This window comes from Triticum dicoccoides, chromosome 2B (assembly GCF_002162155.2).
Source record: "Triticum dicoccoides isolate Atlit2015 ecotype Zavitan chromosome 2B, WEW_v2.0, whole genome shotgun sequence".
Lineage (NCBI taxonomy): Eukaryota > Viridiplantae > Streptophyta > Magnoliopsida > Poales > Poaceae > Triticum > Triticum dicoccoides.
Window position 1 is genome coordinate 651,686,307 of NC_041383.1, and position 72,089 is coordinate 651,758,395.

General features: G+C 45.3%; 1 protein-coding gene across 1 annotated transcript; it reads right to left on the reverse strand.

Annotated features, from left to right (window-relative positions):
• Positions 1-43,154: 43,154 nt before the first annotated feature.
• LOC119361099 (cationic amino acid transporter 8, vacuolar-like) lies at positions 43,155-45,479 on the reverse strand. The gene is made up of 2 exons (XM_037626469.1): positions 45,446-45,479; positions 43,155-45,336 (listed from the first exon to the last, which is right to left on the reverse strand). Exons 1-2 carry the CDS (start codon positions 45,477-45,479, stop codon positions 43,439-43,441), a joined length of 1,932 nt encoding a protein of 643 aa, XP_037482366.1. The 3' UTR covers positions 43,155-43,438.
• Positions 45,480-72,089: the final 26,610 nt, after the last annotated feature.

Below are 72,089 nucleotides of genomic sequence, written 5' to 3' on the forward strand. Positions count from 1 at the left end.
ATGTGATCTTGGATTACTAAAATATAAAATGTAGAGTCTTGAGCTTTTGAGTTTGAGCCAATCCTTTTCTCCTTAATAGGGATCCACTTTCATCATCCATGCCATGCCATTCATTGAGCTTTCCTGAAATATTTGTCTTGGAATAGTATTAGCTCAATGAGCTATATGTTGTTATGAATTACCAAAACCACCTAGGGATAGTTGCACTTTCAGGGAGTAAGTGAACTTAGTTAGGGTTCACTCCACTAGCCAACGCCTTCTTATATAGGCTGTCAGGTTGACGTGCCTGGGCTCAGGCCCACGACCAAGTCTGCGACCAGCCCACGGTCCAACTTCTTGAATAGTGGTACTTCCGTAAGCGACTCATTAATTAATCCAAGATTAATTAACCATTCCTGACCGGCAAAAATAAGCTTTGACTCAGCCATTCCCGCAACCGGTGTGTGCGCGTCATGACGAGGCGAAGCGGGCGGAGGAGGAGGAGGAGCGCATGTGTACAACTCCTATTTTCAAGCTCCCAATAGCAAGTGATGGAGCAACCCTTATAAAGAGGTATCACTCTTCTTATTGTAGAAATATCGTACTAAACTTCCCATACTTCCCACCACTTGTCATACACATTAATGGGCCTTAGAGATTAACCAGGGATTATTGTCTTATATGGGCCTAAGCCCATCCATAATCCAACAACCCCCACCAGATCGCGAGGCACCTAAGTTTGTCAACTGTTCCAAACAATGTTTGATATATCAAAATTTTCAGTGGAGATTGTTAAGTTGAACTTCCATCTAGAGCAATAGGATTAGACTTCTTCACAATTGAACAATGGACTATGCCTTGAATTGTCAGTTTGGCATGCAGAAGTTTCGCCTATTGTCAGCTGATACGTGGCTGCCGAAGGCTAAACCCCACAGGTGGAGCTTATTAGTCATATTTCGTACCTTCTCATGAGCTTCCTAGAGATCACCCAATCTCATAGACTGTGACCAGCAGTCGGGTTCACATAGGTGTGTTCCTCCAAAGAATGCTATGTAGGTTAGCATCTTGCTTAAATAAGCTTTGGAACACATTAACACAAAAGTTAGCCTGCCTTATAGAATTGAGAGTATTATTGCATCTCCAATGGAGTGGGTTAATTAAGGATACTCTCCCCAGTTGACCGCTAGATTGTTTTCCCAGGTGCTAATTCACGGGATCTCCGATCACATAGGTTGGGTTACCCCCAAGGCAACTTACATGGGTCTCATACCCATCTCACTCGATGCATTTTCTATCACAATCTGTGATAACCATTTCATAAAAGGGTCTGCCAGATTTTTAGTTGTCTGGATATAATCCAACGCTATCACTCCAGAGTTTCTTGATTTTCTGACAGATTTTAATCTTCTTCTTATGTGCTTTGTGGATTTCATGTTGTCCTTTGAACTCTTAGCCTTGGCAATCATAGTTTGATTGTCACAGTTTATAAGGACAACTGGGATTGGTTTATCAACCACCAACAAATCCATCAAAAGCTCTTGAAGCCATTCTGCTTGGACGCATGATGTGTTTAATGTTGTGAGTTCTGCTTCCATGGTCGATCTTGTTAAGATCGTCTGCTTGCATGACTTCTAGGAAACAGCACCACCACCAAGTGTGAAGACATATCCACTTGTGGCTTTCATCTCATCAACATCAGATATCCAATTCAAATCACTATACCCCTCAAGTACCATCGGGTACCCAGAATAGTGAATTCCATAGTTCACAGTACCTTGCAAATAACGCATCACTCGCTTAACAGCATGCCAAAGCACATCTCTAGGATTGGAAACAAATAGGCTCAGTTTTCACACAACAAATGAGATGTCAGGACGAGTAGCACAAGCTAGGTACATGAGTGAACCAACCACTTGAGAATATCTCAATTGATCTACAACTGTGCCTTCGAACTTTTGAATCCACACGCTTGGATCATATGGTGTTGCAGAAGGTTTGCAGTCTGAATATCCAAAATGGCTCAAAATCTTCTCAACATAGTGGGATTGCAAAAGTGTAGTTCCACCCTCAATATTTCTTAGTAGCTTGATGTTCAAGATAACATCAGCCACACCCAGGTCTTTCATCTCAAAGTTATGAGATAGAAAAGCCTTGACCTCCTCACTCACTTTGAGGCGGGTCCCAAATATCAGTATGTCATCAACATACGTACAAAATATAACTCCTTTGCCTCCACCATAGCGATAGTATACACATTTGTCAGCTTCGTTAACAACAAAGCCAACAGATGTCAATGTTGTATTAAACTTCTCATGTCATTGCTTAGGCGCTTGTTTCAGGTCATACAAAGATTTCACTAGCTTGCACAACTTTCTTTCCTGACCATTTACTACAAAGCCATCTGGCTGTTGCATGTAAATTTCCTCGTCTAGCTCTCCGTTAAGGAAAGCCGTCTTAAGGTCCATCTGATGAACGAGAAGACCATGCGAGGCAGTCAAAAGCGAGTAACACTCGAATGGTTGTCAGTCTAGCCACGAGTGAGTAAGTATAGAAGAAATCCTCTTCTTCTTTTTGGGTATAACCCTTGGCCACAAACCTAGCCTTGTACTTCTCAACAGTTCCACCGGATCTAAGCTTCCTCCTGAACACCCACTTACATCCCAATGGTTGGCAACCATAAGGACGACTAGTGATCTTCCATGTCCCGTTTGTTGGAAATATGCCCTAGAGGCAATAATAAAATGATTATTATTATATTTCCTTGTTCATGATAATTATCTATTATTCATGATATAATTGTATTAACCGGAAACAGTGATACTTGTGTGAATACATAGACCACAACATGTCCCTAGTGAGCCTCTAGTTGACTAGCTCGTTGATCAACAGATAGTCATGGTTTCCTGACTATGGACATTGGATCTCATTGATAACGGGATCACATCATTAGGAGAATGATGTGATGGACAAGACCCAATCCTAAGCATAGCACAAGATCGTGTAGTTCGTTTGCTAAAGCTTTTCTAATGTCAAGTATCAGTTTCTTAGACCATGAGATTGTGTAACTCCCGGATACTGTAGGAGTGCTTTGGGTGTACCAAACGTCACAACGTAACTGGGTGACTATAAAGGTACACTACAAGTATCTCCGAAAGTGTCTGTTGGGTTGACACGAATCGAGACTAGGATTTATCACTCCGTATGACGGAGAGGTATCTCTGGGCCCACTCGGTAATGCATCATCATAATGAGCTCAATGTGACCAAGTGGTTGGTCACGGGATCATGCATTACAGAACGAGTAAAGTGACTTGCCGGTAACAAGATTGAACGAGGTATTGGGATACCGATGATCGAATCTCGGAAAAGTAACGTACCGATTGACAAAGGGAATTGTATACGGGATTACTTGAATCCTCGATATCGTGGTTCATCCGATGAGATCATTGTGGAACATGTGGGAGCCAACATGGGTATCCAGATCCCGCTGTTGGTTATTGGCCGGAGAGCTGTCTCGGTCATGTCTACGTGATTCCCAAACCCGTAGGGTCTACACACTTAAGGTTCGATGACGCTAGGGTTATTAGGAAGACTTGTATGTGATTACCGAATGTTGTTCGGAGTCCCGTATGAGATCCCGGACGTCACGAGGAGTTCGGGAATGGTCCGGAGGTGAAGATTTATATGTGGGAAGTTGTAATACGGTCACCGGAAAAGTTCGGGGTCATACCGGTATTGTATCGGGGCCACCGGAAGGGTTCTGGGGGTCCACCGGGAGGGGCCACCTCTCCCGGAGGGCCTCATGGGCCATAGTGGGAAGGGAACCAACCCTTAGAGGGCTGGGCGCATCCCCCCTTGGGCCCATGCGCCTAGGGTTGGGGGGGGAACCCTAAGGGGGGCCCCCCCTTACTTGGGGGGCAAGTCCCGCCCCCTTGGCCGCCCCCTCTAGATCTCATCTAGAGGGGGCCGGACCCCTTCCTCCTTCCCTTATAAATAGAGGGGCGAGGGGAGGGCTGCACACACACCTCCAAGGCGCAGCCCCTCCCCTCCCCAACACCTCTCCTCCTCCGTCATAGCTTGGCAAAGCCCTGCCGGAGTACTGCCTCTCCATCATCACCACACCGTCGTGCTGCTGTTGGAGCTCTCTTCCTCAACCTCTCCCTCCTCCTTGCTGGATCAAGGAACGGGAGACGTTTCCGCTCCGTATGTGTGTTGAACATGGAAGTGTCGTCCGTTCGACACTAGGATCATCGGTGATTTGGATCACGACGAGTACGACTCCATCAACCCCGTTCTCTTGAACGCTTTCGCTCGTGATCTAAAAGGGTATGTAGATGCACTCATCTCATTCTCGTTGCTAGATGACTCCATAGATTGATCTTGGTGATGCGTAGAAATTTTTTATTTTCTGCAACGATCTCCAACAGTGGCATCATGAGCTAGGTCTATGCGTAGTTTCTATGCATGAGTAGAACACAATTTTGTTGTGGGTGTAGATTTTGTCAATTTACTTGCCACTACTAGTCTTATCTTGTTTCGGAGGTATCATGGGATGAAGCGGCCCGGACCGACCTTACACGTACACTTACGTGAGACAGGTTCCACCGACTGACATGCACTAGTTGCATAAGGTGGCTAGAGGGTCTGTCTCTCCCACCTTAGTCGGATCGGATTCGATGAAAAGGGTCCTTATGAAGGGTAAATAGAAATTAGCATATCACGTTGTGGTTTTGGTGTAGGTAAGAAACGTTCTTTCTAGAACCCTATAGCAGCCACGTAAAAAACTTGCAACAACAATTAGAGGACGTCTAACTTGGTTTTGCAGCATATGCCTTCTGATGTGATATGGCCAAAAGGATGTGATGAATGAAATATATGTGATGTATGAGATTGATCATGTTCTTGTAATAGGAATCACGACTTGCATGTCGATGAGTATGACAATCGGCAGGAGCCGTAGGAGTTGTCTTTATTTATTGTATGACCTGCGTGTCACTGAATAACGCCATGTAATTACTTTACTTCTTTGCTAAACCGTTAGCCATAGTAGTAGAAGTAATAGTTGGCGAGGCAACTTCATGGAGACACGATGATGGAGATCATGGTGTCATGCCGGTGACGATGATGATCATGGCCCCCCGAAGATGGAGATCAAAGGAGCAAAATGATATTGGCCATATCATGTCACTATTTGATTGCATCTGATGTTTATCATGTTTTTGCATCTTATTTGCTTAGAACGACGGTAGTAAATAAGATGATCCCTCGTAACAATTTCAAGAAAGTGTTCCCCCTAACTGTGCACCATTGCGAAAGTTTGTTGTTTCGAAGCACCACGTGATGATCGGGTGTGATAGATCCTAACGTTCGCATACAACGAGTGTAAGCCAGATTACATGCAAAACACTTAGGTTGACTTGACGAGCCTAGCATGTACAGACATGGCCTCAGAACACAAGAGACCGAAAGGTCGAGCATGAGTCATATAGAAGATACGATCAACATGGAGATGTTCACCGACGATGATTAGTCCGTCTCACGTGATGATCGGACACGGCCTAGTTGACTCGGATCATGTATCACTTAGATGACTAGAGGGATGTCTATCTGAGTGGGAGTTCATTAAATAATTTGATTAGATGGACTTAATTATCAACCTTTGAAAAATGTCTTGTAGATCAAATGGCCCACGCTCATGTCAACCTCAACTTCAACGCGTTCCTAGAGAAAACCAAGCTGAAAGATGATGGCAACAACTATATGGACTGGGTCCAGAACCCGAGGATCATCCTCATAGCTGCCAAGAAAGCATATGTCCTAGAAGCACCGCTAGGTGAAGCGTCCGTCCCAGCGAACCAAGACGTTATGAATGCTTGGCAGTCGCATGTTGATGATTACTCCCTTGTTCAGTGCGGCATGCTTTACAGCTTAGAACCAGGGCTCCAAAAGCGTTTTGAGCAGCACGGAGCATATGAGATGTTCGAAGAGCTGAAAATGGTTTTCCAAGCTCATGCCCGGGTCGAGAGATATGAAGTCTCCGACAAGTTCTACAGTTGTAAGATGGAGAAAAATAGTTCTGTCAACGAGCACATACTCAAAATGTCTGGGTTGCACAACCGCTTGTCCCAGCTGGACATTAACCTCCCTGATGAGGCGGTCATTGACAGAATCCTTCAGTCGCTCCCACCTAGCTACAAGAGCTTTGTGATGAACTACAATATGCAGGGGATGGTGAAAACTATTCCTGAGGTATTTTCAATGTTGAAATCAGCAGAGGTAGAAATCAAAAAGGAACATCAAGTGTTGATGGTCAATAAAACCACTAGTTTCAAGAAAGGCAAGGGTAAGAAGAACTTCAAGAAGGACGGCAAGGGAGTTGCCGCGTCCGGTAAGCCAGTTACCGGGAAGAAGCCAAAGCACGGACCCAAACCTGAGACTGAGTGCTTTTATTGCAAGGGGAACGGTCACTGGAAGCGGAACTGCCCCAAGTACTTAGCGGATAAGAAGGCTGGCAACACCAAAGGTATATGTGATATACATGTTATTGATGTGTACCTTACCAGTACTCGTAGTAGCTCCTGGGTATTTGATACCGGTGCGGTTGCTCATATTTGTAACTCAAAACAGGAGCTGCGTAATAAGAGGAGACTGGCGAAGGACGAGGTGACTATGCGCGTCGGGAATGGCCAAGGTCGATGTGTTCGCCGTCGGCACGCTACCTCTACATTTACCTACGGGATTAGTTTTAAACCTCAATATTTGTTATTTAGTGCCAGTTTTGAGCATGAACATTGTATCTGGATCGTTTAATGCGAGATGGCTACTCATTTAAATCCAAGAATAATGGTTGTTCTATTTATATGAGAGATATGTTTTATGGTCATGCCCCGCTGGTCAATGGTTTATTCTTAATGAATCTCGAACGTGATGTTACAGATATTCATAGTGTGAATACCAAAAGATGTAAGATTGATAACGATAGTCCCACATATATGTGGCACTGCCGCCTTGGTCACATTGGTGTCAAACGCATGAAGAAGCTCCATATTGATGGACTTTTGGAGTCTCTTGATTTCGAATCATTTGACACGTGCGAACCATGCCTCATGGGCAAAATGACCAAGACTCCGTTCTCCGGAACAATGGAGCGAGCAACCAACTTATTGGAGATTATACATACTGATGTGTGCGGTCCAATGAGCGTTGAGGCTCGCGGTGGCTATCATTATGTTCTCACCCTCACTGATGACTTGAGTAGATATGGGTATGTCTACTTAATGAAACACAAGTCTGAGGCTTTTGAAAAGTTCAAGGAATTTCAGAATGAGGTAGAGAATCAACGTGACAGAAAAATAAAGTTCTTACGATCAGATCGCGGGGGAGAATATTTAAGTCACGAGTTTGGTACGCACTTAAGGAAATGTGGAATTGTTTGACAACTCACGCCGCCTAGAACACCTCAGTGTAACGGTGTGTCCGAACGTCATAATCGCACTCTATTGGATATGGTGCGGTCTATGATGTCTCTTACCGATTAACCGCTATCATTTTGGGGATACGCTTTAGAGACAGCTACATTCACTTTAAATAGGGCACCGTCTAAATCCGTTGAGACGACACCGTATGAATTATGGTTTGGAAAGAAACCTAAGCTGTCGTTTCTAAAAGTTTGGGGATCTGATGCTTATGTCAAGAAACTTCAACCTGAAAAGCTCGAACCCAAGTCAGAAAAATGTGTCTTCATAGGATACCCTAAGGAAACCATTGGGTATACCTTCTACCTCAGATTCAAAGGCAAGATCTTTGTTGCCAAGAATGGGTCCTTTCTAGAGAAAGAGTTTCTCTCGAAAGAAGTAAGTGGGAAGAAAGTGGAACTTGATGAAGTACTACCTCTTGAACCGGTAAGTAGCGCAGCTCAGGAAGATGTTCCTGTGGTGCCTGCACCGACTAGAGAGGAAGTTAATGATGATGATCGAGGTACTTCGGATCCAGTTGCTATTGAACTTCGTAGGTCCACAAGGACAAGTTCCACACCAGAATGGTATGGCAACCCCGTCCTGGAAATCATGTTGTTGGACAACGGTGAACCTTCGAACTATGAAGAAGCGATGGCGGGCCCAGATTCCAACAAATGGCTTGAAGCCATGCAATCCGAGATAGGATCCATGTATGAAAACAAAGTATGGACTTTGACAGACTTGCTCGATGATCGGCAAGCGATAGAAAATAAATGGATTTTTAAGAAGAAGACGGACGCGAATGGTAATGTTACCATCTATAAAGTTCAACTTGTCGCGAAGGGTTATCGGCAAGTTCAAGGAGTTGACTACGATGAGACTTTCTCTCCCGTAGTGAAGCTAAAGTCCGTCTGAATCATGTTAAGAATTGCCGCATACTATGATTATGAGATATGGCAAATGGACGTCAAAACGGCAATCTTAAGGAAGAGTTGTATATGATGCAGCCGGAAGGTTTTGTCGATCCTAAGAATGCTAATAAGGTATGCAAGCTCCAGAGATCCATTTATGGGCTGGTGCAAGCATCTCAGAGTTGGAACATTCGCTTTGATGAGATGATCAAAGCATTTGGGTTTATGCAGACTTATGGAGAAGCCTGCGTTTACAAGAAAGTGAGTGGGAGCTCTATAGCATTTCTCATATTATATGTGGATGACATACTTTTGATGGGAAATGATATAGAACTTTTGGACACCATAAAGGCCTACTTGAATAAGTGTTTTTCAATGAAGGACCTTGGAGAAGCTGCTTATATATTAGGCATCAAGATCTATAGAGATAGATCAAGACGCCTCATAGGTCTTTCACAAAGCACATACCTTGATAAGATATTGAAGAAGTTCAATATGAATCAGTCCAAGAAGGGATTCTTGCATGTATTACAAGGTGTGAAATTGAGCTTGGCTCAATCCCCGACCACAACAGAAGATAAAGAAAAGATGAGTGTCATCCCCTATGCCTCGGCCATAGGGTCTATTATGTATGCCATGCTATGTACTAGACCTGATGTAAACCTTGCCGTAAGTTTGGTTGTAAGACACCAAAGTAATCCCGGCATGGAACACTAGACAACGGTCAAGAATATCCTGAAGTACCTGAAAAGGACTAAGGATATGTTTCTCGTTTATGGAGGTGACGAAGAGCTTGTCGTAAAGGGTTACGTCGATGCTAGCTTCGACACAGATCTGGATGACTCCAAGTCACAAACAGGATACATGTATATTTTGAATGGTGGGGCAGTAAGCTGGTGCAACAACAAGCAAAGCGTCGTGGCGGGATCTACATGTGAAGCAGAGTACATGGCAGCCTCGGAGGCAGCGCATGAAGCAATCTGGATGAAGGAGTTCATCACCGACCTAGGAGTTATTCCCAATGCGTCGGGGCCGATCACTCTGTTCTGTGACAACACTGGAGCTATTGCCCTTGCCAAGGAGCCCAGGTTTCACAAGAAGACCAGGCACATCAAGCGTCGCTTCAATTCCATTCGTGAAAATGTTCAAGCTGGAGACATAGATATTTGCAAAGTGCATACGGATCTGAATGTCGCAGACCCGTTGACTAAACCTCTTTCGCGAGCAAAACATGATCAACACCAGAACTCTATGGGTGTTTGATTCATCACAGTGTAACTAGATTATTGACTCTAGTGCAAGTGGGAGACTGTTGGAAATATGCCCCAGAGGCAATAATAAAATGATTATTATTATATTTCCTTGTTCATGATAATTGTCTATTGTTCATGCTATAATTGTATTAATCGGAAACAGTGATACATGTGTGAATACATAGACCACAACATGTCCCTAGTGAGCCTCTAGTTGACTAGCTCGTTGATCAACAAATAGTCATGGTTTCCTGACTATGGACATTGGATGTCATTGATAATGGGATCACATCATTAGGAGAATGATGTGATGGACAAGACCCAATCCTAAGCATAGCACAAGCTCGTGTAGTTCGTTTGCTAAAGCTTTTCTAATGTCAAGTATCAGTTTCTTAGACCATGAGATTGTGTAACTTCTGGATACCGTAGGAGTGCTTTGGGTGTAACAAACGTCACAACGTAACTGGGTGACTATAAAGGTACACTACATGTATCTCCGAAAGTGTCTATTGGGTTGACACGAATCAAGATTGGGATTTGTCACTCCGTATGACAGAGAGGTATTTCTGGGCCCACTCAGTAATGCATCATCATAATGAGCTCAATGTGACCAAGTGGTTGGTCACGGGATCATGCATTACAGAACGAGTAAAGTGACTTGCCGGTAACGATATTGAACGAGGTATTGGGATACCTACGATCGAATCTCGGGCAAGTAACGTACCGATTGACAAAGGAAATTGTATACGGGATTACTTGAATCCTCGACATCGTGGTTCATATGATGAGATCATCATGGAACATGGGGGAGCCAACATGGGTATCCCAATCCCGCTGTTGGTTATTGGTCGGAGAGCTGTCTCGGTCATGTCTACATGATTCCCAAACCCGTAGGGTCTAAACACTTAAGGTTCAATGACGCTAGGGTTATTAGGAAGACTTGTATGTGATTACCGAATGTTGTTCGGAGTCCCGGATGAGATCCTGGACGTCACGAGGAGTTCCGGAATGGTCCAGAGGTGAAGATATATATATGGTAAGTTGTAATATGGTCACCGAAAAAGTTCGGGGTCATACCGGTATTGTACCGGGGCCATCGGAAGGGTTCCCGGGGTCCACTGGGAGGGGCCACCTCTCCCGGAGGGCCTCATGGGCCATAGTGGGAAGGGAACCAGCCCTTAGAGGGCTGGGTGCATCCCCCCCTTTGGCCCATGCGCCTAGGGTTGGGGGGAAACCCTAAGGGGGGCGCCCCCCTTACTTGGGGGGCAAGTCTCCCCCCTTGGCCGCCGCCCTCCCCCTCTAAATCTCATCTAGAGGGGGCCGGCCCCCTTCCACCCCCCCTATAAAAAGAGGGGTGAGGGGAGGGCCGCACACACACCTCCAAGGCGCAGCCCTTCCCCTCCCCAACACCTCTCCTCCTCTGTCATAGCTTGGCGAAGCCCTGCCGGAGTACTGCCTCTCCATGATCACCACGCCGTCGTGCTGCTGTTGGATCTCTCTTCCTCAACCTCTCCCTCCTCCTTGCTGGATCAAGGCGCGGGAGACGTCTGCGCTCCATACGTGTGTTGAACGCGGAGGTGCCGTCCGTTCGGCACTAGGATCATCGGTGATTTGGATCACAATGAGTATGACTCCATCAACCCCGTTCTCTTGAACGCTTCCGCTCGCGATCTACAAGGGTATGTAGATGCACTCATCTCACTCTCGTTGCTAGATGACTCCATAGATTGATCTTGGTGATGCGTAGAATTTTTTTATTTTCTGCAACGATCTCCAACAGCGTTAGCCATGATGGAACCCATCTTGCTACCGACCGCATCCTTCCAGTAGTCAGCATCCGGAGATGCATAAGCTTCTGAAATGGAACTAGGAGTGTCGTCATCCATGAGGTACATGAGGAAATCATCACCAAAATACTTTTCAGTCCTTTGTCTCTTGCTCCTAACATGAGCTTCCTCGTCATCCTTTGATGAACTTTCATCACTTTTGTATTCATAATATTCCATCGAAATTGCAGGTTCAGGAGTCTCATCAGATTCCAGTCTAGATCTGCTTTGCATATCTCTCATGTGGAAAATATCCTCAAAGAATGTAGCATCCTTAGACTCTATAATTGTACAGACCTTCTGGTCACGTACCTCAGATTTCACTACTACAAATCTATAGCCAACACTATTCTTAGCGTAGCCCAAATTAATGTAGTCCATGGTCTTCGGACCAAGCTTACGCTTTTTGGGGATCAGCACATGCATTGACTTTCGCCAAACAGCCCCAAGTGCGCAAGTAAGAGAGTGTAGTTCTTTTCTTTTCTAATTGATGTATTCTTTGCGGGAACATTATTCAGGACATGACATGATGTCAATACAGCCTCCCCCCACCATGCCTTGGATAAACCCGATGTATCTAACATGGCGTTAAACAAATCTGTTCGAGTACAATTTTTTCGTTTGGCAACCCCATTTGCCTGGGGTGAATAGGGAGGCGTCCTCTCATGAATAATACCATGTCCCGCATAGAATAAACCAAACTCACTAGAAAAGTACTCTCCACCACGACCAGACCGGGCATGTTTTATTTTCTTCTCAAGTTGGTTCTCAACTTCAGCCTTATAGATTTTAAAGTAGTGTAGAGACTCATCCTTTGTATTTAACAAATACACATAACATAATCTAGTGGAATCATCAATCAAAGTCATGAAGTACTTTTTTCCACATTTAGTCGACACACCATTCATCTCACAGAGACCTGAATGTATGAGCTCTAGTGGTGTTAGGTGTCTCTCATTCGCAGGATTGTGAGGCTTACAAGGTTGCTTTGCTTGCACACACGCATGGCACTTAGAGCCTTTGGCTAAAGTGAAACTCATAATTAAATCCATCTTAGCCAGCCGCATCATAGAATCGAAACTTATGTGACAAAGACGTGAATGCCAAGCCTCAGATTCGTTCACATTGGAATGAATTTGGTTCACGACTTTATTACAGAAATCCTCCAGAGAAAGGCGGAATAAACCACCACAATCATATCCTTTTCCAACAAATAGCCCATATCGAGATATGACTACTTTGTTGGACTCAAATACTAACTTAAACCCTTATTTGCATAGAAGAGAGCCACTAACGAGATTCTTCTTGATGGCGGGGACATGCTGCACGTTCTTCGGTTGTATGATCTTTCCCGAAGTAAACTTCAGATCTACCATGCCAACACCATGAACAGAAGCATGCGAGCCATTCCCCATCAGGACGGAACAATCTTGTGTGACCTGGTAAGAATAAAACAAAGACACATCATGACATGAATATTGGCCCCAGTGTCAACACACCAATCGGTGGACTAACAAACTGAAAGTATGGTAAACAGATTACCATACCCAGATGCCCCATCACTGTTGCTCAGAGTGACATTGACAGACTTGGCGTACTGTCTTGGTTTCTTATACTTGTTTGGGCACTTATTTGCCCAATGTTCCTCTGAACCACAAGTAAAGCAACCATCTCTCGTTTTGTCTTTCTTCTTACCCTTCTTCTTGAAGGTAGTATTCTGCTGGACAGAGTTCTTTCCCTTGAACTTTGGAAATTCTTCTGCACCACATTGGTGCTAGAAGAACCCTCTGCCCCTTTCACGTGTGAGTCCTTTTCTCTTGAGTTCTGCTCAACATTTAGATGATCGATGACATCCTCAACAGATAATTCATGTCTCAAGTTCTTGAGAGAAGTAGCAAAGTTCTGTTGGAGATCGTTGCAGAAAATAAAAAATTTCTATGCATCACCAAGATCAATCTATGGAGTTATCTAGCAATGAGAGAGAGAGAGGAGTGCATCTACATACCCTTGTAGATCGCGAGCGAAAGCATTCAAGAGAACATGGTTGATGGAGTCGTACTCGTCGTGATCCAAATCACCGATGATCCTAGCGCCGAACGAACGACACCTCCGCGTTAAACACACATACAGAGCGGAGACGTCTCCCGCACCTTGATCCAGCAAGGAGGAGGGAGAGGTTGAGGAAGAGAGCTCCAACAGCAGCACGACAGGGTGGTGGTTATGGAGAGGCAGTACTCCGACAGGGCTTCGCCAAGCTATGACGGAGGAGGAGAGGTGTTGGGGAGGGGAGGGGCTGCGCCTTGGAGGTGTGTGTGCAGCCCTCCCCTCGCCCCTCTATTTATAGGGGGAGGAGGAAGGGGGGCCGGCCCCCTCTAGATGAGATCTAGAGGGGGGAGGGGGGACGGCGGCCAAGGGGGGGGACTTGCCCCCCAAGCAAAGGGGGGCGCCCCCTTTAGGGTTTCCCCCCCAACCCTAGGCGCATGGGCCCAAGGGGGGATGCGCCCAGCCCTCTAAGGGCTGGTTCCCTTCCCACTACGTCCCATGAGGCCCTCCGGGAGAGGTGGCCCCTCCCGGTGGACCCCCGGAACCCATCCGGTGGCCCCGGTACAATACCGGTATGCCCCCGAACTTTTCCGGTGACCGTATGTCAACTTCCCATATATAAATCTTCACCTCCGGACCATTTCGGAACTCCTCGTGATGTCCGGGATCTCATCCGGGACTCCAACAACATTCGGTAATCACATACAAGTCTTCCTAATAACCCTAGCGTCATCGAACCTTAAGTGTGTAGACCCTACGGGTTTGGGAATCATGTAGACATGACCGAGACAGCTCTCCGACCAATAACCAACAGCGAGATCTGGATACCCATGTTGGCTTCCACATGTTCCACGATGATCTCATCGGATGAACCATGATGTCGAGGATTCAAGTAATCCCTACAATTCCCTTTGTCAATCGGTACGTTACTTGCCCGAGATTCGATCATTGGTATCCCAATACCTCGTTCAATCTCGTTACCGGCAAGTCACTTTACTCGTTACATAGTGCATGATCCCGTGACCAACCACTTGGTCACATTGAGCTCATTATGATGATGCATTATCAAGTGGGCCCAGAGATACCTCTCCGTCATACGGAGTGACAAATCCCAGTCTCGATTCGTGCCAACCCAACAGATACTTTCGGAGATACCTATAGTGCACCTTTATAGTCACCAAGTTACTTGTGACGTTTGGTACACCCAAAGCACTCCTACGGTATCCGGGAGTTACACAATCTCATGGTCTAAGGAACTGATACTTGACATTAGAAAAGCTTTAGCAAACGAACTACACGATCTTGTGCTATGCTTAGGATTGGGTCTTGTCCATCACATCATTCTCCTAATGATGTGATCTCGTTATCAATGACATCCAATGTCCATAGTCAGGAAACCATGACAATCTGTTGATCAATGAGCTAGTCAACTAGAGGCTCACTAGGGACATGTTGTGGTCTATGTATTCACACATGTATTACTGTTTCCGGTTAATACAATTATAACATGAACAATAGACAATTATCATGAACAAGGTAATATAATAATAATCATTTTATTATTGCCTCTAGGGCATATTTCCAACAGTCTCCCACTTACACTAGAGTCAATAACACTGTGATGAATCGAACACCCATAGAGTTCCGGTGTTGATCATGTTTTGCTCGCGAAAGAGGTTTAGTCAACGGATCCGCGACATTCAGATCCATATGCACTTTGCAAATATCTATGTCTCCATCTTGCACATTTTCATGAATGGAGTTGAAGCGTCACTTGATGAGCCTGGTCTTCTTGTGAAACCTGGGCTCCTTGGGAAGGGCAATAGCTCCAGTGTTGTCACAGAAGAGAGTGATCGGCCCCGACGCATTGGGAATAACTCCTAGGTCGGTGATGAACTCCTTCATCCAGATTGCTTCATGCACTGCCTCCGAGGCTGCCATGTACTCCGCTTCACATGTAGATCCCGCCACCACGCTCTGCTTGCTGCTGCACCAGCTTACTGCCCCACCATTCAAAATATACACGTATCTGGATTGTGACTTGGAGTCATCCAGATCTGTGTTGAAGATAGCATCGACATAACCCTTTACGACGAGCTCTTCGTCACCTCCATAAACGAGAAACATATCGTTAGTCCTTTTCAGGTACTTCAGGATATTCTTGACCGCTGTCCAGTGTTCCATGCCGGGATTACTTTGGTGTCTTGCAACCTAACTTACGGCAAGGTTTACATCAGGTCTGGTACACAGCATGGCATACATAATAGACCCTATGGCCGAGGGATTGGGGATGACACTCATCTTTTCTTTATCTTCTGCCGTGGTCGGGGATTGAGCCGAGCTCAATTTCACACCTTGCAACACAGGCAAGAACCCCTTCTTGGACTTATCCATATTGAACTTCTTCAATATCTTGTCAAGGTATGTGCTTTGTGGAAGACCTATGAGGCGTCTCGATCTATCTCTATAGATCTTGATGCCTAATATATAAGCAACTTCTCCAAGGTCCATCATTGAAAAACACTTATTCAAGTAGGCCTTTATGTTGTCCAAAAGTTCTATATCATTTCCCATCAAAAGTATGTCATCTACATATAATATGAGAAATGCTACAGAGCTCCCACTCACTTTCTTGTAAATGCAGGCTTCTCCATAAGTCTGCATAAACCCAAACGCTTTGATCATCTCATCAAAGCGAATGTTCCAACTCCGAGATGCTTGCACCAGCCCATAAATGGATCGCTGGAGCTTGAATACCTTGTTAGTGTTGGGGAACGTAGCAGAAATTCAAAATTTTCCTACGTGTCACCAAGATCTATCTATGGAGAAACCAACAACGAGGGGAAGGAGAGTGCATCTACATACCCTTGTAGATCGCTAAGCGGAAGCGTTCAAGAGAACGGGGTTGAAGGAGTCATACTCGTCGTGATCCAAATCACCGGAGATCCTAGTGCCGAACGAACGACACCTCCGTGTTCAACACACGTACAACCCGGTGACGTCTCCCATGCCTTGATCCAACAAGGAGAGAGGGAGAGGTTGGGGAAGACTCCATCCAGCAGCAGCACAATGGTGTGGTGGTGGTGGAGGAGCATGGTGATCCAGCAGGGCTTCGCCAAGCACCGCGAGATATGAGGAGAAAGAGAGGTAGCGCTGCGCCAACAGGAGAAGAACTTCGTGTGTTGGGCTGCCCCTTTGCCTCCACTATATATAGGGGGAGAGGGGGGTTGCGCCCCCACCTAGAGTTCCACCCCTAGGGGCGGCGGCCAGCCCTAGATCCCATCTAGGGGGGCGGCCAAGGGGAGAGGGGAAACTTGCCCCCCAAGAAAGGTGGGTGCGCCCCCTTCCCCAAACCCTAGGCGCCTTGGGCCCTTGTGGGGGGGCGCACCAGCCCACCTGGGGCTGGTCCCCTCCCACACTTGGCCCATTCAGCCCTCCGAGGATGGTGGCCCCACTTGGTGGACCCCCGGGACCATCCCGGTGGTCCCGGTACGTTACCAATAAAACCCGAAACTTTTCCGGTGACCAAAATAGGACTTCCCGTATATAAATCTTTACCTCCGGACCATTTTGGAACTCCTCGTGACATCTGGGATCTCATCCGGGACTCCGAACAACATTCGGTAACCACATACAAACTTCCTTTATAACCCTAGCGTCATCGAACCTTAAGTGTGTAGACCCTACGGGTTCGGGAACCATGCAGACATGACCGAGATGTTCTCCGGTCAGTAACCAACAGCGGGATCTGGATACCCATGTTGGCTCCCACATGTTCCACGATGATCTCATCGGATGAACCACAATGTCGAGGATTTGATCAATCCCGTATACAATTCCCTTTGTCTAGCGGTATTGTACTTGCCCGAGATTCGATTGTCGGTATGCCGATACCTTGTTCAATCTCGTTACCGGCAAGTCTCTTTACTCGTTCCGTAACACATCATCCCGTGATCAACCCCTTGGTCACATTGTGCACATTATGATGATGTCCTACCGAGTGGGCCCAGAGATACCTCTCTGTTTACACGGAGTGACAAATCCCAGTCTCGATTCGTGCCAACCCAACAGACACTTTCGGAGATACCCGTAGTGCACCTTTATAGCCACCCAGTTACGTTGTGACGTTTGGTGCACCCAAAGCATTCCTACGTTATCCGGGAGTTGCACAATCTCATGGTCTAAGGAAATGATACTTGACATTAGAAAAGCTTTAGCATACGAACTACGATCTTTGTGCTCGGCTTAGGATTGGGTCTTGTCCATCACATCATTCTCCTAATGATGTGATCCCGTTATCAACGACATCCAATGTCCATGGCCAAGAAACCGTGACCATCTGTTGATCAACGAGCTAGTCAACTAGAGGCTTACTAGGGACATGGTGTTTTCTATGTACCCACACATGTATCTGAGTTTCCTATCAATACAATTATACCATGGATAATAAAATATTATCATGAACAAGGAAATATAATAATAATAACTAATTTATTATTGCCTCTAGGGCATATTTCCAACAGTCTCCCACTTGCACTAGAGTCAATAATCTAGTTCACATTGCCATGTGATTAACACTCACAGGTCACATCGCCACGTGACCAATATCCAAAGAGTTTACTAGTGTCACTAAACTAGTTCACATCATCATGTGATTAAGACTCAATGAGTTCTGGGGTTTGATCATGTTTTGCTTGTGAGAGAGGTTTTAGTCAACGGGTCTGCAACATTCAGATCCGTATGTACTTCGCAAATCTCTAGGTCATATTGTAAATGTTGCTTCCACGCTCCACTTGGTGCCATTCCAAATGGTTGCTCCACTATACGTATCCGGTTTGCTACTCAAAGTCATTCGGATAGGTGTTAAAGCTTGCATCGACGTAACCCTTTACGCCGAACTCTTTATCACCTCCATAATCGAGAAACATGTTCTTATTTACTCCAAGGACAATTTTGACCGCTGTCCAATGATCCATTCCTGGATCATTCTTGTACCCCTTGACCGACTCATGGCAAGGCACACTTCCGGTGCAGTACACAGCATAGCATACTGTAGAGCCTACGTCTGAAGCATAGGGGACGACCTTCGTCCTTTCTCTCTCTTCTGTCGTGGTCGAGCTTTAACTCTTAACTTCATACCTTACAACTCAGGCAAGAACTCCTTCTTTGACTGATCCATCTTGAACACCTTCAAGATCATGTCAAGGTATGTGCTCATTTGAAAGTACCATTTAGCGTTTTTGATCTATCCTCATAGATCTTGATGCTCAATGTTCAAGCAGCTTAATCCAGGTTTTCTATTGAAAAACACTTTTCAAATAACCCTATATGCTTTCCAGAAATTCTACATCATTTCTGATCAACAATATGTCAACAACATATACTCATCAGAAATTCTATAGTGCTCCCACTCACTTCTTTGGAAATACAAGTTTCTCATAAACTTTGTATAAACCCAAAATCTTTGATCATCCCATCAAAGCGTACATTCCAACTCCAAGATGCTTACTCCAGTCCTTAGAAGGATTGCTGGAGCTTTGCATATTTGTTAGCGTTCTTCAGGATTGACAAAACCTTCTGGTTGTATCACATACAACCTTTCCTCAAGGATATCGTCGAGGAAACAATGTTTTGACATCCTATCTGCAAGATTTCATAAATCATGCAGTAATTGCTAATATAATTCCAACAGACTCTTAGCATCGCTACGAGTGAGAAAGTCTCATCGTAGTCAAGTCCTTGAACTTGTCAGAAAACATCTTAACGACAAGTCAAGCTTTCTTAATGGTGATACTTACCATCATTGTCTGTCTTCCTTTTAAAATCCATCTGTACCCAACGGCCTTACGACCATCAAGTATTTCTTCCAAAGTCATGGATCCTCTCTTGGATTTTATGGCCTCGAGCCATTCGTCGGAATCCGGACCCACCATCGCTTCTCCATAGCTCGTAGGTTCATTGTTGTCTAGAAACATGACCTCTAAGACAGGATTGCGTACCACTCTGAAGTAGTACACGTCCTTGTCGACCTACGAGGTCCGGTAGTGACTTGATCCGAAGCATCATGATCACTATCATCGGCTTCCACTTCAATTAGTGTAGGTGCCACATGAACAACTTCCTGTGCCCTGCTACTCACTGGTTGAAGTGATGGTTCAATGAACTCATCAAGTCTCCACCATCCTCCCACTCAATTCTTTCGAGAGAAACTTTTCCTCGAGAAAGGACCCGTTTCTAGAAACAATTACTCTTGCTTCCGAATCTGAGATAGGAGGTATACCCAACCATTTTGGGTATCCTATGAAGATGTATTTATCCGTTTTGGGTTCGATCTTATCACGATGAAACTTTTTCACATAAGCGTCGCAGCCCCAAACTTTCAAGAAACGACAGCTTAGGTTTCACCAAACCATAGTTCAAACGGTGTCATCTCAACGGAATTATGTGGTGCCCTATTAAAGTGAATGTGGTTGTCTCTAATGCCTAACCCATGAACGATAGTGGTAATTCGATAAGAGACGTCATGGTACGCACCATATCCAATAGAGTGCAACTATGATGTTCGGACACACCATCACATTATGGTGTTCCAGGCGGTATTGATTGTGAAACAATTTCCACAATGTCTTAATTGCGTGCCAAAGCTCGTAACTCAGATACTCATCTCTATGATCATATCATAGAAATTTTATCCTCTTGTCACGATGATCTTCAACTTCACTCTGAAATTACTTGAACCATTCAATAATTCAGACTTGTGTTTCATCAAGTAAATATACTCAGTATCTACTCAAATCATCCGTGAAGTAAGAACATAACGATATCCACTGCGTGCCTCGGCACTCATTGGACAGCACACACATCAAAATGTATTACTTCCAACAATTTGCTTTCTTGTTCCATTTCACTGAAAACGAGGCCTTTCAATCATCTTGCCCATGTGATTTGCATATCACAAGTGATTCAAAATCAAGTGAGTCCAAACGATCCATCTGCATGGAGTTTCTTCATGCGTATACACCAATAGACATGGTTCGCATGTCTCAAACTTTTCAAAAAACGAGTGAGTCCAAAGATCCATCAACATGGAACTTCTTCATGCGTTTTATACCAATATGACTTACATGGCAGTGCCACAAGTAAGTGGTACTATCATTACTATCTTATATCTTTTAGCATGAAAATGTGTATCACTACGATCGAGATTCGATAAACCATTCTTTTAGGTGTAAGACCATTGAAGGTATTATTCAAATAAATAGAGCAACCATTATTCTCCTTAAATGAATAACCGCATTGCGATAGACATAATCCAATCACGTCTATGCTCAAAGCAAACACCAAATAACACTATTCAGGTTTAGCACCAATCTTGATGGTAGAGGGAGCGTGCGATGCTTGATCATGTCAACCTTGGAAACACTTCCAACACATATCGTCAGCTCACCTTTAGCTAGTCTCCGTTTATTCCGTAGCCTTTTATTTCGAGTTACTAACACTTAGCAACCGAACTGGTATCTAATACGCTGGTGCTACTAGGAGTACTAGTAAAGTACACATTAACATAATGTATATCCAATATACTTCTATCGACCTTGCCAACCTTCTCATCTACCAAGTATCTAGGGTGGTTCTGCTTCAGTGTCCGTTCCTCTCATTACAGAAGCACTTAGTCTCGGGTTTGGGTTCAACCTTGGGTTTCTTCACTAGAGCAACAACTATTTTGCCGTTTCATGAAGTATCCCTTGTTGCCCTTGCCCTTCTTGAAACTAGTGGTTTTACCAACCATCAACAATTGATGCTCCTACTTGACTTCTACTTTTGCGGTGTCAAACATCGCGAACACTTCAAGGATCATCATATCTATCCCTGATATGTTATAGTTCATCACGAAGCTCTAGCAGCTTGGTGGCAATGACTTTGGAGAAACATCACTGTCTCTTCTGGAAGATCAACTCCCACTCGATTCAAGTGATTGTTGTACTCAAACAATCTAAGCACAAGCTCAATGATTGAGCTTTTCTCCCTTAGTTTGCAGGCTAAGAAAATCGTCGGAGGTCTTATACCTCTTGACGTGGGCACGAGCCTGAAATCCCAATTTCAGTCCTCGAAACATCTCATATGTTCCGCGACATTTCAAAAAATGTCTTCGGTGCCTCAACTCTAAACCATTTAACATTACCGAACTATCATGTAGTTATCAAAACGTGTATGTCAGATGTTCGCAACATCCACAGACCATGTTCGAGGTCCAGCACACCGAGCGGTGCATTAAGGACATAAGCCTTCTACTGTCTACATAATTGCTACTGTCAACTTTCAACTATATTTTCTGTAGGAACATATCTAAAATAGTAGAACTAAAGCACGAGCTATGACATAATTTGCAAAGGGTTTTTGACTATGTTCAGGATAATTAAGTTCATCTTATGAACTCCCACTCAGATAGACATCCCTCTAGTTATCTAAGTGATTACATGATCCGAGTCAACTAGGCCATGTCCGATCATCACGTGAGACGGACTAGTCATCATCGGTGAACATATTCATGTTGATCGTATCCACCATACGACTCATGCTCGACCTTTCGGTCTCTTGTGTTCCGAGGACATGTCTGTACAAGCTAGGATCGTCAAGTTAACCTAAGTGTTTCGCGTGTGTAAATCTGGCTTACACCTGTTGTATGTGAACGTTAGAATCTATCACACCCGATCATCACGTGGTGCTTCGAAACGACGAACTTTCGCAATAGTGCACAGTTAGGGGGAACACTTTCTTGAAATTTTAATGAGGGATCATCTTATTTACTACCGTCGTTCTAAGCAAATAAGATGCATAAACATGATAAACATCACATGCAATCAAATAGTGACATGATATGGCCAATATCATTTTTGCTCCTTTTGATCTCCATCTTCGGGGCTCCATGATCATCATCGTCACCGGCATGACACCATGATCTCCATCATCATGATCTCCATCATCATGATCTCCATCATCGTGTCTCCATGAAGTTGTCTCGCAAACTTATTACTTCTACTACTATGGCTACCGGTTAGCAATAAAGTAAAGTAATTACATGGTGTTTGTTCAATGACACGCAGGTCATACAATAAATTAAGACAACTCCTATGGCTCCTGTCGGTTGTCATACTCATCGACATGCAAGTCGTGATTCCTATTACAAGAACATGATCAATCTCATACATCACATATCATTCATCACATTCTTCTTGGCCATATCACATCACATAACATTCCCTGCAAAAACAAGTTAGACGTCCTCTAATTGTTGTTTGCATGTTTTACGTGGCTGCTATGGGTTTCTAGCAAGAACGTTTCTTACCTACGCAAAACCACAACGTGATATGCCAATTGCTATTTACCCTTCATAAGGACCCTTTTCATCGAATCCGTTTCGACTAAAGTGGGAGAGACTGGCACCCGCTAGCCACCTTATGCACCAAGTGCAGGTCAGTCGGTGGAACCTGTCTCACGTAAGTGTACGTGTAAGGTCGGTCCAGGCCGCTTCATCCCACAATACCGTCAAAACAAGATTGGACTAGTAACGGTAAGCATATTGAACAAAATCAATGCCCACAACTACTTTGTGTTCTACTCGTGCAAAGAATCTACGCAATAGACCTAGCTCATGATGCCACTGTTGGGGAACGTAGCAGAAATTCAAAATTTTCCTACGTATCACCAAGATCTATCTATGGAGAAACCAGCAACGAGGGGAAGGAGAGTGCATCTACATATCCTTGTAGATTGCTAAGCGGAAGCGTTCAAGAGAACGGGGTTGAAGGAGTCGTACTCGTCGTGATCCAAATCACCGGAGATCCTAGTGCCGAACGGACGGCACCTCCGCGTTCAACACACGTACAGCCCGGTGACGTCTCCCATGCCTTGATCCAGCAAGGAGAGAGGGATAGGTTGTGGAAGACTCCATCATGCAGCAGCACAACGGCGTGGTGGTGGTGGAGGAGCATGGTGATCCAGCAGGGCTTCGCCAAGCACCGCGAGATATGAGGAGAAAGAGAGGTAGGGCTGCGCCAACAGGAGAAGAACTTCGTGTGTTGGGCTGCCCCTTTGCCTCCACTATATATAGGGGGAGAGGGTGCCTGCACCCCCACCTAGGGTTCCACCCCTAGGGCCGGCGGCCATCCCTAGATCCCATCTAGGGGGGCGGCCAAGGGGGGAGAGGCGAAACTTGCCCCCGAAGAAAGGTGGGTGCGCCCCCTTCCCCAAACCCTAGGCGCCATGGCCCCTTGTGGGGGGGCGCACCAGCCCACCTGGGGCTGGTCCCCTCCCACACTTGGCCCATTCAGCCCTCCGAGGATGGTGGCCCCACTTGGTGGACCCCCGGGACCCTCCCGGTGGTCCCGGTACGTTACCAATAAAACCCGAAACTTTTCAGGTGACCAAAATAGGACTTCCCATATATAAATCTTTACCTCCGGACCATTCCGGAACTCTTCGTGATGTCCGGGATCTCATCCGGGACTCTGAACAACATTCGGTAACCACATACAAACTTCCTTTATAACCCTAGCGTCATCGAACCTTAAGTGTGTAGACCCTACGGGTTCGGGAACCATGCAGACATGACCGAGACCTTCTCCGGTCAGTAACCAACAGCGGGATCTGGATACCCATGTTGGCTCCCACATGTTCCACGATGATCTCATCGGATGAACCACGATGTCAAGGATTCGATCAATCCAGTATACAATTCCCTTTGTCTAGCGGTATTGTACTTGCCCGAGATTCGATCGTCGGTATGCCGATACCTTGTTCAATCTCGTTACCGGCAAGTCTCTTTACTCGTTCCGTAACACATCATCCCGTGATCAACCCCTTGGTCACATTGTGCACATTATGATGATGTCCTACCGAGTGAGCCCAGAGATACCTCTCCGTTTACACGGAGTGACAAATCCCAGTCTCGATTCGTGCCAACCCAACAGACACTTTCGGAGATACCCGTAGTGCACCTTTATAGCCACCCAATTACGTTGTGACGTTTGGTGCACCCAAAGCATTCCTACGTTATCCGGGAGTTGCACAATCTCATGGTCTAAGGAAATGATACTTGACATTAGAAAAGCTTTAGCATACAAACTACGATCTTTGTGCTAGGCTTAGGATTGGGTCTTGTCCATCACATCATTCTCCTAATGATGTGATCCTGTTATCAACGACATCCAATGTCCATGGCCAGGAAACCGTGACCATCTGTTGATCAACGAGCTAGTCGACTAGAGGCTTACTAGGGACATGGTGTTGTCTATGTACCCACACATGTATCTGAGTTTCCTATCAATACAATTATAGCATGGATAATAAACGATTATCATGAACAAGGAAATATAATAATAATAACTAATTTATTATTGCCTCTAGGGCATATTTCCAACAGTTAGCATTCTTAGGATCGACAAAACCTTCCGACTGCATCATATACAACTCTTCCTTAAGATAGCCGTTAAGTAATGCCGTTTTGACGTCCATTTGCCATATCTCATAATCATAGTATGCGGCAATTGCTAACATGATTCAGACGGACTTCAGCTTCACTACGGGAGAGAAAGTCTCATCGTAGTCAACCCCTTGAACTTGTCGATAACCCTTAGCGACAAGTCAAGCCTTATAGATGGTAACATTTCCATCCGCGCCCGTCTTCTTCTTAAAGATCCATTTATTTTCTATCGCTCGCCGATCATCGGACAAGTCTGTCAAAGTCCATACTTTGTTTTCATACATGGATCCTATCTCGGATTGCATGGCTTCAAGACATTTGTTGGAATCTGGGCCCGCCATCGCTTCTTCATAGTTCGAAGGTTCACCGTTGTCTAACAACATGATTTTCAGGACAGGGTTGCCATACCATTCTTGTGTGGAACGTGTCCTTGTGGACCTACGAAGTTCAGTAGTTACTTGATCCGAAGTACCTTGATCATCATCATTAATTTCATCTCTAGTTGGTGCAGGAACCAGAGGAACATCTTCCTGAGTTGCGCTACTTACCGGTTCAAGAGGTAGTACTTCATCAAGTTCCACCTTCCTCCCACTTACTTCTTTCGAGAGAAACTCTTTCTCCTGAAAGGACCCATTCTTGGCGAAAATCTTGCCTTCGGATCTGAGGTAGAAGGTATACCCAATGGTTTCCTTAGGGTGTCCTATGAAGACGCATTTTTCCGACTTGGTTTCGATCTTTTCAGGTTGAAGTTTCTTGACATAAGCATCACATCCCCAAACTTTTAGAAACGACAGCTTAGGTTTCTTTCCAAACCATAATTCATATGGTGTCGTCTCAACAGATTTAGAAGGTGCCCTATTTAAAGTGAATGTAGCTGTCTCTAAAGCGTATCCCCAAAATGATAGCGGTAAATCGGTAAGAGACATCATTGACCGCACCATATCCAATAGAGTGCGATTACGATGTTCGGACACACCGTTACGCTGAGGTGTTCCAGGCGGCGTGAGTTGTGAAACAATTCCACATTTCCTTAAATGCGTACCAAACTCGTGACTTAAATATTCTCCCCCATGATCTGATCGCAAGAACTTTATTTTTCTGTCATGTTGATTCTCTACCTCATTCTGAAATTCCTTGAACTTTTCAAAGGTCTCAGACTTGTGTTTCATTAAGTAGACATACCCATATCTACTCAAGTCATCAGTGAGGGTGAGAACATAACGATAGCCACCGCGAGCCTCAATGCTCATTGGACCGCACACATTAGTATGTATAATTTTCAATAAGTTGGTTGCTCGCTCCATTGTTCCGGAGAACGGAGTCTTGGTCATTTTGCCCATGAGGCATGGTTTGCACATGTCAAATGATTCGAAATCAAGAGACTCCAAAAGTCCATCAGTATGGAGCTTCTTCATGCGTTTGACACCAATGTGACCAAGGTGGCAGTGTCACAGATATGTGGGACTATCGTTATCAATCTTATATCTTTTGGTATTCACACTATGAATATGTGTAACATCATGTTCGAGATTCATTAAGAATAAACCATTGACCAGCAGGGCATGACCATAAAACATATCTCTCATATAAATAGAACAACCATTATTCTAGGATTTAAATGAGTAGCCATCTCGCATTAAACGAGATCTAGATACAATGTTCATGCTCAAAGCTGGCACTAAATAACAATTATTGTGGTTCAAAACTAATTCCGTAGGTAAATGTAGAGGTAGCGTGCCGACGGCGATCACATCGACCTTGGAACCATTCCCGACGCGCATCGTCACCTCGTCCTTCGCCAGTCTCCGCTTATTCCACAGCTCCTGTTTTGAGTTACAAATATGAGCAACCGCACTGGTATCAAATACACAGGAGTTACTACGAGTACTGGTAAGGTACACATCAATAACATGTATATCACATATACATTTGGTGCTGCCGGCCTTCTTATCCGCTAAGTACTTGGGGTAGTTCTGCTTCCAGTGACCGTTACCCCTTGCAATAAAAGCACTCAGCCTCAGGTTTGGGTCCGTGCTTTGGCTTCTTCCCGGCAACTAGCTTACCGGGCGCGGCAACTCCCTTGCCGTCCTTCTTGAAGTTATTCTTACCCTTGCCTTTCTTGAAACTAGTGGTTTTATTGACCATCAACACTTGATGTTCCTTTTTGATTTCTACCTCCGCTGATTTCAGCATTGAAAATACCTCAGGAATGGTTCTCACCATCCCCTGCATATTGTAGTTCATCACAAAGCACTTGTAGCTAGGTGGGAACGACTGGAGGATTTTGTCAATGACCACCTCGTCCGGGAGGTTAATGTCGAGCTGGGACAAGCGGTTGTTCAACCCAGACATTTTGAGTATGTGCTCGCTGGCAGAACTATTTTCCTCCATCTTACAATAGTAGAACTTGTCGGAGACTTCATATCTCTCGACCCGGGCATGAGCTTGGAAAACCATTTTTAGCTCTTCGAGCATCTCATATGCTCCGTGTTTCTCAAAATGCTTTTGGAGCCCCGGTTCTAAGCTGTAAAGAATGCCACACTGAACGAGGGAGTAATCATCAACACGTGACTGCCAAGCATTCATAACGTCTTGGTTCACTGGGACGGGTGCTTCACCTAGCGGTGCTTCTAGGACATATGCTTTCTTGGCAGCTATGAGGATGATCCTCAGGTTCGGGACCCAGTCCGTATAGTTGCTGCAATCATCTTTCAGCTTGGTTTTCTCTAGGAACGCGTTGAATTGAGGTTGACATGAGCGTGGGCCATTTGATCTACAAGACATTTTGCAAAGGTTTTAGACTAAGTTCATGATAATTAAGTTCATCTAATCAAATTATTTAATGAACTCCCACTCAAATAGACATCCCTCTAGTCATCTAAGTGATACATGATCCGAGTCAACTAGGCCGTGTCCGATCATCATGTGAGATGGACTAGTCATCATCGGTGAACATCTCTATGTTGATCGTATCTTCTATACGACTCATGCTCGACCTTTCGGTCTCTTGTGTTCCGAGGCCATGTCTGTACATGCTAGGCTCATCAAGTCAACCTAAGTGTTTTGCATGTGTAAATGTGGCTTACACCCGTTGTATGCGAACGTTAGGATCTATCACACCCGATCATCACGTGGTGCTTCGAAACAACGAACTTTCACAACGGCGCATAGTTAGGGGGAACACTTTCTTGAAATTGTTATGAGGGATCATCTTATTTACTATAGTCGTTCTAAGCAAATAAGATGCAAAAATATGATAAACATCACATGTAATCAAATAGTGACATGATATGGCCAATATCATTTTGCTCCTTTGATCTCCATCTTCGGGGTGCCATGATCATCATTGTCACCGGCATGACACCATGATCTCCATCATTATGATCTCCATCATCGTGTCTCCATGAAGTTGTCTCGCCAATTATTACTTCTACTACTATGGCTAACGGTTTAGCAAAGAAGTAAAGTAATTACATGGCGTTATTCAGTGACACGCAGGTCATACAATAAATAAATACAACTCCTATGGCTTCTGCCGGTTGTCATACTCATCGACATGCAAGTCGTGATTCCTATTACAAGAATATGATCAATCTCATACATCACATATATTTCATTCATCACATCCTTTTGGCCATATCACATCACAAGGCATATGCTGCAAAAATAAGTTAGACGTCCTCTAATTGTTGTTGCAAGTTTTTACGTGGCTGCTATAGGGTTCTAGCAAGAACGTTTCTTACCTACGCCAAAAACCACAATGTGATATGCCAATTTCTATTTACCCTTCATAAGGACCCTTTTCATCGAATCTGATCCGACTAAGGTGGGAGAGACAGACACCCGCTAGCCACCTTATGCAACTAGTGCATGTCAGTCGGTGGAACCTGTCTCACGTAAGTGTACGTGTAAGGTCGATCCGGGCCGCTTCATCCCATGATGCCGCCGAAACAAGATAATACTAGTAGTGGCAAGTAAATTGGGAAAATCTACACCCACAACAAAATTGTGTTCTACTCGTGCATAGAAACTACGCATAGACCTAGCTCATGATGCCACTGTTGGAGATCGTTGCAGAAAATAAAAAATTTCTACGCATCACCAAGATCAATCTATGGAGTCATCTAGCAACGAGAGAGAGAGGAGTGCATCTACATACCCTTGTAGATCGCGAGCGGAAGCGTTCAAGAGAACGGGGTTGATGGAGTCGTACTCATCGTGATCCAAATCACTGATGATCCTAGCGCTGAACGGACGACACCTCCACGTTCAACACACGTACGGAGCGGAGACGTCTCCCGCGCCTTGATCCAGCAAGGAAGAGGGAGAGGTTGAGGAAGTGATCTCCAACAGCAGCACGACGACGTGGTGGTGATGGAGAGGCAGTACTCTGGCAGGGCTTCGCCAAGCTATGACGGAGGAGGAGAGGTGTTGGGGAGGGGAGGGGCTGCGCCTTGGAGGTGCGTGTGCAGCCCTCCCCTCGCCCCTCTATTTATAGGGGAGGAGGAAGGGGGGCCGGCTGATAACCCACAAGTGTAGGGGATCGCAACAGCTTTCGAGGGTGAAGTACAACCCAAATTTATTGATTCGACACAAGGGGAGCCAAAGAATATTCTTGACTATTAGCAGTTGAGTTGTCAATTCAACCACACCTGGATAACTTAGTATCTGCAGCAAAGTATTTAGTAGCAAAAGTGGTATGATAATAATGGTAACAGTAGCAAAAGTAAAGATAAATGTTTTTGGGTTTTTGTAGCAGTTGTAACAGTAGCAACGGAAAAGTGAATAAGCGGAGAACAATATATGAAAAGCTCGTAGGCAATGGATCGGTGATGGATAATTATGCCGGATGCGATTCCTCATGCAATAGTTATAACATAGGGTGATATAGAACTAGCTCTAATTCATCAATGTAATGTAGGCATGTATTCCGTAAATAGTCATACGTGCTTATGGAAAAGAACTTGCATGACATCTTTTGTCCTACCCTCCCGTGGCAGCGGGGTCCTAGCGGAAACTAAGGGATATTAAGGCCTCCTTTTAGTAGAGAACCGGACCAAAGCATTAACACATAGTGAATACATGAACTCCTCAAACTACGGTCATCACCGAGAAGTGTCCCGATTATTGTCACTTCGGGGTTGTCGGATCATAACACATAATAGGTGACTATAGACTTGCAAGATAGGATCAAGAACACACATATATTCATGAAAACATAATAGGTTCAGATCTGAAATCATGGCACTCGGGCCCTAGTGACAAGCATTAAGCATAGCAAAGTCATAGCAACATCAATCTCAGAACATAGTGGATACTAGGGATCAAACCCTAACAAAACTAACTTGATTACATGGTAAATCTCATCCAACCCATCACCGTCCAGCAAGCCTACGATGGAATTACTCACACACGGCGGTGAGCATCATGAAATTGGTGATGGAGGATGGTTGATGATGACGACGGCGACGAATCCCCCTCTCCGGAGCCCCGAACGGACTCCAGATCAGCCCTCCTAAGAGAGATTAGGGCTTGGCGGCGGCTTCGTGTCGTAAAACGCGATGGAACTTTATCTCTGATTTTTTTTCTCCCCGAGATGGAATATATGGAGTTGGAGTTGAGGTCGGAGGAGGTCCAGGGGGCCCACGAGATAGGAGGCCGCGCCCTAGGGGGGGGGCGCCCCCCTGTCTCGTGGACAGGCTGTGGGCCCCCTGGCATTAATTCTTTCGCCGAAAGTTCTTATTAATTCCAAAAAGTGCCTCCGTGGATTTCCAGGACATTCCGAGAACTTTTCTTTTCTACACATAAAACAACATCATGGCAGTTCTGCTGAAAACAACGTCAGTCCGGGTTAGTTTCATTCAAATTATGCAAGTTAGAGTCCAAAAGAAGGGCAAAAGTGTTTGGAAAAGTAGATACGTTGGAGACGTATCAACTCCCCCAAGCTTAAACATTTGCTTGTCCTCAAGCAATTCAGTTGATAAACTGAAAGTGATAAAGAAAAACTTTTACAAACTCTATTTGCTCTTGTTGTTGTAACATGAAAAGCCAGCATTCTAGTTTCAGCAAATATTACGAACTAACCATACTCACAATAACACAAAGGTCTCACAATTACTCACATCAATAGCATAATCAGCTAACGAGCCATAATAGTAAAACTCGGATGACAACACTTTCTCAAAATAATCATAACATGATATAACAAAATGGTATCTCGCTAGCCCTTTCTGAGACCGCAGCAGAGCACCTTTAAAGATCAAGGACTGACTAAACATTGTAATTCATGGTGAAAGAGATGCAGTCAAGTCATACCCAATATAAACCAGTAATAATGAATGCAACTGACAGTGTGCTCTCTAGCGGGTGCTTTTAATAAGAAGGATGATGACTCAACATAAAAGTAAATAGATAGGCCCTTCGCAAAGGGAAGCAGGGATTTGTAGAGGTGCCAGAGCTCGATTTTAAAATAGAGATTGAATAACATTTTGAGCGGCATACTTTTGCTGTCAATGCAACACCTATGAGATGGCCGTATCTTCCATACTACATGCATTATAGGCAGTTCCCAAACAGAATGGTAAAGGTTTATACTCCCCCAACCACCAACAAGCATCAATCCATGGCTTGCTCGAAACAACGAGTGCCTCCAACATACAACAACCCTGGGGGAGTTTTGTTTAATTATTTTGATTTGCTTTGATCTTTTTGGATCATGGGACTAGGCATCCCGGTTACCGGCCCTTTCTCGTGAATGAGGAGCGGAGTCCACTCCTCGTGAGAATAACCCACCTAGCATGGGAGATATAGGCAACCCTAGTTGTAACATGAGCTGCTCGAGCATACAAAACAGAATTTCATTTGAAGGTTTGGAGTTTGGCACATACAAATTTACTTGGAACGATGGGTAGATACCGCATATAGGTAGGTATAGTGGACTCTTATGAAACAACTTTGGGTTTAAGGAGTTTGGATGCACAAGCAGTATTCCCGCTTAGTACAAATGAAGGCTAGCAAAAGACTGGAAAGCGACCAACTGAGAGAGCGACAACAGTCATAAACATGCATTGAAATTAATTCACACCGAGTACAAGCATGAGGTGGATATAATCCACCATGAACATAAATATCGTGAAGGCTATGTTGATTTGATTCAACTACATGCGTGAACATGTGCCAAGTCGAGTCACTCAATTCATTCAAAGGAGGATACCATCCCATCATACCACACCATAATCATTCTAATAGCATGTTGGCACGCAAGGTAAACCATTATAACTCATAGCTAATCAAGCATGGCACAAGTAACTATAATCTCTAAATGTCATTGCAAATATGTTTACTTCATAATAGCTGACTCGGGAATGATGAACTCATCATATTTACAAAAACAAGAGAGGTCGAGTTCATACCAGCTTTTCTCATCCCAATAAGTCCATCATATATCATCATTATTACCTTTCACTTGCACGACCGAACGATGTGTATAATAATAAGAGTGCACGTGCATTGGACTAAGCTGGAATCTGCAAGCATTCAACTCAAGAGAGAAGACAAGGTAATATGGGCTCTAAATTAAATAAACAATCATGCATATGAGAGCCACTAAGCATTTTCAATAAGGTCTTCTCGACCCCCAAAGGAAAGAAAGGAAAATAAAACTATTTACATGGGAAAGCTCCCAACAAGTAAGAAGAAGAACTAGAAATCTTTTTGGGTTTTCATTTTAATTCCTACTACAGGCAAGGAAATTAAACTAACTATTTTTTTTGTTTTTTCTCAAGGTTTATCAAACACACAAGAAGAAAACAAGAAAAAGAAATTTAAACTAGCATGGATAATACAATGAAAGAGTATGAGCACCGACGACTAGTGTGTGAACATGAATGTAAAGTTGGTGAGAAATACGTACTCCCCCAAGCTTAGGCTTTTGGCCTAAGTTGGTTTAATACCAAGGACTGCCTGGCTGATATCCATAAGTGAAACTGGGGTAGTACTGAGATGCGGAGGCGACCGCCTCCTGAGCTGCAGTGTGTTGGCAAGCTGCCTCCATTCCCCTCTCATATTCAGTTGCTTCTTCCCTGATGACAACATATCTTCTTTTTGCCTGATAATCAAAAAGGTAGGGAGCAGGAAGAGCAACAGGAACGACGTTGCGTCTGTCATAGATTAGTCAATAATGGAGGAATTGTTCATTCCTCTCAAGAAATTGATGATCAAACATAGCTCCTTTATCCAAATAAAGAGGAGGTACAATCATATCCCCCTCTCGTGGAGCTATATTAAAAAAATTAGCCACACGGGTTGTATAAATTCCTCCAAAGAAATCTCCCCTTCTACTATTATTCTGCAACCTATGTGCAACTATTGCCCCCAAGTTATAACCTTTATAACCTAACACAGCACTCTTGAGGACACAAAGATCAGGGGCACACATGTGACATACCTCGTCCTTCTACCAATAAAGAGAGCAAAGTAATGTATAGCAAGAAAATGAATGCTCCCTATGGTAGCTTGTGCTACGTCCCTAGATTCTCCCACAATAATATTAGCAAGAAAATCTCTAAATTCATATTTGGGAGGATCATTAATATTACCCCACTGCGGGAGTTTGCAAGCAGTTGTGAAATCCTCTAAATCCATGGTATAAGATGTATCATAAATATCAAACATGACACTAGGAGAATTACGCGCAGAAATATATTCGAACCTCCGCACAAAGGAATCGGTCAATTGATAATAATGAGGACACTTATCTTGTAAGAAGTCCTCCAGCTCGGCATTACGCACATACGCGTCAAATTCTTCCTTGAAGCCTGCTTCGACCATAAAATCATCGGATGGCCACACACAAGCCCGTACATTTGCGTCCCTTGGCAAATTAATATCTTGTTCACGTATAGCAATCCTTGGCCCTTTCTTTGCCGAGGAACCTCCTTGGTACATTATTCTAAGCATATTTCTTTTTCTGAAAATTTCTGAAATTTTAGTAACTTCAAAATAAAAGTGGATAAAACTAAACAAGATTGATAGCAACTACTCCTACAAGTGCCTAGAGCCCATATCATGCATTGGAATTGCTTGGGACCTCAAAAATTTAACATGCAAGCTCAAGAACATGGTCACCTAAGCAACAAAAATTTGCAATGAATAAAGCACTAGAACAAAAACTAATTGGACCAATGGAGGAGTCACATACCAAGCAACAATCTCCCAAAGCAGTTTTGTGAATGGAGCTTTGAGCTAGGAGATCGAAAATCGCAGCAAAACGAGCTAGAACTCGTGCTTGAGCTGGATGGGGATTTTTCTGGGTAGAAGATGAAGTGTGTGGGTGCTGGCATAAGTGGAGGGGAGCCACCAGGGGCCCACGAGACAGGGGGCGCGCCCTACAGGGGGGCGCACCCTCCTCTCTCGTGGCCTGGTGCTTGCCCCTCCTGCAGTGTTTTCAGTGCCTAAATTCCTCAAATATTCCGGAAAAAATCATACTAAATTTGCAGGGCATTTGGAGCACTTTTATTTTCGGACTATTTTTTTAATGCACGGATAATTCAGAAAACAGACGGATAATACTATTTTTGCTTTATTTATTCTAAATAACAGAAAGTAAAAAGAGGGTACACAAGGTTGTGCCTTCTAGTTTCATCCATCTCGTGATCATCAAAATGAACCCGCTAACAAGGTTGATCAAGTCTTGTTAACAAACTCATTCCGAATAGCACGGAACCGGAGAAATTTCGAATGACACTAAGTTACCTTGACAGGGATATGAAAATCCCCAACAATAAGAATATCATACTTTTTCTTGACAGTAGGGAGAGGAAATTCAAAATCTCCAAAAATGATAGTTGGAACTTTTTCAATAGAATTGATGCTATGAACTTGAGATTGTTTCCTTGGAAAGTGTACCATATGCTCATTACCATTAACTTGAAAAGTGACATTGCCTTTGTTGCAATCAATAAAGCCCCTGCAGTATTAAGAAAAGGTCTACCAAGGATAATAGACATACTATCGTCCTCGGGAATATCAAGAATAACAAAGTCCGTTAAGATAGTGACATTTGCAACCACAACAGGCACATCCTCACAAATACCGACAGGTATAGCAGTTGATTTATCAGCCATTTGCAAAGATATTTCAGTAGGTGTCAACTTATTCAATTCAAGTCTACGATATAAAGAGAGAGGCATAACACTAACACCGGCTCCAAGATCAGATAAAGCAGTTCTAACATAATTTCTTTTAATGGAGCATGGTATAGTTGGGACACCCGGATCTCCAAGTTTCTTTGGTATTCCACCCTTAAAAGTGTAATTAGCAAGCATGGTGGAAATTTCAGCTTCCGGTATCTTTCTTTTATTTGTAATGATATCCTTCATATACTTAGCATAAGGATTTACTTTAAGCATATCAGTTAAGCGCATACGTAAGAAAATAGGTCTAATCATTTCAGCAAAGCGCTCAAAATCCTCATCATCCTTTGACTTGGATGGTTTAGGAGGAAAGGGCATGGGTTTCTGAACCCATGGTTCTCTTTCTTTCCCGTGCTTCCTAGCAACAAAATCTCTCTCATCATAACGTTGATTCTTTGATTGTGGGTTATCAAGATCAACAGCAGGTTCAATCTCTACATCATTGTTTTTTGCTAGGTTGATCATCAACATGAACATTATCACTAGGTTCATGTTCATCACCTGATTGTGTTTCAGCATCAAAGATAGAAATCTCATTGGGATTCTCAGGTGTGTCTACAGTAGGTTCACTAGAAGCATGCAACGTTCTATCGTTTTTCCTTTTCTTCTTCTTAGAAGAACTAGGTGCCTCTAATTATTTCTCTGAGAATCTTTCTCAATTCTCTTAGGGTGGCCTTCAGGATACAAAGGTTCCTGAGTCATTCTACCAGTTCTAGTAGCCACTCTAACGGCAAAGTCATTTTTATTATTCAATTCATCAAGCAAATCATTCTGAGCTTTGAGTACTTGCTCAGCTTGAGTAGCAACCATAGAAGCATATTTGCTAACGCGGTGAAGTTCATCTTTAACTCTAGCCAGATAATCACCTACGCATCCTATCTCGAAAGCATTATTCTTTAACTGTCTACCAACATAGGCATTAAAACTTTCTTGTCTAGCCATAAAGTCATCAAATTCATGTAAGCATGGGCTATGAAATTTAGTAGATGGTATTTCAACTTTATCATATATATAGAGATAATTTACCTTTACTACCTGTGTCGGGTTATCAAGACAATGTGGTTCTTCAGGCGGTAAATTAAGACCATGTATTTCTTCAATAGGTGGTAAATTCTTAACATCTTCAGCTTTAATACCTTTTTCTTTCATTGACTTCTTTGCCTCTTGCATATCTTCAGGACTGAGAAATAAAACACCTCTATTCTTCGGAGTGGGTTTAGGAATAGGCTCAGGAGTTGGCTCAATTGGTTCAGGAATTACTTCAGGAACTGGCTCGGGAAGAGTCCAATTATTTTCATTAGTCAACATTTTATTCAATAATATTTCAGCTTCGTCGACTGTTCTTTCCCTGAAAACACAACCAGCACAACTATCCAAGTAGTCCTTGGAAGCATCGGTTAGTCCATTATAAAAGATATCAAGTATTTCATTTTTCTTAAGAGGATGATCAGGCAAAGCATTAAGTAACCGGAGAAGCCTCCCCCAAGCTTGTGGGAGACTCTCTTCTTTGATTTGCACAAAATTATATATTTCCCGCAAGGCAGCTTGTTTCTTATGAGCAGGGAAATATTTAGCAGAGAAGTAATAAATCATATCCTGGGGACTACGCACACAACCAGGAGCAAGAGAATTATACCAAGTATTAGCATCACCCTTTAATGAGAACGGAAATATCTTAAGGATGTATAAATAGCAAGACTTCTCATCATGAGTGAACAAGGTAGCTATATCATTCAACTTGGTAAGATGTGCCACAACAGTTTTAGATTCAAGGCCATAAAAAGGATCAGATTCAACTAAAGTAATAATATCAGGATCAACAGAGAATTCATAATCCTTATCAGTAACACGGATAGGTGAAGTAGCAAAAGCAGGATCGGGTTTCATTCTATTATTAAGAGACTGCTGCTTCCATTTAGCTAATAATTTCTTAAGATCATTTCTATCATTGCAAGCAAGAATTTCCATAGCAGCTGCTTCATTCATAACATAACCCTTAGGAACAACAGGTAATACATAATCATTGGGGGAACGTTCATCATCACTATCATCAATAATAGGTTCTTTAATATTTTCATTCCCCCTAACTCTAGCAAGTTGTTCATCTAGAAATTCACCTAATGGAAAGTAGTATCACGCACAGAAGTAGTTTCATCATGGATAGCAGAAGTGGCATCATCAATAACATACGACATATCAGAATTCATAGCAGTAGCAGGTTTAGGTGTCGCAAGCCTACTAATAACGGAAGGAGAATCGAGTGTAGAGCTAGATGGCAGATCCTTACCTCCCCTCGTAGTTGAGGGTAAAATCTTGGTCTTAGCGTCTTTCAAGTTCTTCATAGTGATCAACAGATATAAATCCCAAGTGACTCAGAGAATAGAGCTATGCTCGCCGGCAACGGCGCCAGAAATTAGTCTTGATAACCCACAAGTGTAGGGGATCGCAACAACTTTCGAGGGTGAAGTACAACCCAAATTTATTGATTCGACACAAGGGGAGCCAAAGAATATTCTTGAGTATTAGCAGTTGAGTTGTCAATTCAACCACACCTGGATAACTTAGTATCTGCAGCAAAGTATTTAGTAGCAAAAGTGGTATGATAATAATGGTAACCGTAGCAAAAGTAAAGATAAATGTTTTTGGGTTTTTGTAGCGGTTGTAATAGTAGCAACGGAAAAGTAAATAAGCGGAGAACAATATATGAAAAGCTCGTAGGCAATGGATCAGTGATGGATAATTATGCCGGATGCGATTCCTCATGCAATAGTTATAACATAGGCTGATATAGAACTAGCTCACATTCATCAATGTAATGTAGGCATGTATTCCATAAATAGTCATATGTGCTTATGGAAAAGAACTTGCATGCCATCTTCTGTCCTACCCTCCCGTGGTAGCGGGGTCCTAGCGGAAACTAAGGGATATTAAGGCCTCCTTTTAATAGAGAACGGACCAAAGCATTAACACATAGTGAATACATGAACTCCTCAAACTACGGTCATCACCGAGAAGTATCCCGATTATTGTCACTTCGGGGTTGTCGGATCATAACACATAATAGGTGACTATAGACTTGCAAGATAGGATCAAGAACACACATATATTCATGAAAACATAATAGGTTCAGATCTGAAATCATGGCACTCGGGCCCTAGTGACAAGCATTAAGCATAGCAAAGTCATAGCAACATCAATCTCAGAACATAGTGGATACTAGGGATCAAACCCTAACAAAACTAACTTGATTACATGGTAAATCTCATCCAACCCATCACCGTCCAGCAAGCCTATGATGGAATTACTCACACACGGTGGTGAGCATCATGAAATTGGTGATGGAGGATGGTTGATGATGAGGACGGCGACGAATCCCCCTCTCCGGAGCCCCGAACGGACTCCAGATCAGCCCTCCCGAGAGACATTAGGGCTTGGCGGCGGCTCCGTGTCATAAAACGCGATGGAACTTTCTCTCTGATTTTTTTCTCCCCGAGATGGAATATATGGAGTTGGAGTTGAGGTCGGAGGAGGTCCAGGGGGACCACGAGATAGGAGGCCGCGCCTTAGGGGGGGCGTACCCCCCTGTCTCGTGGATAGGTTGTGGGCCCCCTGGCGTTAATTCTTTCGCCAAAAATTCTTATTAATTCCAAAAAGTGCCTTCGTGGATTTCCAGGACATTCCGAGAACTTTTCTTTTCTACACATAAAACAACATCATGGCAGTTCTGCTGAAAACAGCGTCAGTCCGGGTTAGTTTCATTCAAATTATGCAAGTTAGAGTCCAAAACAAGGGCAAAAGTGTTTGGAAAAGTAGATACATTGGATACGTATCACCGGCCCCCTCTAGATGAGATCTAGAGGGGGGGGGCGGCCAAGGGGGGGGGACTTGCCCCCCAAGCAAAGGGGGCGCCCCCTTTAGGGTTTCCCCCCAACCCTAGGCACATGGGCCCAAGGGGGGGAAGCGCCCAGCCCTCTAAGGGCTGGTTCCCTTCCCACTACAGCCCATGAGGCCCTCCGGGAGAGGTGGCCCCTCCCGGTGGACCCCCGGAACCCTTCCGGTGGCCCCGGTACAATACCGGTATGCCCCCGAACTTTTTCGGTGACCGTATGTCAACTTCCCATATATAAATCTTCACCTCCGGACCATTCCAGAACTCCTCGTGACATTCAGGATCTCATCTGGGACTCCGAACAACATTCGGTAATCACATACAAGTCTTCCTAACAACCCTAGTGTCATCGAACCTTAAGTGTGTGGACCCTATGGGTTCGGGAATCATGTAGACATGACCGAGACAGCTCTCCGGCCAATAACCAACAGCGGGATCTAGATACCCATGTTGGCTCCCACATTTTCCATGATGATCTCATCGGATGAACCACGATGTCGAGGATTCAAGTAATCTCGTATACAATTCCTTTGTCAATCGGTACGTTAGTTGCCCGAGATTCGATCGTCGGTATCCCAATACCTCGTTAAATCTCGTTACCGGCAAGTCACTTTACTCGTTACGTAATGCATGATCCCGTGACCAACCACTTGGTCACATTGAGCTCATTATGATGATGCATTACCGAGTGGGCCCAGAGATACGTCTCTGTCATACGGAGTGACAAATCCCAGTCTCGATTCGTGCCAACCCAACAGATACTTTTGGAGATACCTGTAGTGCACCTTTATAGTCGCCCAATTACGTTGTGACGTTTGGTACACCCAAAGCACTCCTACGATATCCGGGAGTTACACAATCTCATGGTCTAAGGAACTGATACTTGACATTAGAAAAGCTTTAGCAAATGAACTACACGATCTTGTGCTATGCTTAGGATTGGGTCTTGTCCATCACATCATTCTCCTAACATGTGATCTCGTTATCAATGACATCCAATGTCCACAGTCAGGAAACCATGACCATCTGTTGATCAACGAGCTAGTCAACTAGAGGCTCACTAGGGACATGTTGTGGTCTATGTATTCACACATGTATTACTGTTTCCGGTTAATGCAATTATAGCATGAACAATAGACAATTATCATGAACAAGGAAATATAATAATAATCATTTTATTATTGCCTCTACGACATATTTCCAACAAGTTCCTCCATCCAAGAGAGAGTTTTGCAATATTGCAACCCGTGACAAATTAATCTGGTAACTCACATTTCAGGAGCTCCGGCTCCTTAGCGAAGCATTGTATCTCATGGGCCTGGTCCAATACATAATGGTTATCAACCATTTTGTAATCATAGAACTGCTCCATAGCATACCACTCGCATCCAGCATCGGTTGCGCCGAACTTAGCTTCGAGCGCATCCCATAAATTCTTGGCAACACGCATATGGAGATACGTGTCCACCAGCTTGTCTTCGATCACAGTAAGAACGACTCCCACAAAGATGGTGGTTGCCTCCCTAAACGCATTCTCCTGTTCAGGAGCAATCGTTATCGTGAGAGACACACCACCAACCAAGAACACGTTCATTGCTGTGAGCCACAAGGTGGTCCTGCGCTGCCAACGCTTAAAGTGTGTCCTAGTAAACTTTTCCGGTTTCAGAGTAGCGGCGAAGCCATGAGTCAAAAAGTGTCTAAAATAATGTTTTTGGATTGTTAGAAATATTAACACTTTTTGACTAATCTAATCCATGAGTAAACAGTAAACATGGCAAATACGGTATGCATCTCATACCGATACCTAAGCATGCTAGCACGTACAGTACATAGAATTGAAACATCTATGAACAACATATATACGGCTAGCACATGTACGAGCAGAAAGGGGATGCACGAGTCATACCGTCCGATTGGCCAGGCCAACGCGGTGGCGGCGGCAGCAGCCTAGGCATCAGCCAAGGCCTTCTTCTTGGCGACTTTGTTGTCAGCCATGGAGTCAATGTAGAGGAAGCAGAGATGGATGAAGAATCGCTGGAAGCAACACAGAGAGAGGAACAATAGATGACAACTAGGGTTGTGCGAGAGGGAGTGAGTGAACTTTGTTCTTTTATAGACCGTCAGGTTAACGGGCCTGGGCTTAGGCCCACGACCGAGTCCGTGAACAGCCCACGGTCTAACGTCTCGGCGAATCGTTAATTAATTCCGTGTTTAATTAACCATTATTGACCGGCAAAAATAAGCACCCCGCGGCGCGCGTCATGGAGTGGCGTGGCGAGGCGAGGCGTGCGGCGGAGGAGGAGGAGCGTGTGTGTACAACTCCTATTCCCAAGCCCCCAATAGCAAGTGGTGGAGCAACCCTGATAAAGAGGCATCACTCTTCTTACTACAGCAGTATGGTACTAAACTTCCCACATTTCCCATCACTTGTCGTACACATTAATGGGCCTTAGAGATTAACCAGGGATTATTGTCTTATATGGGCCTAAGCCCATCCGTAATCCAACATTGTCATCATCAATGCAAACAGAGTGCACCGTAATTTACTCCTTAGCTGGTAACAGAAGGACTAATATTTTTTGGACGCTGATATCCACCACACGTGTGGCATAATAGGCATTCGCCCACACATCGTGTGTGGCATGAGCGGGGGGCAGCCCACACGGGCTGTGTGTGGGCGAACAATAGAATTGACCACACGTGTGGGCGCAACTACTTCGTGCCACACGCCCAAAAAGTACTACTCATCTCCATCCTGCGCGTGTGGCACGAAGCAAATATGCCCACACGTCCTGGCGCAGCTAAAATAGGTACCCACGGGATGACGATTTAGTTGCCATCTGGGATGGCAGATGTAGTTATCCGGGATGGCAAATATGGTTGTAAAAGCATGTCAACTCTCTCTGTTTTGGTTAACTATAGTTGCCATGTCTAATTTATGGTAGTTGTTGCGTGTAATTAAACCATAGTTGTCATGTGTGATTAACTACTTGCCACATATGGTCAAATAATAGTTGTCATGTGTGTTTACCTAGTTGCCATGTGTGGTTAATAACAGTTGTCATGTATGTTTATCTGATTGCCACGTATGCGCAACTGCAGTTGCCGTCTAGCAAACGAATCATAGTTGCCATGTGTGTTTACCTAGTTGCCATGTACGCGCAACTGCAGTTGCCATCCAACAACATACGACTGTCGTGTGGGCGAAAAACAGTTCGCCCACACGCGCATGGACTAGGTGGTGGCTGTGTGGGCAGAAACTAGTTCGTCCACACAGCGCAGCTAGCAACCGCGTGCTGTGGGGCGTGTGGGCGACCTCTATAACACCCACACACCGGCCTTGTCCTACGTGGCACACAAAAACTGCCTCGGCGTGTCAAGATTCATGTAAACTTAACTGGACGGTGATCCAAGCGTGTGGGCGGGTTGCAATGTTGCTACACGTGCGGGCGTTAGTGTTTTCGTATTTTTTCCCTTAGAATCATGATATCTAATCTGCTACTCTATTGGGGCAAAAAAAAAAGGAAAACATCCACAAAATTATCTAAGAATCATCAACATTCAACAATCCAACATATTCTAGTCTCTCGTTTTCTTGCAGGGAAACAATCCAACATATTTTGCATAGCATATAGATCATTTACAAGTTTAACTTGGTTTTAGCACCGGACGAGAAAGAACACACCAGAAGTTGATGATGAACAACAACATAGGGTGAAGAGGAGTCATTTCAGAGTGAGTTAAACCTTCTTTCTTTTCTTCCTTGTACTGGTGCAGAATCAAGTGAAAGTTCGGATGGAGTCATGGAAGCGAGGAGCACGTGCTCTGTTCTTGTACCACGTTGCGATTGAATACATAATCTGTGTGAAAACATGTGTGCCATTGTTTGGAATTTCCTGCCAATCTGTAGTGAGTGCGCTGACATAGTACTACTTACAGTACTGCTTTATGAAACACGGCTTTCAGCCTTTTTATCACGCTGAAAGGCATGATTTCAGGAACTCTTTTCAAAAGAATACGACGTCACAGCTGAAAAATACTGTAACAACGACGTTCATTTTGTTAGCCTTACTGTTTCAATAAGACCCTTTAACAATGATGATAGATAACAGGGGTGCACAATTGAATAAAAAATGTTTTAGCTTGTACAGAAATCATGACAAATTATATTCTCTCCGTCACCCAAAGTTGTCTAAGTCAATGATACTTATTTTGGGATGGAGAGAGTACTGTACTAGCCATGGAACTAGCTCTGCTCATGGAGTGAAAAAAAAATCTGACTCTGGAATCTTTGTCCCAACTAACTATGCTACCAATTCGAGTAACCAGCCACCAAATATAGCCTAAAAGTTCACAGACCGACATGGCAATATGACTTACTCCAACTAGAAACCACTCTCACTGTCTCATGCCGGCAGCGTGGACCCTGGCACAATCTTCCCCTGCTCGACATTCTCGGCCACGACGTCGGCCGCCGTCGCAGAGTGCGCCACGTCGTACGTCGCGTGCACGCCGAAGAGCACGTAGTACACAAGCATCGCCACCGTGCAGATGCCGAAGCGCAGGTAGGCCATGGACCCGAGCGAGCCCATCAGGAACAGGTTGGTGGCCACGGACATGGCCGGCAGCCACGGCATGAGCGGCACGCCGTACACCTTGGGCTGCCGCTGCTGCTTCGCTGCCAGCGCCAGCCCCGCCGCGCCGGCCGCCCAGCCCACGCCGAACACCGCGTACCCCGGCCACCGCCTGGCGTAGCGCGAGTTGTAGTACGCCGAGAGCCCGATGGACGACAGGACCACCAGCGCCAGGAAGGCGAGAAAGGTGCGCAGCTGCTTGGCCGGGGTCTTCCCGGCGACGTAGTACCGGCGGACGAGGAGCGCGACTGCGACCAGGGCGAAGATGAAGAGCGTGCTGATGGAGGAGACGGAGGCGAGCACGTCCAGGCTCGAGAAGAGCGCGACGCAGGCGGCGCCGAGCGTGACGGCCATGGTGGCGTACACGGGCGTGCCGGTCCTGGGGTGCACGAGCGCGAAGTATGGCGGGATCATGTGCGTGCGCGCGATCTGCGTGGTGTACCGCGCCTGCCCCAGCGCGCCCACCAGGAGGCCGCTCGTCATGCCCTTGAGCGCGCCGAGCGCCACGACGTAGCGCGCCCACTTGAGCCCGGTCGCGGCGAACGCCACGGAGTAGGCGGCGTTGGGGTCGATCTCGCTGTACCGCTGCATGCCGACCAGCGCCAGGGACATGGCGCAGTACACCACGGTGATGGCCGACATGGAAGACAGGAGGCCGAGCGGCACGTCCCGGCCGGGGTTCTTGGTCTCCTCCGCCATGGTGGCCACCATGTCGAAGCCCGTGTAGGACCAGTACACCACCGCTGCCGCGCGGAACACGCCGGCGGCCCCGAAGGGGAAGAAGGTCGGCTCGACGAGGTTGCTGGAGTGGAAGTGCGAGAAACCCGCGCCGACGACGAAGGCGATTATGACGATGCCGATCACGGACGCCAGCGAGTTGATGGTGGAGGTGAGGCGCGCGCCGGACATGGCCAGGGCGGAGGTGCAGATGAGGACGACGACGGCGATGGGATCGAGCAGATTGAAACCTTCAGCGAGCGCCGGGACGTGGATGCGGAGCGCGTCGGTGTCGAGCCCGAAGAGCGCGGCGAGGTAGGACGTCCAGGAGCGCCCGAGGCCGGCCGCCCCCACGACGGCCTCCAGCAGTATGTTCCCGGCGGCGAGGAACGCCGCCATGTCGCCGAGCTCGACCCGCAGGTACGAGAAGGACCCCCCGGCAGATGGGATCTCAGTGGCGAGCTCCGCGTAGCAGAAGGACGAGAGCAGGGCGGAGAAGCCCGCGGCGGCGTAGGCGAGCGGGATGGCGGGACCCGCGTCGAAGCGGGCCTCCTGGCCGGTGAGCACGAAGACGCCGGAGCCGACGACGGAGCCGAAGCCGAGGAAGGCGAGGTCGACCCAGGAGAGGCAGCGGCGCAGCGGGTTCTCGCTCTCGGCGAGCAGCGTCCCCGCCTCGACGGCCTCGGAGGACCGGGCGGCCACGCGGTCGCGCAGGCGCGGCACGGTGGCCGCGAGCGCGCCGCCGTACGCGCGCCAGCTCTGGAACGAGGGCTCCGGGAAAAAATCGGCTTTGCTCCACCGCCAGTACCGCCGGCCCTGCTGCGGCTCCCCAGCCGCCATCGCTGCGCACGCAATTGGGATTGGAACTTGGACGCGAGTGCTGGCAAAGGCTGGGATTTGACGAGTGAATATAGACGAGTTACGAGAGGATTGTAATTCGTTTCCGATATTATCTCAACAAACTACCGAAAAACAGAAAAAGAAAAGAAATTCAGAAATAATTCGTTTCCGATATTATTCTTCGGGAAATATATCGAGCACACGCACCAACCGCTGTCTTACCGTGCGGCGCGGTGACCGTTCGATCTGGCTGCATGCCTCTGGTCCGTTTGATGCGAGGGGCGCCGCATAGGAGGTCAAATAAGTACGTTGTATTTGTAGATAGAGCCAAACACGTACGTAGTACGGAGTATATATAGTATACTTAAAGAAAAAGTATTTTTTATTAGGAAAGAATCTCGGCAAAAAATATATTAGGAAAGAATCAATATACTTTAGACCTCAATAACTGGGAACGACAGCTGTGTAGGTACGCCAAACGAACAGAACGTTCCGCGAGAACGTTTTATTCTAGAATGTGTGTATGTCTCACCTAGATATGAGATAATATGTCCCATCTAAGTAGGAGTATTTGTTTATGGCCCTTGGTTGTTTTTTTTGTCTGTTTTTCTTTGTTGACCCACGTTACGTTAAAAATCCAAAATTGTGAGGGGTGACGAGGTATTTTTTTTCCGGGGAACTTCAGAGAGCTTTATTAAGTAAAGGCATTCGCTGGGCAATCAGTCAGGAGGCTGCTGACCAGGAAGTTAGGGGTGGTGTCCAGCCAGCTTTCAGTCACAGTAAGCGTATAGGTACGCTTCGCACACAAGTGTGCAGGACCGTTAGCGGCTCTTATTACTTGAGAAATATTGAAAAACAAAAAGCTAGCAGAGAGCTCTCTAATTTCAGCAACTATTGGTGCTACTATCGACCGATCGATGTAGCCAAGGTTCCAGAGGTTTACTGCCTCAAGACAGTCGGATTCCAGTTGCACGTGCAAAAAGCCTCGAAGCTTGGCAAAGATGACTCCTTCGCGTAGCGCGAGCACCTCAGCAATGAATGGATCCGTAGTCCTCGATTGGGGTTTGCACCATGCACCCAGGAAGGTCGAGGAGGAACGAGCAACACCCCCCAATCCGGCCGAGCCAACATCAAACTGTATTGCCGCATCTGTGTTAATTTTGATATGAGAATCTTCGGGGGGTCGCCATCCATGACCCGGTAATGGTATGAAACTCTGACGGGGTATGTCAAGCAGTGCTAGGTCTTCGCGGATGCGACGAACCGAGCTAGCAAGACCAATGGCTTCTTGGTCATGCGTCCTTCTGTTGTGGGACATCCAGATTGCCCACATGACTGTGATGATCGTAGCACAATCCTTGTCAGTAAATCGTGATTCACAGAGGATGTCGCGCGCCCAAGTATTGGGGTGGAGCCGAGGCAAGCTGATCTCGAATAGTAATCTTGCCTCCTCCCAGAAGCTTCGTGCATGGGAACAATGCACTAATGCATGCATCAAGTCTTCGTCCATAGCAAGACACAATTTGCATAAGCTGGTATCTTTGATATGTCTGTGGTGGAGAGTGCACTCATCGGGGATGATCCCCTTAAGTACTCGCCACAAAATACCCTTACTTTTGGGACAACTTTGAGTTTCCATAGTTGGCTCCACATCTGCTGTTCACTCATTGATGGCGTCGCTATCTGCCCCTCTTCAAGAGCTAAACGCTCTTTTTGGTTCATTAGAGCTTGATGGGCTGATTTAACAGAGTAGATACCGGACCTCTCGTGTGCCCATGCAAAGAAATCATCTCCACCGCCCTGACGTAGTGGAATGTTCAATATGGCCTCCGCATCCGGCGCAATAAAGGTAGCGCGGACAAGGTCATGTTTCTAGGTCCAGTTGACCTCATCGACCGCGTCACTGACCATTGTAACCATCGATGCGGGTGGTCTGAATAGTGGCCACATGGTGGCGGTAGACGGGTGTTGGGGATCGTTGTAGAAATTAAAAAATTCTACGCATCACCAAGATCAATCTATGGAGTAACTAGCAACGTGAGAGAGGGGAGTGCATCTTCATACCCTTGAAGATCGCGAGACGGAAGTGTTGCAAGAACGCGGATGAAGGAGTCATACTCGAAGCAATTCAGATCACGGTGGATTCCGATCTTAGCGCCGAACAACGGCACCTCCGTGTTCAACACACGTGCAGCCCGGTGACGTCTCCCGCGCCTTGATCCAACAAGGAGGAGGGAGAGGTTGAGGAAGATGCCTCCAATAGCAGCACGACGGCATGGTGGTGGTGGAGTGGCAGTTCTCCGGCAGGGCTTCGCCAAGCTCGCGCGGAGGGGGAGAGGTGTTGGGGAGGGGAGGGGCTGCGCCTTGGATGTGGTGCTGCAGCCCTCCCCTCACCCCTCTATTTATAGGGAGAAGGGGGAAGGGGGCCGGCCCCTCTAGATGGGATCTAGAGGGGGGGCGGCGGCCAAGGGGGAGGGGGCTTGCCCCCCAAGCAAGGGGGGCACCCCCTTAGGGTTCCCCCCAACCCTAGGCGCATGGGCCCTAGGGGGGTTGCGCCCAGCCCTCTTAGGGGCTGGTTCCCTTCCACCTACAGCCCATGAGGCCCTCCCGGACAGGTGGCCCCTCCCGGTGGACCCCCGGAACCCCTCCGGTGGTCCCGGTAGAATATCAGTATACCTCCGAACATTTCCTGCGACTTTATGATGACTTCCCATATATAAATCTTCACCTCCGGACCATTCTGAAACTCCTAGTGACATCCAGGATCTCATCCGGGACTCCAAATGACATTCGGTAATCACATACAAATCTTCCTTATAACCCTAGCGTCATCGAATCTTAAGTGTGTAGACCCTACGGGTTCGGGAATCACGCAGACATGACCGAGATAGCTCTCCGACCAATAACCAATAGCAGGATCTGGATACCCATGTTGGCTCCCACATGTTCCACAATGATGTCATCAGACGAACCACGATGTCGAGGATTCAAGTAATCCCGTATACAATTACCTTTGTCAATCGGTATGTTACTTGCCCGAGATTCGATCATCGGTATCCCAATACCTCGTTCAACCTCGTTACCGGCAAGTCACATTACTCATTCCATAATGCATGATCCCATGACTAACCACTTAGTCACATTGAGCTCATTATGATGATGCATTACTGAGTGGGCCCAGAGATACCTCTCCGTCATATAGAGTGACAAATCCCAGTCTCGGTTCGTGCCAACCCAACAAATACTTTTGGAGATACCTGTAGAGAACCTTTATAGTCATCCAGTTACGTTGTGACGTTTGGTACACCCAAAGCACTCCTATGGTATCCGGGAGTTGCATGATCTCATGGTCTAAGGAAATGATACTTGACATTAGAAAAGCTTTAGCAAACGAACTACACGATCTTGTGCTATGCTTAGGATTGGGTCTTGTCCATCACATCATTCTCCTAATGATGTGATCCCGTTATTAATGACATCCAATGTCCATAGTCAGGAAACCATGACCATCTATTGATCAACGAGCTAGTCAACTAGAGGCTTACTAGGGACATGTTGTGGTCTATGTATTCACACATGTATCACGGTTTCCAGTTAATACAATTATAGCATGAACAATAGACAATTATCATGAACAAGGAAATATAATAATAATCATTTTATTTTTGCCTCTAGGGCATATTTCCAACAGTCTCCCATTTGCACTAGAGTCAATAATCTAGTTACACTGTGATGAATCGAACACCCATAGAGTTCTGGTGTTGATCATGTTTTGCTCGCGGAAGAGGTTTAGTCAGCGGATCTGCGACATCCAGATCCGTATGCACTTTGCAAATATCTATGTCTCCATCTTGAACATTTTCGTGAATGGAGTTGAAGCAACGCTTGATGTGCCTGGTCTTCTTGTGAAACCTGGGCTCCTTGGCAAGGGCAATAGCTCCAGTGTTGTCATAGAAGAGAGTCATCGACCCCGACTCATTTGGAAATAACTCCTAGGTCGGTAATGAACTCCTTCATCCATATTGCTTCATGTGCTGCCTCCGAGGCTGCCATGTACTCCGCTTCACTTGTAGATCCCGCCACGACGCTTTGCTTGCTACTGCACCAGCTTACTGTCCCAACATTCAAAATATACACGTATCCGGTTTGTGACTTGGAGTCATCCAGATCTGTGTCGAAGCTAGCATCAACGTAACCCTTTACGACGAGCTCTTCGTCACCTCCATAAACGAGAAACATATCCTTAGTCCTTTTCAGGTACTTCAGGATATTCTTGACCGCTGTCTAGTGTTCCATGCCAGGATTACTTTGGTACCTTGCTACCAAACTTACGGCAAGGTTTACATCAGGTCTGGTACACAGCATGGCATACAAAATAGACCCTATGGCCGAGGCATATGGGATGACACTCATCTTTTCTCTATCTTCTGCCGTGGTCGGGCACTGAGCCGAGCTCAATTTCACACCTTGCAACACAGGCAAGAACCCCTTCTTGGATTGATCCATACTAAACTTCTTCAATATCTTATCAAGGTATGTGCTTTGTGAAAGACCTATGAGGCATCTTGATCTATCTCTATAGATCTTGATGCCTAATATATAAGCAGCTTCTCCAAGGTCCTTCACTGAAAAACACTTATTCAAGTAGGCCTTTATGCTGTCCAAAAGTTCTATATCATTTCCCATCAACAGTATGTCATCCACATATAATATGAGGAATGCTACAGAGCTCCCACTCACTTTCTTGTATATGCAGGCTTCTCCATAAGTCTGCATAAACCCAAACGCTTTGATCATTTCATCAAAGCAAATGTTCCAACTCTGAGATGCTTGCACCAGCCCATAGATGGAGCGCTGGAGCTTGCATACCTTGTTAGCATTCTTAGGATCGACAAAACCTTACGGTTTCATCATATACAACTCTTCCTTAAGATAGCCGTTAAGTAATGCCGTTTTGACGTCCATTTGCCATATCTCATAATCATAGAATGCGGCAATTGCTAACATGATTCGGACGGACTTCAACTTCTCTACGGGTGAGAAAGTCTCATCGTAGTCAACCCCTTGAACTTGTCGATAAACCTTAGCGACAAGTCGAGCTTTATAGATGGTAACATTACCATCCGCGTTTGTCTTCTTCTTAAAAATTCATTTATTTTCTATCGCTCGCCAATCATCGGGCAAGTATGTCAAAGTCCATACTTTATTTTCATACATGGATCCTATCTCGGATTGCATGGCTTCAAGCCATTTTTGGAGTCTGGGCCCGCCATAGCTTCTCCATAGTTCGAAGGTTCACCGTTGTCTAACAACATGATTTCCAGGACAGGGTTGCCATACCATTCTGGTGTGGAACGTGTCCTTGTGGACCTACGAAGTTCAGTAGCAACTTGATCCGAAGTACCTTGATCATCATCATTAACTTCCTCTCTAGTCGGTGCAGGCACCACAGGAACATTTTCCTGAGCTGCGCTACTTTCCGGTTCAAGAGGTAGTACTTCATCAAGTTCCACTTTCCTCCCACTTACTTCTTTCGAGAGAAACTCTTTCTCCATAAAGGACCCATTCTTGGCAACGAAGATCTCGCCTTCGGATCTGAGGTAGAAGGTATACCCAATGGTTTCCTTAGGGTATCCTATGAAGACACATTTTTCCGACTTGGGTTCGAGCTTTTCAGGTTGAAGTTTCTTGACATAAGCATCGCATCCCCAAACTTTTAGAAACGACAGCTTAGGTTTCTTCCCAAACCATAATTCATACGGTGTCGTCTCAACGAATTTAAACGGTGCCCTATTTAAAGTGAATGTAGCTGTCTCTAAAGCGTATCCCCAAAATGATAGCGGTAAATCGGTACGAGACATCATAGATCGCACCATATCCAATAGAGTGCGATTACGACGTTTGGGCACACCATTGCGCTGAGGTGTTCCAGGTGGCGTGTGTTGTGAAACAATTCCACATTTCCTTAAGTGCGTACCAAACTCGTGACTTAAATATTCTCCCCCATGATCTGATCGCAAGAACTTTATTTTTTTGTCACGTTGATTCTCCACCTCATTCCGAAATCCCTTGAACTTTTCAAAGGTCTCAGATTTGTGTTTCATCAAGTAGACATACCCATATCTACTTAAGTCATCAGTGAGGGTGAGAACATAGTGATAGCCACCGTGAGCCTCAACGCTCATTGGACCGCACACATCAGTATGTATAATTTCCAATAAGTTGGTTGTTCGCTCCATTGTTCCGGAGAACAAAGTCTTGGTCATTTTTCCCATGAGGCATGGTTCGCACGTGTCAAATGATTCGTAATCAAGAGACTCCAAAAGTCCATCTGCATGGAGCTTCTTCATGCATTTGACACCAATGTGACCAAGGCGGCACTGCTACAGGTATGTGGGACTATCATTATCAATCTTACATCATTTGGTATTCACACTATGAATATGTATAACATCACGTTCGAGATTCATTAAGAATAAACCATTGACCAGCGGGGCATGACCATAAAACATATCTCCCATATAAATAGAACAACCATTATTCTTGGATTTAAATGAGTAGCCATCTCGCATTAAACGAGATCCAGATACAATGTTCATGCTCAAAGCTGGCACTAAATAACAATTATTGAGGTTTAAAACTAATCCTGTAGGTAAATGTAGAGCTAGCGTGCCGACGGTGATCACATCGACCTTGGAACCATTCCCAACGCGCATCGTCACCTCGTACTTCGCCAGTCTCCGCTTATTCCGCAGCTCCTGTTTTGAGTTACAAATATGAGCAACCGCACCGGTATCAAATACCCAGGAGCTACTACGAGTACTGGTGAGGTACACATCAATAACATGTATGTCACATATACCTTTGGTGTTGCCGCCTTCTTGTCCGCTAAGTACTTGGGGCAGTTCCGCTTCCAGTGATCGTTTCCCTTGCAATAAAAGCACTCAGTCTTAGGTGTGGGTCCGTGCTTTGGTTTCTTCCTGTCAACTGGCTTACCGGGCGTGGCAACTCCCTTGCCGTCCTTCTTGAAGTTCTTCTTACCCTTGCCTTTCTTGAAACTAGTGGTTTTATTGACCATCAACACTTGATGTTCCTTTTTGATCTCCACCTCCGCTGATTTCAGCATTGAAAATACCTCAGGCATGGTTTTCACCATCCCCTGCATATTGTAGTTCATCACAAAGCTCTTGTAGCTAGGTGGGAGCGACTAAAGGATTCTGTCAATGACCGCGTCATCCGGGAGGTTAACTCCCAGCTAAGACAAGCAGTTGTGCAACCCAGACATTTTGAGTATGTGCTCGTTGACAGAACTATTCTCCTCCATCTTACAACTGTAGAACTTTTCGGAGACTTCATATATCTCGACCCGGGCATGAGCTTGGAAAACCATTTTCAGCTCTTGGAACATCTCATATGCTCCGTGCTGCTCAAAATGCTTTTGGATCCCCGGTTCTAAGCTATAAAGCATGCCGCACTGAACCAGGGAGTAATTATCACTACGCGACTGCCAGGCGTTCATAACGTCTTGAGTTGCTGGGAAAACGGGTGCTTCACCTAGCGGTGCATCTAGGACATATGCTCTTTTGGAAGCTATGAGGATGATCCTCAAGTTCCGTACCCAGTCCGTATAGTTGCTACCATCGTCTTTCAGCTTGGTTTTCTCTAGGAACGCGTTGAAGTTGAGGGCAACATTAGTGTGGGCTATTTGAACTACAAGACATATTGCAAAAGTTTCGGACTAAGCTCATGATAATTAAGTTCATCTAATCAAATTATTTAATGAACTCCCACTCAGATAGACATCCCTCTAGTCATCTAAGTGATACATGATCCGAGTCAACTAGGCCGTGTCCGATCATCATGTGAGACAGACTAGTCATCATCGATGAACATCTTCATGTTGATCATATCTTCTATACGACTCATGTTTGACCTTTCGGTCTCTTGTGTTCCGAGGCCATGTCTGTACATGCTAGGCTCGTCAAGTAAACCTAAGCGTTTTGCATGTGTAAATCTGGCTTACACCCGTTGTATGTGAACGTTAGAATCTATCACACCCGATCATCATGTGGTGCTTCGAAACAATGAACTTTTGCAATGGTGCACAGTTAGGGGGAAAACTTTCTTGAAATTATTATGAGGGATCATCTTATTTATGCTACCGTCGTTCTAAGCAAATAAGATACAAAAACATGATAAATATCACATGCAATCAAATAGTGACATGATATGGCCAATATCATTTTGCTCCTTTTGATCTCCATCTTCGGGGCGTCATGATCATCATCGTCACCGGCATGACACCATGATCTCCATCATCATGATCTCCATCATCGTGTCTCCATGAAGTTGTCTCGCCAACTATTACTTCTACTACTATGGCTAACGGTTTAGCAATGAAGTAAAGTGATTACATGGCGTTATTCAATGACACGCAGGTCATATAATAAATAAAAACAACTCCTATGGCTCCTGCCGGTTTTCATACTCATCAACATGCAAGTCGTGATTCCTATTACAAGAACATGATCAATCTCATACATCACATATATTTCATTCATCACATCCTTTATGGCCATATCACATCACACGGCATATGCTGCAAAAACAAGTTAGACGTCCTCTAATTGTTGTTGCAAGTTTTTTTTATGTGGCTGCTATAGGTTTGTAGCAAGAACGTTTCTTACCTACGCAAAAAACCACAACGTGATATGCCAAATGATATTTACTCTTCAGAAGGACCCTTTTCATCGAATCCGATCCGACTAAAGTGGGAGAGACAGACACCCGCTAGCCACCTTATGCAACTAGTGTATGTCAGTCGGTGGAACCTCTCTCACGTAAGAGTACATGTAAGGTCGGTCCGGGCCGCTTCATCCCACGATGCCGCCGAAACAAGATAAGACTAGTAGTGGCAAGTAAATTGACAAAATCGACACCCACAACAAACTTGTGTTCTACTCATGCATACAAAATACGCATAGACCTAGCTCATGATGCCACTGTTGGGGATCGTTGCAGAAATTAAAAAATTTCTACGCATCACCAAGATCAATCTATGGAGTAACTAGCAACGAGAGAGAGGGGAGTGCATCTTCATACCCTTGAAGATTGCGAGACGGAAGCGTTGCAAGAATGCGGATGAAGGAGTCGTACTTGAAGCGATTCGTACGCGCGCCAGCTCTGGAACGAGGGCTCCGAGAAAAAATCGGCTTTGCTCCACCGCCAGTACCGCCGGCCCTGCTGCGGCTCCCCAGCCGCCATCGCTGCGCATGCAATTGGGATTGGAACTTGGACGCGAGTGCTGGCAAAGGCTGGGATTTGACGAGTGAATATAGACGAGTTACGAGAGGATTGTAATTCGTTTCCGATATTATCTCAACTAACTACCGAAAAACAGAAAAAGAAAAGAAATTCAGAAATAATTCGTTTCCGATATTATTCTTCGGGAAATATATTGAGCACACGCACCAACCGCTGTCTTACCGTGCGGTGCGGTGACCGTTCGATCTGGCTGCATGCCTCTGGTCCGTTTGATGCGAGGGGCGCCGCATAGGAGGTCAAATAAGTACATTGTATTTGTAGATAGAGCCAAACACGTACGTAGTACGGAGTATATATAGTATACTTAAAGAAAAAGTATTTTTTATTAGGAAAGAATCTCGGCAAAAAATATATTAGGAAAGAATCAATATACTTTAGACCCCAATAACTGGGAACGACAGCTGTGTAGGTACGCCAAACGAACAGAACGTCCCGCGAGAACGTTTTATTCTAGAATGTGTGTATGTCTCACCTAGATATGAGATAATATGTCCCATCTAAGTAGGAGTATTTGTTTATGGCCCTTGGTTGTTTTTTTTGTCTGTTTTTCTTTGTTGACCCACGTTACGTTAAAAATCCAAAATTGTGAGGGGTGACGAGGTATTTTTTTTCCGGGGAACTTCAGAGAGCTTTATTAAGTAAAGGCATTCGCTGGGCAATCAGTCAGGAGGCTGCTGACCAGGAAGTTAGGGGTGGTGTCCAGCCAGCTTTCAGTCACAGTAAGCGTATAGGTACGCTTAGCACACAAGTGTGCAGGACCGTTAGCGGCTCTTATTACATGAGAAATATTGAAAGACAAAAAGCTAGCAGAGAGCTCTCTAATTTCAGCAACTATTGGTGCTACTATCGACCGATCGATGTAGCCAAGGTTCCAGAGGTTTACTGCCTCAAGACAGTCGGATTCCAGTTGCACGTGCAAAAAGCCTCGAAGCTTGGCAAAGATGACTCCTTCACGTAGCGCGAGCACCTCGGCAATGAATGGATCCGTAGTCCTCGATTGGGGTTTGCACCATGCACCCAGGAAGGTCGAGGAGGAACGAGCAACACCCCCCAATCCGGCCGAGCCAACATCAAACTGTATTGCCGCATCTGTGTTAATTTTGATATGAGAATCTTCGGGGGGTCGCCATCCATGACCCGGTAATGGTATGAAACTCTGACGGGGTATGTCAAGCAGTGCTAGGTCTTCGCGGATGCGACGAACCGAGCTAGCAAGACCAATGGCTTCTTGGTCATGCGTCCTTCTGTTGTGGGACATCCAGATTGCCCACATGACTGTGATGATCGTAGCACGATCCTTGTCAGTAAATTGTGATTCACAGAGGATGTCGCGCGCCCAAGTATTGGGGTGGAGCCGAGGCAAGCTGATCTCGAATAGTAATCTTGCCTCCTCCCAGAAGCTTCGTGCATGGGAACAATGCACTAATGCATGCATCAAGTCTTCGTCCATAGCAAGACACAATTTGCATAAGCTGGTATCTTTGATATGTCTGTGGTGGAGAGTGCACTCATCGGGGATGATCCCCTTAAGTACCCGCCACAAACTACCCTTACTTTTGGGACAACTTTGAGTTTCCATAGTTGGCTCCACATCTGCTGTTCACTCATTGAGGGCGTCGCTATCTGCCCCTCTTCAAGAGCTAAACGCTCTTTTTGGTCCATTAGAGCTTGATGGGCTGATTTAACAGAGTAGATACCGGACCTCTCGTGTGCCCACGCAAAGAAATCATCTCCACCGCCCTGACGTAGTGGAATGTTCAATATGGCCTCCGCATCCGGTGCAATAAAGGTAGCGCGGACAAGGTCATGTTTCTAGGTCCAGTTGACCTCATCGATCGCGTCACTGACCATTGCAACCACCGATGCGGGTGGTCTGAATAGTGGCCACATGGTGGCGGTAGACGGGTGTTGGGGATCGTTGTAGAAATTAAAAAAATTCTACGCATCACCAAGATCAATCTATGGAGTAACTAGCAACGAGAGAGAGGGGAGGGCATCTTCATACCCTTGAAGATTGCGAGACGGAAGCGTTGCAAGAACGCGGATGAAGGAGTCGTACTCGAAGCGATTCAAATCGCGGTGTATTCCGATCTTAGCGCCGAACAACGGCACCTCCGCGTTCAACACACATGCAGCCCGGTGACGTCTCCCACGCCTTGATCCAGCAAGGAGGAGGGAGAGATTGAGGAAGATGGCTCCAACAGCAGCACGACGGCATGGTAGTGGTGGAGTGGCAGTTCTCCGACAGGGCTTCGCCAAGCTCACGCGGAGGACGAGAGGTGTTGGGTAGGGGAGGGGTTGCGCCCTGGATGTGGTGCTACAGCCCTCCCCTCACCCATCTATTTATAGTGAGAAGGGGGAAGGGGGTTGGCCCCTCTAGATGGGATCTAGAGGGGGGGCAAGGAGGAGGGGGCTTGCCCCCCAAGCAAGGGGGCGCCCCCCTTAGGGTCCCCCCAACCCTAGGCGCATGGGCCATAGGGGGGTGGCGCCCAACCCTCTTAGGGGCTGGTTCCCTTCCACCTACAGCCCATGAGGCCCTCCCGGACAGGTGGCCCCTCCCGGTGGACCCTCGGAACCCCTCCGGTGGTCCCGGTACAATATCAGTATACCTCCGAACATTTCCTGCGACTGTATGATGACTTCCCATATATAAATCTTCACCTCCGGACCATTCTGAAACTCCTAGTGACGTCCAGGATCTCATCCGGGACTCCAAATGACATTCGGTAATCACATACAAATCTTCCTTATAACCCTAGCGTCATCGAACCTTAAGTGTGTAGACCCTACGGGTTCGGGAATCACGCAGACATGACCGAGATAGCTCTCCGACCAATAACCAATAGCAGGATCTGGATACCCATGTTGGCTCCCACATGTTCCACGATGATGTCATCAGACGAACCACGATGTCGAGGATTCAAGTAATCCCGTATACAATTACCTTTGTCAATCGGTATGTTACTTGCCCGAGATTCGATCGTCGATATCCCAATACCTCGTTCAACCTCGTTACCAGCAAGTCACTTTACTCATTCCGTAATGCATGATCCTGTGACTAACCACTTAGTCACATTGAGCTCATTATGATGATGCATTACTGAGTGGGCCCAGAGATACCTCTCCGTCATACAGAGTGACAAATCCCAGTCTCGGTTCGTGCCAACCCAACAAATACTTTTGGAGATACCTGTAGAGAACCTTTATAGTCACCCAGTTACGTTATGACGTTTGGTACACCCAAAGCACTCCTATGGTATCCGGGAGTTGCATGATCTCATGGTCTAAGGAAATGATACTTGACATTAGAAAAGCTTTAGCAAACGAACTACACGATCTTGTGCTATGCTTAGGATTGGGTCTTGTCCATCACATCATTCTCCTAATGATGTGATCCCGTTATTAATGACATCCAATGTCCATAGTCAGGAAACCATGACCATCTGTTGATCAACGAGCTAGTCAACTAGAGGCTTACTAGGGACATGTTGTGGTCTATGTATTCACACATGTATCACGGTTTCCAGTTAATACAATTATAGCATGAACAATAGACATTTATCATGAACAAGGAAATATAATAATAATCATTTTATTATTGCCTCTAGGGCATATTTCCAACAGTCTCCCACTTGCACTAGAGTCAATAATCTAGTTACACTGTGATGAATCGAACACCCATAGAGTTCTGGTGTTGATCATGTTTTGCTCGCGGAAGAGGTTTAGTCAGCGGATCTGCGACATCCAGATCCGTATGCACTTTGCAAATATCTATGTCTCCATCTTGAACATTTTCACGAATGGAGTTGAAGCAACGCTTGATGTGCCTGGTCTTCTTGTGAAACCTGGGCTCCTTGGCAAGGGCAATAGCTCCAGTGTTGTCATAGAAGAGAGTCATCGGCCCCGACTCATTTGGAAATAACTCCTAGGTCGGTAATGAACTCCTTCATCCATATTGCTTCATGTGCTGCCTCCGAGGCTGCCATGTACTCCGCTTCACTTGTAGATCCCGCCACGACGCTTTGCTTGCTACTGCACCAGCTTACTGTCCCAACATTCAAAATATACACGTATCCGGTTTGTGACTTGGAGTCATCCAGATCTGTGTCGAAGCTAGCATCAAAGTAACCCTTTACGACGAGCTCTTCGTCACCTCCATAAACGAGAAACATATCCTTAGTCCTTTTCAGGTACTTCAGGATATTCTTGACCGCTGTCTAGTGTTCCATGCCAGGATTACTTTGGTACCTTGCTACCAAACTTACGGCAAGGTTTACATCAGGTCTGGTACACAACATGGCATACATAATAGACCCTATGGCCGAGGCATATGGGATGACACTCATCTTTTCTCTATCTTCTGCCGTGGTCGGGCATTGAGCCGAGCTCAATTTCACACCTTGCAACACAGGCAAGAACCCCTTCTTGGATTGATCCATACTGAACTTCTTCAATATCTTATCAAGGTATGTGCTTTGTGAAAGACCTATGAGGCATCTTGATCTATCTCTATAGATCTTGATGCCTAATATATAAGCAGCTTCTCCAAGGTCCTTCACTGAAAAACACTTATTCAAGTAGGCCTTTATGCTGTCCAAAAGTTCTATATCATTTCCCATCAACAGTATGTCATCCACATATAATATGAGGAATGCTACAGAGCTCGCACTCACTTTCTTGTATACGCAGGCTTCTCCATAAGTCTGCATAAACCCAAACGCTTTGATCATTTCATCAAAGCAAATGTTCCAACTCTGAGATGCTTGCACCAGCCCATAGATGGAGCGCTGGAGTTTGCATACCTTGTTAGCATTCTTAGGATCGACAAAACCTTCCGGTTTCATCATATACAACTCTTCCTTAAGATAGCCGTTAAGTAATGCCGTTTTGACGTCCATTTGCCATATCTCATAATCATAGAATGCGGCAATTGCTAACATGATTCGGACGGACTTCAACTTCTCTACGGGTGAGAAAGTCTCATCGTAGTCAACCCCTTGAACTTGTCGATAAACCTTAGCGACAAGTCGAGCTTTATAGATGGTAACATTACCATCCGCGTTTGTCTTCTTCTTAAAGATTCATTTATTTTCTATCGCTCGCCAATCATCGGGCAAGTATGTCAAAGTCCATACTTTATTTTCATACATGGATCCTATCTCGGATTGCATGGCTTCAAGCCATTTTTGGAGTCTGGGCCCGCCATAGCTTCTTCATAGTTCGAAGGTTCACCGTTGTCTAACAACATGATTTCTAGGACAGGGTTGCCATACCATTCTGGTGTGGAACATGTCCTTGTGGACCTACGAAGTTCAGTAGCAACTTGATCTGAAGTACCTTGATCATCATCATTAACTTCCTCTCTAGTCGGTGCAGGCACCACAGGAACATTTTCCTGAGCTGCGCTACTTTCCGGTTCAAGAGGTAGTACTTCATCAAGTTCCACTTTCCTCCCACTTACTTCTTTCGAGAGAAACTCTTTCTCCAGAAAGGACCCATTCTTGGAAACGAAGATTTCGCCTTCGAATCTGAGGTAGAAGGTATACCCAATGGTTTCCTTAGGGTATCCTATGAAGACGCATTTTTCCGACTTGGGTTCGAGCTTTTCAGGTTGAAGTTTCTTGACATAAGCATCGCATCCCCAAACTTTTAGAAACGACATCTTAGGTTTCTTCCCAAACCATAATTCATACGGTGTCGTCTCAACGGATTTAGACGGTGCCCTATTTAAAGTGAATGTAGCTGTCTCTAAAGCGTATCCCCAAAATGATAGCGGTAAATCGGTACGAGACATCATAGATCGCACCATATCCAATAGAGTGCGATTACGACGTTTGGACACACCATTGCGCTGAGGTGTTCCAGGTGGCGTGTGTTGTGAAACAATTCCACATTTCCTTAAGTGCGTACCAAACTCGTGACTTAAATATTCTCCCCCATGATCTGATCGCAAGAACTTTATTTTTTTGTCACGTTGATTCTCCACCTCATTCAGAAATTCCTTGAACTTTTCAAAGGTCTCAGATTTGTGTTTCATCAAGTAGACATACCCATATCTACTTAAGTCATCAGTGAGGGTGAGAACATAATGATAGCCACCGCGAGCCTCAACGCTCATTGGACCGCACACATCAGTATGTATAATTTCCAATATGTTGGTTGCTCGCTCCATTGTTCCGGAGAACAAAGTCTTGGTCATTTTGCCCGTGAGGCATGGTTCGCACGTGTCAAATGATTCGTAATCAAGAGACTCCAAAAGTCCATCTGCATGGAGCTTCTTCATGCATTTGACACCAATGTGACCAAGGCGGCACTGCCCCAGGTATGTGGGACTATCATTATCAATCTTACATCATTTGGTATTCACACTATGAATATGTATAATATCACGTTCGAGATTCATTAAGAATAAACCATTGACCAGCGGGGCATGACCATAAAACATATCTCCCATATAAATAGAACAACCATTATTCTTGGATTTAAATGAGTAGCCATCTCACATTAAACGAGATCCAGATACAATGTTCGTGCTCAAAGCTGGCACTAAATAACAATTATTGAGGTTTAAAACTAATCCTGTAGGTAAATGTAGAGCTAGCATGCCGACGGTGATCACATCGACCTTGGAACCATTCCCAACGCGCATCGTCACCTCGTACTTCGCCAGTCTCCGCTTATTCCGCAGCTCCTGTTTTGAGTTACAAATATGAGCAACCGCACCGGTATCAAATACCCAGGAGCTACTACGAGTACTGGTGAGGTACACATCAATAACATGTATATCACATATACCTTTGGTGTTGCCGCCTTCTTGTTCGCTAAGTACTTGGGGCAGTTCTGCTTCCAGTGACCGTTTCCCTTGCAATAAAAGCACTCAGTCTCAGGTGTGGGTCCGTGCTTTGGTTTCTTCCTGTCAACTGGCTTACCGGGCGTGGCAACTCCCTTGCCGTCCTTCTTGAAGTTCTTCTTACCCTTGCCTTTCTTGAAACTAGTGGTTTTATTGACCATCAACACTTGATGTTCCTTTTTGATCTCCACCTCCGCTGATTTCAGCATTGAAAATACCTCAGGCATGGTTTTCACCATCCCCTGCATATTGTAGTTCATCACAAAGCTCTTGTAGCTAGGTGGGAGTGACTAAAGGATTCTGTCAATGACCGCGTCATCCGGGAGGTTAACTCCCAGCTAAGACAAGCAGTTGTGCAACCCAGACATTTTGAGTATGTGCTCGTTGACAGAACTATTCTCCTCCATCTTACAACTGTAGAACTTTTCGGAGACTTCATATATCTCGACCCGGGCATGAGCTTGGAAAACCATTTTCAGATCTTGGAACATCTCATATGCTCCGTGCTGCTCAAAATGCTTTTGGATCCCCGGTTCTAAGCTATAAAGCATGCCGCACTGAACCAGGGAGTAATTATCACTACGCGACTGCCAGGCGTTCATAACGTCTTGAGTTGCTGGGAAAACGGGTGCTTCACCTAGTGGTGCATCTAGGACATATGCTCTTTTGGAAGCTATGAGGATGATCCTCAAGTTCCGTACCCAGTCCGTATAGTTGCTACCATCGTCTTTCAGCTTGGTTTTCTCTAGGAACGCGTTGAAGTTGAGGGCAACATTAGTGTGGGCCATTTGAACTACAAGACATATTGCAAAAGTTTCGGACTAAGCTCATGATAATTAAGTTCATCTAATCAAATTATTTAATGAACTCCCACTCAGATAGACATCCCTCTAGTCATCTAAGTGATACATGATCCGAGTCAACTAGGCCGTGTCCGATCATCATGTGAGACAGACTAGTCATCATCGGTGAACATCTTCATGTTGATCATATCTTCTATACGACTCATGTTTGACCTTTCGGTCTCTTGTGTTCCGAGGCCATGTCTGTACATGCTAGGCTCGTCAAGTAAACCTAAGTGTTTTGCATGTGTAAATCTGGCTTACACCCGTTGTATGTGAACGTTAGAATCTATCACACCCGATCATCATGTGGTGCTTCGAAACAATGAACTTTTGCAATGGTGCACAGTTAGGGGGAAAACTTTCTTGAAATTATTATGAGGGATCATCTTATTTATGCTACCGTCGTTCTAAGCAAATAAGATACAAAAACATGATAAATATCACATGCAATCAAATAGTGACATGATATGGCCAATATCATTTTGCTCCTTTTGATCTCCATCTTCGGGGCGTCATGATCATCATCGTCACCGGCATGACACCATGATCTCCATCATCATGATCTCCATCATCGTGTCTCCATGAAGTTGTCTCGCCAACTATTACTTCTACTACTATGGCTAACGGTTTAGCAATGAAGTAAAGTGATTACATGGCGTTATTCAATGACACGCAGGTCATATAATAAATAAAAACAACTCCTATGGCTCCTGCCGGTTTTCATACTCATCAACATGCAAGTCGTGATTCCTATTACAAGAACATGATCAATCTCATACATCACATATATTTCATTCATCACATCCTTTATGGCCATATCACATCACACGGCATATGCTGCAAAAACAAGTTAGACGTCCTCTAATTGTTGTTGCAAGTTTTTTTATGTGGCTGCTATAGGTTTGTAGCAAGAACGTTTCTTACCTACGCAAAAAACCACAACGTGATATGCCAAATGCTATTTACCCTTCAGAAGGACCCTTTTCATCGAATCCGGTCCGACTAAAGTGGGAGAGACAGACACCCGCTAGCCACCTTATGCAACTAGTGCATGTCAGTCGGTGGAACCTCTCTCATGTAAGAGTACATGTAAGGTCGGTCCGGGCCGCTTCATCCCACGATGCCGCCGAAACAAGATAAGACTAGTAGTGGCAAGTAAATTGACAAAATCGACACCCACAACAAACTTGTGTTCTACTCGTGCACAGAAACTACGCATAGACCTAGCTCATGATGCCACTGTTGGGGATCGTTGCAGAAATTAAAAAATTTCTACGCATCACCAAGATCAATCTATGGAGTAACTAGCAACGAGAGAGAGGGGAGGGCATCTTCATACCCTTGAAGATTGCGAGACGGAAGCGTTGCAAGAACGCGGATGAAGGAGTCGTACTCGAAGCGATTCAAATCGCGGTGTATTCCGATCTTAGCGCCGAACAACGGCACCTCCGCGTTCAACACACATGCAGCCCGGTGACGTCTCCCACGCCTTGATCCAGCAAGGAGGAGGGAGAGATTGAGGAAGATGGCTCCAACAGCAGCACGACGGCATGGTAGTGGTGGAGTGGCAGTTCTCCGACAGGGCTTCGCCAAGCTCACGCGGAGGAGGAGAGGTGTTGGGTAGGGGAGGGGTTGCGCCCTGGATGTGGTGCTACAGCCCTCCCCTCACCCATCTATTTATAGTGAGAAGGGGGAAGGGGGTTGGCCCCTCTAGATGGGATCTAGAGGGGGGGCAAGGAGGAGGGGGCTTGCCCCCCAAGCAAGGGGGCGCCCCCCTTAGGGTCCCCCCAACCCTAGGCGCATGGGCCCTAGGGGGGTGGCGCCCAGCCCTCTTAGGGGCTGGTTCCCTTCCACCTACAGCCCATGAGGCCCTCCGGGACAGGTGGCCCCTCCCGGTGGACCCCCGAAACCCCTCCAGTGGTCCCGGTACAATACCGGTATACCTCCGAACATTTCCGGCGACTGTATGATGACTTCCCATATATAAATCTTCACCTCTGGACCATTCTAAAACTCCTCGTGACGTCCAGGATCTCATCCGGGACTCCGAACAACATTCGGTAATCACATAAAAATCTTCCTTATAATCCTAGCGCCATCGAACCTTAAGTGTGTAGACCCTACGGGTTCGGGAATCACACGGACATGACCGAGACAGCTCTCCGGCCAATAACCAAAAGTGGGATCTGGATACCCATGTTGGCTCCCACATGTTCCATGATGATCTCATCGGACGAACCACGATGTCGAGGATTAAGTAATCCCGTATACAATTCCGTTTGTTAATCGGTACATTACTTGCCCAAGATTCGATCGTCGGTATCCCAATACCTAGTTCAACCTCGTTACCGGCAAGTCACTTTACTCGTTCCATAATGCATGATCCTGTGACTAACCACTTAGTCACATTGAGCTCATTATGATGATGCATTACCGAGTGGGCCCAGAGATACCTCTCCGTCATACGGAGTGACAAATCCCAGTCTCGATTCATGCCAACCCAACAAATACTTTTGGAGATACCTGTAGAGCACCTTTATAGTCACCCAGTTACGTTGTGACATTTGGTACACCCAAAGCACTCCTACGGTATCTGGGAGTTTCACGATCTTGTGGTCTAAGGAAATGATACTTGATATTAGAAAAGCTTTAACAAACGAACTACACGATCTTGTGCTATGCTTAGGATTGGGTCTTGTCCATCACATCATTCTCCTAATGATGTGATCCCGTTATCAATGACATCCAATGTCCATAGACAGGAAACCATGACCATCTGTTGATCAATGAGCTAGTCAACTAGAGTCTTACTAGGGACATGTTGTGGTCTATGTATTCACACATGTATCACGGTTTCCGGTTAATACAATTATAGCATGAACAATAGACAATTACCATGAACAAGGAAATATAATAATAATCATTTTATTATTGCCTCTAGGGCATATTTCCAACAACGGGATCCATCGGTCCTCCCAAACAGAGGTAGATGCACCGTCACCGATGCATTTTAGCAGGCCATTATTGAGAGCTTCCTGGCCAGCAACTATGGCCCTCCATGTGGCAGATGATGATTTGGGTGTTGTTGCCTGCATAAAATCACAGTTAGGAAAGTATCTTCCTTTCATGACTCCTGTACAAAGAGCATCTGGCTTTGTCATGAACCTCCAGCCATGCTTCCCGAGGAGCGCTAGATTGAATTGTCGGAGATCACGAAAGCCCATCCCTCCTTTAATCTTAGGTGTAGCAAGTTTGTCCCAGGCAATCCAGTGCAAAGAACGCCTATCAACCGAACTCCCCCACCAGAACTTTGCCATGTTTGAGGTCAAGTTTTTGCAAAAAAAAATTGGTAAGCAGAAAACAGGACATACTGAATGTTGGTATAGCCTGAACAATGTATTTGATCAACGTTTCCCTTCCTGCACAAAGCGAAGAACCGTTCAGACCAAACCTGCATTTCCCCCTTGCTCGATCTCCGATGTGTTCGAAGGTACCACTTGTGATTCTCCCAACAGCGGTGGGCAATCCAAGATACCGCTCTGACAAAGCTTCTGAGTGGACATTGAACAACTGTTTGAGGGATCCTTTGAGCGCCGCTGGCGTGTTTGGACTGAAGTAGATAGCACTTTTAGCTCTGTTCACGCACTGACCGGAGGCCTCCCCGTATATTCTTAGAGTATTATTCAGTCGATTTGCACTTCCCGTGCTCGCCTTGATGAATATCAAGCTATCATCAGCAAATAAGAGGTGACTCGCCCATGGGCCACGAAAATTTACATGCATGCCCCGATCCACGTAATTGCCATAATTTTTCAGCAAAAAGGAGAATCCTTCGGCACAGAGCAAGAATAGATATGGAGATACGGGGCAACCTTGCCGAAGGCCTCGAGATGGTGTGAAAAGAGGCAGCAGTTCTCCATTGACACGAACAGAGAAACGAACTGAAGTGACGCACTTCATGATTAATCTGACCGTGTTGCCCGTAAACCCGAGCCTCAGCATCATAGCTTCAAGGAAGTGACATTCCACTCGATCGTATGCCTTCATCATGTCCAACTTTATTGCACATGAGAAATTATTCCCTTTCTTCTACCTCTTCATCGTATGAACACTTTCAAAAGCCACAAGGACATTATCGGTGATTCGTCGACCAGGGACGAAAGCACTTTGCTCCTCACTGATTATCTCATCCATGCAAGGCCGTAACCGGTTGGTGGTCACTTTAACAACGAACTTATAAAGCACTGGGCACAATGCAATGGGTCGATATAGGGAGATGTTCTGTCGATGGCGTACCTTGGGGATTAATGTGATTGAAGTGTCATTTAGACCCGCAGGTAGCTCACCACCATTGAGAAAATCAAGCACTGCTGGAATTATATCATGCTTCAATAATTCCCAGTGACGTTGATAAAACCCTGCTGTGAATCCGTCCACCCCCGGCGCCATGGACGGTGCCATTTGAAATAATGCATCATGTACCTCTTGAGCTTCAAATGGGTGGTAGAGCATGTCATTCATAGCCGGAGTAACTCGATTTGGTACATGCGATAATAGTTCCTCGCTGTTACTATAGCCTTGAGATGTGTATAGAGCTTTGTAGAACGCAAGGATTTCTTCCTTGGCTTCAGCTCCCGAGGCACAAATAGAGCCATCCGCTCGCTGCAGGTTGGCAATCTTGTTGATGCGCTGATGTTGCTTTGCATGCGCTTGGAAATAAGTAGTGTTGCGACCCCCCTCTCACAGCCACGGTACTCGAGAGCGCTTCTTCAGTCAGATCTCCTCCAGTTTTAGTGCTTCACGAAGCTTGAGCATGGTAGCTTTCTCTTCCTCTGAAGGGCCCCGGCCAACAGACTGACTATGCAGTTTGTCAAGGCGCTTTTGTAGTTGTCGGACCGTCCATGTGAGGCAGCCAAATTCTCGAACCCTCCATGGCACCAAACTATGTTGTAGTGCGTCGAGGGAGTTCATAATACCACATAAACCTGGCTGATGGCTTGAGCTTGCCAAGTTTCAGTCACAAGTTGTTCATACTATGAGACTGCCAGATGTTCTCACAACGAAAAGGTTTCGACGTATGTGATTTATTTCTAGAAGATTGGTGTCGAATATCAGTTAAAACAAAATAGTGATCTAACTCCACCGAACAGATGTGACACACTTTAACATACTCGAAAATCTATCTAAATTCGTCATTTGCAAAGGCTCGGTCTAGCCGGGCTTTAACATTTGCACCGCCGGATTGTCGGTTGTCCCATGTGTAAGGCACTCCTGTCCAACCTAGATCCTGGAATGCACACTCATCGGTGATCTCGCGAAAAGCTCTCATCTGCCATTCTAGTCGAGCCGTCCGACTGAAGTGCTCCTCCCCATATAGGGTCTCATTAAAGTCACCCATACATAATCACGCAGAGTGCGGTAGTGTTTGTAGGGTACGGAGAAAGTGCCAGCTATGATGCCTATTTTCTGCTCTTGGCGCTCCATAGAAGCCGGTGAATCTCCAGTTCACCGAAGTGTCCGTAGCATCGTGCACCACTACGTCAATATGGGCCGAGCTATAATTCTTGAGCTCTACTACCACGTCTTTGGACCAGAAGAGACCAATACCTCTGCTTAATCCATCGCTGTTGACAGCAAAGAAACGCGCAAACCCTAAGGTCTGTTGCAATCTCTCTACACGTTTCCCTCTAATCTTCATTTCCATGACAAAGACTAGAGCGGGCCCTTCTTGCTTCACGACATTGCAAAGCTCGCGAATTGCCTTGGGGTTCCCAAGCCCCCGACAGTTCTAGCTTAGGCAGATCATTGGGCTAGGCAGGGCTGCATAGCAGCCTCCGCCGAAGTACCCGAGTTGGTGGGCGTTGGTTTCTTCTTTTTTGGTTCCCGAACTATGCCCTTGTCCTCAGAACCCTCTCCCTCCTTTGCGATACCTGCAGTTGTGTGCTCCATCCCAATGTCATCATTTGCAGCGTGGTTTGTGACGAGGGGAAGCTCAAATCTGCGGTAAAATTGGGTGGGCGCCCCCTTGCTCTTTGGAGCAGTGTTGCGCTTGATAGGGGAGTTCACCTCAACATCTATTTCTGCTACATTACTGGAGTTTTTGGTCTCATTCCTGCTGGATTTTGCTGGCTGAGTTCTTGAGGAACCCTCGGAAGATGTAGCTTTCTTCTTCTCATCCGACGGCCACAGACCTTAGCCAAAGGGCAAGTCACCATTTTCATCTCTCATTCCCGATGTCGGACAGACCAAATCAGAGTGACCCAATTGTCCACACGAAAAGCAAAAGTGGGGTATGTTTTCATATTGAATGTCGTATGGATCTGCACTGCCCTTCCTTGCAGAGTTGATCAAAATCCACCTTCTTAGTGGTTTGGCTACATCAAGTGTAACACGAGCTCGCAGGTAGCCTCCCCCATGATCAAAGTGGATCGAGCTAGCCTCCTTGTATATCTTCTTCGCAATTGCTTTGCACCATGAATCATCCCGCAGATTGAAAGGAAGATTGACAACACGAACCCAAACTTTCAGTTTGTCGAATTTGAGTTTCGACGGGCACATGCACTCATCAAATTCTGACAGCAGCACCACATTCTTGCTAATATGCCATGGGGATCCGTCCCATACGCTGTCTCTGTCTCGCTCGTTGCAAACTCTGTCTCATGAAATGAGTTTCTATACCTTTTTGTTTAATATTGTGGATGTCGATACCTTTGCTCTGAATATAGTCAAAGTTAAAGAAAATTGACTTTTTAAATAACTAATACCTCTTACTTCCTCTGTTTCTAAATATAAGTCTTTTTAGAGATTTCAATACAACCTACATACGGATGTATATAGACATATTTTATATTTAGATTCAGTCATTTGGTTCGTATGTAGCCCTTTATTGTAATCTCTAAAAAGACTTATATTTAGGAGCGGAGGGAGTATATTTTGGAACTGGTGGGATATTTAGTTTGGCGGGTGGGAGAGATGATAGAGTGTGTTTCATTTTTATTTATGATGTTTTGATTTGGTGGGCTTTCGTGGTGTGATTATGTGTTATCCGCTAATCAACCTATATTTATGTGGAGAAATTTTGCGTTGGTGATCACATATAGTATATTGGTGATACAATATCACAGTGGCACTTCTTTTTTCTAGGTAGTGGGAGGGTGCATGGGATTGATATGTTTTTATATGTCAGTTGTGATGGGAAACGTAGCATGCAATTTCAAAGAAATTCCTATGCTCATGCAAGATCTATTTAGTAGATGCATAGCAACAAGAGGGGGAGAGTGTGTCCGTGTATCCTCGTAGACCGAAAGTGGAAGCGTTTGTTAACGCGGTTGATGTAGTCAACTTCTTCTCGTTCCGACCGATCAAGCACCGAATGTACGGCACCTCCGAGTTCTACACACGTTCGACTCAATGAAATCCCTCAAACTCTTGATCCAGCAAAGTGTCAAGGGAGAGTTGCGTTAGCACGATGGCGTGGTGACAGTGATGGTGAAGTTATCCACGCAGGGCTTCGCCTAAGCACTACGTGAATATGACCGGAGGCGTAAACTATGGAGGGTGACGCACGCGTCTAGGAATCAATATTGTGTGTTCTAGCCCCCCCACATATATATAGGTGGGAGAGGGAGAGGGCAGCAAGGGCCCCCCAAGTAGGAGTAATCCTACTTGGGCGCCTCCCACAAGTCGGCCTCCCCCCTTCCATAAGTGTCGGAGGGCGAAGGAACAAAGAGGGGGAGGGAAGGAAGGGGGAGGCCAAATCCCTCCCCTTCCTTCTATCTTCCCCCCTTTCCTTTCCCCCTAATTCGGCCTACATGGGTGCACTATCCCCTTAGGGGCCGGTCTGTACCCCTCTTGGCCCATTAGGCCCATGTAGTTTGTCGGGGGTTGCCCGGAACCCCTTCCAGTGACCCGATATGCACCCAGTACCCCCGGAACACTTTTGGTGTCCGAATACTATCGTCCTATATATGAATCTTTACCTCTCGGCCATTTTGAGACTTCTCGTCATGTATGTGATCTCATTCGGGACTCCAAACAACATTCGGTCACCAAATCACATAACTCATATAATACAAATCGTCATCGAACGTTAAGCGTGCGGACCCTACGGGTTCGAGAACTATGCAGACATGACCGAGACACCTCTCCAGTCAATAACCAATAGCGGAACCTGGATGCTCATGTTGGCTCCCACATATTCTACGAAGATCTTTATCGGTCGGACCGTTATGACAACATACGTTATTCCCTTTGTCATCGGTATGTTACTTGCCCGAGATTCGATCGTCAGTATCTTCATACCTAGTTCAATCTCGTTACCGGCAAGTCTCTTTACTCGTTCTGTAATGCATCATCCCGCAACTAACTCATTAGTCACATTGCTTGCAACGCTTCTTATGATGTGCATTACCGAGAGGGCCCAGAGATACATCTCCGATACTCGGAGTGACAAATCCTAATCTCGATCTATGCCAACCCAACAAACACCTTCGGAGATACCTGTAGAGCATCTTTATAATCACCCAGTTATGTTGTGATGTTTGATAGCACACAAGGCATTCCTCTGGTATCCAGGAGTTGCCTAATCTCATAGTCAGAGGAATATGTATTTGAATGAAGAAAGTAGTAGCAATAAAACTGAACGGTCATTATGCTAAGCTAACGGATGGGTCTTGTCCATCACATCATTCTCCTAATGATGTGATCCCGTTCATCAAATGACAACACATGTCTATGGCTAGGAAACTTAACCATCTTTGATTAACGAGCTAGTCTAGTAGAGGCATACTAGGGACACGGTGTTTTGTCTATGTATCCACACATGTATCAAGTTTCCGATCAATAAAATTCTAGCATGAATAATAGAAATTTATCATGATATAAGGAAATATAAAATAACAACTTTATTATTGCCTCTAGGGCATATTTCCTTCAGTCTCCCACTTGCACTAGAGTCACTAATCTAGTTCACATCGCCAGGTGATTTAACACCAATAGTTCACATAGTTATATCATTAACACCCATAGTTCACATCGCCATGTGACCAACACCCAAAAGGTTTACTAGAGTAAATAATCTAGTTCACATCGCCGTGTGATTAACACCAAAAGAGTACTAAGGTGTGATCATGTTTTGCTTGTGAGAGAAGTTTAGTCAACGGGTCTATCACATTCAGATCTGTATGTATTTTGCAAATCTCTATGTCTACAATGCTCTGCATGGTGCTACTTTAGCTAATTGCTCCTACTTTAAATATGTATCCAGTCTGAGACTCAGAGTCATCTGGATCGGTGTTAAAGCTTGCATTGTCAGAACCCTTTACAACAAACCTCTTTATCACCTCCATAACCGATAAAAATTTCCTTAGTCATCTTAGGTAACTAAGGTTAATTTGTACCACTGTCCAGTGATCTACTCCTGGATCACTATTGTACCCCCTTGCCAAACTCGTGGCAAGGCACATAACAGGTCTGGTACACGGCATGTCATTCATTATAGAACCTATGGCTGAGGAATAGAGAATGACTTTCAGTCTCTTTCTATCTTCTACCATGGTCGGGCTTTGAGTCTTACTCAGCTTCATACCTTACAATACAGGCTAGAACTCCTTCTTTGACCGGTCCATTTTGAACTCCTCCAAAATCTTGTCAAGGTGTGTGCTTTGTGAAAGTCCTATTAAGCGTCTCGATCTATCTCAATAGATCTTTATGCCCAATACATAAGTAGCTTTACCGAGGTCTTTTATTAAAAAAATACTTATTCATGTATCCTTTTATGCTATCCAAAAATTCTATATTATTTCCAATCAATAATATTTCAACCACATATAATATCAGAAATGCTACA

What these genes read in the sequence shown, in the direction of transcription:
- LOC119361099 (XM_037626469.1), bottom strand. Translation starts at nt 45,479, where the DNA reads ATGCAGCCAGATCGAACGGTCACCGCGCCGCACG. An exon ending in AACGGTCACCGCGCCGCACG is followed by an intron (nt 45,337 to 45,445) that starts GTAAGACAGCGG and finishes TAGTTTGTTGAG; the next exon opens with ATAATATCGGAAACGAATTA.